Source organism: Ciconia boyciana, chromosome 1, assembly GCF_034638445.1.
Source record: "Ciconia boyciana chromosome 1, ASM3463844v1, whole genome shotgun sequence".
Lineage (NCBI taxonomy): Eukaryota > Metazoa > Chordata > Aves > Ciconiiformes > Ciconiidae > Ciconia > Ciconia boyciana.
In genome coordinates this window covers 66,681,941-66,754,029 of record NC_132934.1, presented here as the reverse complement: position 1 = coordinate 66,754,029, position 72,089 = coordinate 66,681,941, and the positions used below count along the sequence as shown (strand labels likewise).

The window sequence follows — 72,089 nt, the reverse complement described above, 5'->3', positions numbered from 1 at the left end:
TCAATCACATCATCCCCCAGCCTGTATTGATACCGGGGGTTGCCCCGACCCAGATGCAGGACCCTGTACTTGGCATTGTTGAACCTCATTAGGTTCACACAGGCCCACTTCTCCAGCTTGTCCAGGTCCCTCTGGATGGCATCGTGTCCCTCAAGCATGTCAACTGCACCACTCAGCTTGGTGTCATCTGCAAACTTGCTGAGGATGCACTCAATCCCACTGTCTATGTCATTGATGAAAATATTGAACAGCACTGGTCCCGGTACGGACCCCTGAGGGACACCACTTGTCACTGATCTCCATCTGGACATTGAGCCATTCACTGCTACCCTCTGGATGTGACCATCCAACCAATTCCTTATCCACGGAACAGTCCACCCATCAAATCCATATCTCTCCAATTTAGAGAGAAGGATGTTGTGGGGGACTGTGTCAAAGGCTTTAGAGAAATCCAGATACATGATATCCATTGCTTTTCCCTTGTCCACTGATGTGGTAACTCCATCATAGAAAGCCACTAGGTTGATCAGGCAGGACTTGCCCTTCGTGAAGCCATGCTGGCTGTCTGGAATCACCTCCCTGTCCTCCATGTGCCTTAGATCCTTCTAGGAGGATCTGTTCCATGATCTTCCTAGGCACAGAGGTGAGGCTGACAGGTCAGGAGTTCCCAGGGTCCTCCTTTCTACCCTTTTTAAAAATGGGCACAATGTTTCCCTTCTTCCAGTCACCAGGGACTTCACCTAACTGCCATGACTTTTCAAATATCATGGAGAGTGGCTTGGCAATTACATCAGCCAATTCCCTCAGGACTCTGGGATGCATCTCATCAGGTCCCATAGACTTATGTATGTTCAGGTTCCTCAGGTGGTCACAAAGCTGATCTTCCCTTACAGTGGGAGGGGCTTTACCCCCCTGGTCCCAAACATGTTGTGCATTGACTCGGGAGGGGTGAGGAGAGCGGTTGCCAGAGAAGACTGAAGCAAAAAAGTTGTTAAGTACCTCAGCCTTCTCCTTGCTGTTGATACTAGGTCAGCATTCTTGTTCATCAGTGGAGGTACGCTTTCTTTAACTTTCCTTTTCTGGTTGATATACCTGTAGTAGCCCTTCTTGTTATTCTTTGCATCCCTTGCCAAGTTCAGCTCCAGCTGCGCCTTGGCCTTCCTGACCCCATCCCTACACAACTGGGCAGCGTCCCTATACTCTTCCCAGGTTACCTGTCCCTGCTTCCACTGCCTGTGCAGTTCCCTCTTGCTCTTTAGTTTGACCAGCATGTCTCGACTCAGCCATGCTGGTCTCTTGCCTTCCTTTCCTGATTTCCTGCACCTGGGGACTGAGAGCTCTTGCGCTTTATGGAAAGCATCTTTAAAGATCTGCCAGCTCTGTTCTGCTCCCCTGTCCCTGAGGACCGTTCCCAGGGGGTCCTACTGACTAACTCCTTGAAGAGCTGGAAGTTTGCTTTCCTAAAATTTAGGGTCCTGACTATACTCCTCGCCTGTCCCATATCCCTCAGGGCTGTGAACTCCACCAGTGCATGATCACTGCAGCCCAGGCTGCCTCCAATCTTGACGTCACTGATGAGCTCAAGGTAAATGTGAGCACAATTGTCTCAGAAGAGCAGGTAGGGTTATCAGATGGGACCAGGCAGGTGGGAGAAAAATGCTTATGTCAGAGCTCTGATCTGCTACTAATTAGCTTTCTTACAATCATCAAGAGACTCTTGGCATGATAAATCAATAACCATCAGAAAATGCTCTACCTTTTCAGCTGCACATACATATATGTGTATATACAAATACATATGTATTTGCATATATACAGATCTATACTTATTGGTATGTATAATCCATGTAGCTGTTGAGAGGTTTCATCCATCATATGCAGGGCCCAGCTTAAGAAAGCACAAAATGCAATGTCAGAGATGTGCAGCTTGCACTGTTCCCACCAAGTAGGTTATCATATAAATGCAAATATATTTTCCTCCAGTGCCAAGGCATCAGATACTCCTGCGTGGGGCTCTCACATGCTGTTTCTCATTAACTGCATCTTACAGACCACCCTTATAGACTTGAGGCATCTCTTACCTGGCTTACTGAAGTGAAGAATCAATCCTTATCAACAGTTTTTTTTCAGGGCACATGAATATAAAATGTCCGGCTGAGAGGTGGAAAGTTATATTTCAAAGTCTGTTCTTTAAAAACTGATGATTAGTGCTAAAGAAATCAATTTAACACAAGAAAACTTCATAAAAGTATATTCAGTCTGCAGAAAATAAATCTGTAATTCCATGAGGAAGTAAAAGAGAAAGAAGAAAGTATCCATCCAGTCAGCTTCTACAAGATTTTTCTTCCCTGAAGGGTCCTTATGTGTGTAATTAAACCACTGTACTTGAAAGTGGTTCACTTGAGGAGAGAGTTCTTTGTTTTGAAAGCTGACTTGCTATTATGCTTATACCTCTGGGTCTTGAGTTTTAAAGGTTTATTTTATTTTATATAAGTTTTATATAATATTTATTTAATTTATTATACAAATAGCCAAGGAACCTGCTGTAATATTGCTGTCTGTCTTTAAAAAAAAAAAATAAAAAGGATCTCTTGGGGAAAGCCTGCACCTTTAAATGGAAAACAAGAGAAAACAGTACTGACAAGTCTTGAAGGAACACCAAAACCCCATATATAATACATAACAAACAAACAAATGTATAAAAATTTTATCTATATATATATTTATATATATTATTTTTAAAGAAATACTTTGTAAACCTCTAAACACCTGCACACATAGATTTTTTATTTTTAATTTTGTTTGCTTGTGTGATTTCATTTTCATATTTCATGATTTTTTGCTTCTGTCTTCAAAAAGCTGCTGCTTTGTCCAAGGGTGAATATAGATGCCTCGTGAAATCAGATATCCACTTTCCCTTGATTTTCAGTTCTTTGGAAAACATAAGCAATCAAGAACAACTTCACTGTTGCTGGCAACTTTTACTTGGTGTCACCCCGCATAGTATCACTGACTTCAGCTAGGTTCACCTATTTGTTCTGCCAAGGAATCTGGTCAAACAGTTCCCAAATGTTGGGCCAAGAAAGTAACATTAGAATCCAGAATTACATTAGAGCTAAAACAACAATCCAGATCTAAAATCACTGTATAATGAAATTTAGACTTTGGTGTTAAGGCCACTGTTTTTCAAATTTCTATCTCTAATGCTAGGAAAGTGCAAGAGCAACTCAGGACATGTTTGTTATAAACTATATACAACATTTTAATAAAACTGCTATTTTCCATGAAATTTCTGCCACATTGAAATCAGAATTTGAAAAGAAAGTAGAACTGAAATCAAAGTAGTGGAAGAAAGTTCATATTTAGCAATTTAAGTTTCAACATCCATGTCTCCATGTTTTGAAAGCTGCAACTTTGGGTTGTCTTGGGGTAAACTCCAGTGTATGTCACTATGTTTTTCAGTGTCTAGTCTTTAGGCAAGCCTTTTGGTTTAGTGATTGACATCCTAGTAAAATACTGTAAAACCTCATGGAACTGATTTTTACATATATTCCTTTAAGGTTCTGATTCTCCTCAGGCTTTTCAGGGAAAGCAGCAGGCATTCTGGGATGAAGCTGGGCTTTCATTTGTCTTCACACAAAGACTGGATAAATTTTTATTTTCTACCCTTAAGTGAGTCCAGAAATTGACTTTAAAGACAGAAATAAGGGAGTAAAGTGCCCAGGAGGGAAAGACTGGGTGATACCTTAGCTCTGCCCCATCTCCCTTCCCCTTGCCCCAGCTACTGAGAGAGCTGAAGACATCTAGCGCAGACTTGGTGAAATCATGCTTTGAGCAAGAGTTGGTCTATGTCACATCCAGAAGTCTCTTCCAATCCTTTTTATTTCCTGTAATTATAATGGCTATAACTTCTTTGAATTTGCAAGCTGCATGGGAAGTTGCACACTTGAGATGGAGTATTCTGTTTTATGTGTTTCTGCTGGACCTGACTTGCTACAGCAATGTAAAACAGTGTTTCTGATGGTCTGCAGAAGAAAGGCTGTGACTTAGCCTTGAGCAGCCACTTTCTTAATCTGACCTGACCTTAAATCTCATCCTTACCTCCTTAAGTCAACAGGGAGAAGGATCTCCAGCTGGATATGACCCTGAGCACCAGGATCTAACTTGAAAGTTGGATTTGACTTCAGTTGTCCCTCCTGTGTGAGGGGTTTTGGACCAGAAGACCTCCAGGATTTCCTTCTTGACTAATTATTCTAGAATTCCCCAATATGGTTAGAGCTGTGGTTTTAGGTTGCTAAGGAAGGTGATTATCAAGTTCACCTGGAGTGTAAAAAGGAGGTAAGAAAGGCAAGCCTGCTGGCTTAAATGTACCGTGCAGGGACTTGCACCTCCAGTGGAAGCCTTTTAGAGTCTGCATCCTGGAACTAGTAACTGAGAGGACATTTAGTTAGAGGTTACTAATGGTAAAAAGGAAAAAAGTTAGTGAAGTCCTTGTCTGGTAGTTCCCAGACTGGCAAGGCAAAGGTTTGTGTGATGGAGGCTCAGGGGAGACCTTACTGCTCTCTACAACTACCAGAAAGGAGGTTGTAGCAAGGTGGGTGTTGGTCTCTTCTTCCACGTAACAAGCAGTAGGCCAAGAGGAAATGGCCTCAAGTTGCACCAGGGGAGGTTTAGATTGGATATTAGGAAAAATTTCTTCACCGAAAGAGTTGTCAAGCACTGGAACAGGCTGCCCAGGGAAGTGGTTGAGTCACCATCCCTGGAGGTATTTAAAAGACATTTAGTTGTGGTGCTTAAGGACATGGTTTAGTGGTGGACTTGGCAGTGTTAGGTTAACAGTTGGACTCGATGATCTTAAAGGTCCTTTCCAACCTAAATGATTCTATGGTTCTATGATTCTGTTGTAATGATTAGCACTCCCAAGCTGCTGACGGGTAAGTTCCTTTTCCTTAGACTTTTCTGCCTGTCCTTCTCAGTCACTTGTCAGTTTCCAGTCCTGTCAGTTCTGTATTTTCTTACAGATGATTATGGAAATTCATGTCAATTAAAGCTATTTTTGTTGGAAACTAACCATTATTTATAATGCACTCAAACTGCTAATCATGCAGTTAATTTTCAGATCAGTTGTTTACTAACTGTATTGTTTGACCTCTAGCAAAGAAAGTTTCTGAAGGAGCTGTCAAATAAAAACATTTTAGCTAAGATACATAGTATGTGGTCTTCATCTTTGTGGATTAAATTCTACCATGACTTGTGGCCTATTGTTCACTGTAGTCAGTGGATTTGAGTGGGCTATGGAAGAGAGCTTGGTTTCATGATACTATTTAAAAAAGAAAATTAAAATTAAAAGCCCAACCCAAAATCCCAGGATTCTTTTTAGGCTCACAACAATCAAACAGTACAACTGACAGCACAGAAACCAGTAGAAAATGACATCATAAAACTGATGCTGAGTTTTTATTTTTGCATTACCATTCCCACTTGATTTTAATGCAAAATGGTAATAAACACCACAAAAGAAATCTACAGCAAACCAGCAGGGAAGGATGTTAAAATGTTCCTCATCAAGCTGCCAGAGGGGCAAGACTGGACTGGAACTGTTAAAATTCAAAATTTTACTGAAGACTTTATTGCTGGAATTTTTCTCTAGAGAAAAGGAGAAATAGAAGTAACTGAGACATGCTACATGTAGAACAACACTGACATCAAATCACAATTTTAGGCAGGGTCTTGAAGGTGATCCACTGTCAATGATAAGCCTGTGTTGCTCATGAACCCTCTCCTCATTGCTGTTGACAATTTGTTTTGGAAAGTTATCCGTTTTCTTTGTTAAACTGCTCAGATTACTGGTGAACTTTGGCCTGTGTTGTAGAGTCCTATGAGTGGAGAGGACTCTCCTGTGTCACGGCTCCCTGTGGTCCTGCAGGGAGACATCTATGGAGGAGAGGTACAAAGGACCTCTTCCAATGATAGAATTAGGTTAATCGGATTCAAGCACTTCTTTCACATGATGAAAGCCTTCCTGTACAATGTAGTTGCATTTTGCCTATCCATTCTTCTAGACTCTTTATTTTCCACCTATTCCCAGTGTTGATTTATATCATTTTTTCCTTGCTGTTTTCTTGATCTCTTCATTCCTCATTTATTGTCATCATTGTTACTCTTAGTCAAGTCTATACCATGTTTTCATGATACACAAGAGATGCAGGTATAGGTAGACCTTTTATTTATAAGGACAGAAACAAACCTGGGCAAAAATCAAACACCTCTTCCACTTGGAGAAGGGTCAGGCAAAATCTAGCACAGTTTCTGCATGCTAAGATAAGTGTTTCCAGTGGAGATGGGGAAGATAGACAGGATCTCATTACTAACACATGCCCTTTGTACCATTCAGATATAGCAAAATGCCCATCTTTGTTTAGCAGAGAACTGCCTCAATAAGAGAGGAGCTTGTCAGAGATACGACATTTTAACTGCTTGCCAGTCACTCTCCATCTTCCACACAGAATACTTTTCAGGGAGGAAGGTGCTCAAGAAGTGGCCAAAGGTTGTGAGAAAAACATGCCTTATCTGTTCCAATGCTTCTGGCTGCTTTAACATCACTGTGGAGCAAATAAAGATGAAGACAATTGACTCCCAGAATTTTACACTTGAGCAGCACTTGGATGCAATGAAGGATTTTCTTTGACACATCTGGCAATGCAGTGCTCCAAACCCCACAGTGTTGGCTTAGCTGACCACTGACTCACTGATGCAGTGCCTGGCTTTTCCTGAGACATGGGCCTTCATGTAAACAGAAAACTTCAATTCTACATAGATCAGCCTTCTGCAGAACCTTAAAAGAAATTATATTAATGCAAGCTCATTTCTTCTCACCTCTTCCCTTGGATTGTAGTCAAGCCTATCATTTGGCTGCGTGAACAGTCATTAGCTGAAGCTTATTCTTTGTTCTTCATCTGACAATCATCTTTTTGAAAGTACACAATGGGAAACTTCCCAGGATGACACTGTAACAAACAAAAGTGCCAAATGTGAAGTTCCTCTAATGAGTCACACCTCCAACGTTAAACGCATGGGGCTCAGGCTTTGCATTTTCTTAGCACAATTTAACAATGGCAGAAGCAGAAATAACAATATTATCTTATTCTGATTGACACGTGTTAATTTAACACATGTTAAAAATGCATCAGGGCAACCATACTACGATACCTTTTCTCTCTTTATTCCTCGATTTTAGCCTTTTGCATTTTTTTGGTCTCTATTAACCCAGCATTTTATCTCTGGAATTTAGGAGCACCAGAGAGACTCAGCAGAAATCTAAAGTCTAACTGATTACAAGTGAATAAGAAACATATGCTTTTAAAAATTTTTAGATCTTTTGCCATTTTACATTAAAAGAAAGGTTCTGTGTGAAACTGGAAGTGTTCAAAATGTGAGGCTTCTGGGCTGGGTGCAGGCTTCATCTATCCAGCTTTGCTGTGCAGCTGTATGGTCATAGCTGTTTTGAATGACATGAGTGTGCCAGCCTCACTGGCCACAGCTCATGTGGCTTGCAGATGATGGCTACTGAAAGGGAAAGCGGTGGCAAGAGCTATTTCCCACCCTGCTTCCCTCCACCCCCCTGCTACATAGCATTATATAGTTCCTTTGCTTTTGTGGATTTTGTCAGGCTGTCAGTTGAGAGAACTGCTAGCGTACTGTTAAACCGTTGGCTAGCTCAAGGCAACGCAAGAAGTGCCTGAGGCAAGATGTGTGCTGTCAATCTATCAGCATGCAGCGTATGAGAAAGACACACAGGCTTCAAAGAAACACACACTTCAGAAGTTATCTACGAGCCCCTCAGTAAAAGTATAGATGGAATTTGCAATGATCCAGAGTACAGGGGCTGTCAGCCTGGTGATGACCTTGTGCGTGTGTGTGTGGCGGGGGCGGCACATGAGCTGGGGAAGGGTAGGCTTTTGTACAGCAAAGCTGCAGTCACTTTGTCCTTTCCATACAGATAAATGAAGGACATAGAGATCCTTGGACTGGCAAGGTAGACCTCAGATGAAAAATTTTGGATTGAAAACCACTGCTTTCGTATTTCAGTGTAATGAATGTTAGAGACCATACATAAAAAGGTGCACTGAAAAGTAATCCTTGAACTGTAGAATACCATTGGAATTACATAAAAACCCAGAAACTTTCAGATTGTAGTATTTTATTTCAGATTCCTGTCAAAAATCTGTCTAGGTCCTTGCACATTGCACACCAGTTTACAGGTACAGATGTATTTTTAATAGGAAATACTGGGGTTTCTATTTTGTATGTGCTTTCAGCCATGCTAATTGTCTTCCTATTTTATCTTTCAGTGAACTATACGAATTATAGTGTTATTCTAATTTTCTGTGAAATACATAAGAAAAATAAGTAAGAATCTCTGTTTCATTAAAAAAACCCAAACATACCTGAATGCAGAAAAAATATAGAGTATAAGCCTTGAAAGCTCAAAATCATAGACAAATATAAAAGTCACAAAACCAGATGACAACAACCTCAACTACCAGGTGTTGGCCTAATAAAATATATTATCTCTTCTAGCAATCCCTCCATATCTTTTAAAGACAACAAGATATTTAAGGTGCTGTCATGACTTTTAAATAGATTTTTGGTTATGCTAGGTCTGGCTGAAGGGAAAGGATTGTTTCTCAGAGGTTATTGCAAAAAAATTACTGTTGCCCATCTCCTGTAGTCAGCTGGGATACAACTCCATGCACTCCTTATGGTTATGTCTGCCAACTGATGGGTTTACAGGCTCAGTGGCAAGTCATAGTCTTTCCTCCTCTCCATTTCTTGTTGCTTTTTATACATTACTGTTATTCCAAGATGCTTTTGCAGGCATGAAGGGGCTGTGTCTATAATGATATATGATTTTTATAATCCTTTCCCAAGACCTTTTATTTAGTTACGATTAAGACCTAACTTCAAGTCTGTGTTTTTCCATGTTAAATATCCAAGGCTGAGGTCTCTGTTTCAGTATTATGAGCAGACTTGAATTTTATCATTATAGCAACATGACTAAATAAAAGCTACAGAATGATCTTGACCTGTTTTGAGAAGAAAGTTTAAGAAATTGCAGGTATCAGTTGTACCAAGGGATGAAGCATTTCAGCAACACAATGTTTTTTAAGTTTTCCATGCACACAAAGCAGTAACACTCATTACTATACACAGTTTTAAGGTTTGAGTGATTTTTGTCTTGCTATTGAGTTATAATAAACTATTTTGTAATCTTTCTTAAATTTTATATGGATGCTCAGGAAATCTTTGGTGAGATTGAAAGGCTGATACTTTTTCAAATGTCATAAAGATATGGTACATATAACAAATTCTCAAAAAGAACAGTGTTAATAATAACTAAACACCAAACACAGTATTCCAATACTTAAAGGGTGGCTACAACGAGGATGGAGGCTCTCTCTTTACAAGGAGCCACATGGAGAAGACAAGGGGCAATGGGTACAAGTTGCACTGTGAGAGGTTTCATCTCAACATAAGAAAGAAATGCTTTTACAGTAAGAACGATCATTTACTGGAACAACGTCCTCAGAGATGTGGTAGAGTCCCCATTGCTGGAGGTTTTCAAGATGCAATTGGATAGGGTGCTAGATAATCTCATTGAGGCTTCCTTTCCCATGGAAGGGTGGACCAGATGATCTTTTGAGGTCTCTTCGAACTGGGGCTATCCTATGATTCTATGATTCAATCAAAGCCTACTTTGAGTTTTCCATTGAATATTTAATTTCCACACAAGGCCACATTGTACCTTACAGAGGATATAAGCAACAACTGAGAGGATTCAGTCTGGCTGCAGAGATGCTAATACTCTTAAGAAACAAGATCCAAAGATCCTTTCTATCTTAACATAGAAGCAGAGTGAAATGAAGAAACTTATGTAATTTAAAATAATACTTTTCTTATGGATAAATATTAAGAGCTTTCTTGGCCTCTGTATGCATAAACAAGAGAGAGAAGGTGTCAAGTCTGTGTTCACATTACATCTGAGATAGCTGGTCTCCAAAGCAATTTGAACACCTAGCATACTCTGGATAGCCGGCATCTCATATCCATGTTGACCTTATTGGCAACTGATGCTCGGTTTGAATTTCGGAAGATTACAGATCCCATCTATCTTTTCAGCCCTCACCACCGGTCTTTTCTAGCAGGAAGGCATGCCAGACTGTCTTGTCCACCTGGAGCTGGTCACAGGGCAGCAGCACACAGACAGAGAGTTTAGATGGAGGCTGTTGGGCCAGTCAAAGAGTAAAAAACAATCTGGGTATTTTGCACATGGAGAGTGTTTTAATGTGGACCAAGGGTGCTCCTAGAGGTAGATAAGTGGATTAAGAACTTGGCCTTGATCTTGGTAGTTTTCTAACATAGAGATGTAGAAGTAAGCAATGACTCTTACCTTAAGCTGAGGTTGAACTCGGAGGACTTCCTATTTTTATCTGGAGGAGTAAGGGAGGTAGGAAAGAGAGGAAAGGCTGTTTTTCAAAAGTAAAGTAGGATTTCTCTTAAAACAAAACTCATTTTAAAATAGCAGAAGTGCATTGTTTGGAGTTAAAACTATTATCCTGAGCTTCTAAAATCACAAAAGCTAGGTATTTCAAACTAGTGAGTCTATATTTTAAAATATTTATAAAAAATAGGAACTTTTTGGATAACTCCACCCTGCCACTATTTGACATTTGCCATTGTCCTTCCACAATCCATCCTCCTGGTCTAACCTCCGCGATGTTTCTTGATGACACTTGAACAGCCAGCCATTCAGGTGACCTCCATCCCTACCCACTTACAAAGTAGTTCTTAAATGCTGTCGGAGGCCTTCACACAGGTGGATGCAACGTATCTCATCTTTATGTAGGCAGATCAAACACCACCACTGTCAGTGTAAATATTCCCTTTTATGTCAATGGCCTTTGTAAAACTCCATAGGCTGGACATATCAACAATGCTCATGGAAGTTGGGCTTATTTTCAATGGCTTCTCATTTCTTTCCTTTTCCTGAAGACTACTTTACTCACGTGTATTTAGAAGACCACATATGTAGCTTTTTAAACCATAAATGTTCTTTCTTTTCTTCTTTTATTTTTCCCTACTTAGCAATTGCAAGCACACTGCAAGAAGACAGACTAGGGCATGAAAGATGAGGAAGGAAAAAATGTTTGCTGTGATCCAGCTGACAGTCGTGCAATTAAACTGCCAGGGAAAAAAATACATGCTTTACTTGTCTAAAGAATGGTTTCAAGCCAAGCACATTTTGTACCGCACATTCAAGGAAGTAATTAGCATATCTGGCATTGTAATAGCTTAGGTGATGGGCAACAAGATATTAGTCATTGCAAATAGCTGCAGTATGGGACTGAAGTACATTACAGGGATGGTTGTTTGACACCATTTATCTGAGGAGAAAGAACATACAATGCATCTAAATAAATTAGAATGCAAAATTACGTTTCTCCCTTCCTTTTGAAAACAGGACTAAATTTATTGAAATAATTTTTACATGCTTTCCTCACATTGTCTTGTGGTTTTTTTTAGAATAAAAGGGCCAAGGACAGTGGGTAATCACAGATCTCCTAGCCTGTGCATTAGCCCATCCTCCCCAGGAGCAGCAGAGATGGAGATTACTGTATCTGAGTCCATGCTTTGCAGTGATGATATAGACAAATCCAGTAATATCTAACACCATTTTGTTTGTGTAGCACCCCATGTTCCTCAGATGAGTTAAGAAACAATTCATTTGAATCAGTTAATCATGAAAATACATGTGTAATACAATACCCAGTGTGGAGTAATGGCAAGGTAAGGAAATTGTTGCAATGAACTACATCTAAATTCCAAATCTCAGTGGCAGCCAGGAGGCAAGTCAGCCTCTGTACTCACACTGGCCAGCCTGAGATCAAGGACAATCACATTATTTTTGTCTGATAGAAACAAAACAGACCAAAACACAACAGAAGTCAAACTGTTAAAAGGAAATTCTTGCCTGAGGTCCCATCTTCTTTCCAAGTGTTGGAAAGAAGATGGGACCTTCCATAAAATTTCCACTGAGGGTAATTATTTGAGTTTTCAAAAAGACTATGTGTCGCTGTGTACTCAAGGATAGCACATGCTCAGCTAACACAATATGAATGGCAGATCTGATACAGAGCACTAATTGGTGTCAGCTCAGATGTGACAGCAAGTTCAGAATTAAATTATGTATGAACACTCACTAGAGTGTTCACTAGATGAGTCTCTGTAAAAGTAAGGTCACAACTAGATAGCAGACCCTCGTGCATTGGGGATACTAACAAAAGCTCATTGCTAAAAGAGCACTATTGATATAGAGGCCTTGACATTTGTTCATAGCTGTAAAACATGCATGTCATCTTTCACAAGATGCTAATCTTAGATAAAACTCACCATCGACTAAGTGATAGAAAAGACCTACCAAACACTTCTACATCCAGGAATGCAGAGATTATTTTTTTCAGCTACAAAAACCAGCCCATCTGATTTTAGGCACACAGTGAAATGTCAACTGTGATTATCAAGATTACTACTGTAGGCAGGTATCCAAAGGCTAATTGTAGAGAATGGCTAAAGCAGCATATTACCTGCATCTGTTATTGATTACATAGAGAAACTCTGGGTATAGATTGCAGTCTGAAAAAGGCATCCAAGGGGGATATGTTTAGTTTTCCTGAGTCTCTCAAAAGGCATCAAATTAATTTAGCTATTTGTCAGAGGTCTCATTTTCATATTATTCACCAAATCAGACTAGATCAAATTGAACTTCAGTAGTCTTAGATATAGTGTTCTTGGACTAGTCATCTATTGGGAATCTCTCTGTATTACTTGTGTGCTTGCTGACACAAATGGTAGTATCTTTTGTGGAGAAACACAGACATAGAACTGAACACTTGCAAGTGGAATTACAGCTTATCTGTAAGTAGGAACCACAGGGGAAATTTAATCCTCTTCAGGGGAAAAATTCTCTTCAGAAAAGGATTGCATACTTTTTCATTTCTCAAGAACTTCTCTCCTCCTGCTGTTTTCATTTTGATACTTTTTTGGCTTTCTGCTACAGTCTCTGCCTTATAAATTGGCAGTAGGAGTAGTGCACGTTTCAAAAAATCTCACTATTGCAAATGTTCTCATTGTTCATTCAAGAATTAATCCCGCATCTGGAATACAGTTATACTCCTATTCCTAGCCCAGGTAGCCACTGTGAACTGAACTACTGAGCTTTTCACACTTGACATGTACAAAAGTAACATTTTGCTCTGCATATTAGGACGTGTTCACCTGTACATAGTCCTTGTGTCCAGGGTGTCTCCTGGAAGAGCATGACATGACTGAAAGATGAGGGGTGCTCTCCTGAAGTAGTTTATTTGGGTGCTGTCACTGGGGTCTGTTCATATTCAAGATGATTGCCCCACTGCTGTGTCCCAGGCCCTCTCTGGGACATCCTCTCTGGGATGACACAAAATCGTCTCTACTATAGGCAGAGATGGGTGAGCATTTTGTACATATATAAATTTCTGTACAAACTGCAATACAAGAGAGAAGCAGGCCGAAGGAGTTTTTTGCTTTCTGTACTTTTTTGAGCTTATGGAATTACTTTCAAACTTTTTCAAGTAATACATGGGCAAATCTCAAATAATTATTTGTTGCTATGATGCCACATTACCAAATTACATGTTACCCATGGCTAGTATTAAATTGTGCTGGTTTAAGGTTTTTGGGTTTGTTGTGGAGGTTTTGTTTTTTTCGGTTGTTGTTTTTTTTCCTGGTTGAGCTGCCTAAAATGATCATTTTATAATTTGTAATCTACATTACTTCCACATATAATTGTTTTGGTGCAACTTAGCAGGTGAAATTGGTCACTGCTGTTTGTGTTGGTGGAGGCATCTCCAGGTATACTAGATGTCATCTAGTGTTGACATACTATGTGTTGTCCATAGGAGCTTATTTTCAAGCTAAACTTGAATTCAACTTTTTTGCAGGATACTTTTACAGTGAAAAATTTAGTGAAAAGTAAAAAAGTGTAAGAGGAAAAGCAATAAGAAAAAGTATTCAAAATGTGCTGAATGACTGAAGTATGCACATGGGTATAGGAGTTAGCATAAGTTAAGCCTAGCTGACAACAGTGTCAGCATAAGTAGATGAGGTTTAGTTAGCCCCTTAGAATCAGGGAGTAGCTTAGTGATAAGAATAGAGGAGTAACTTAAGTGTAAACAATCTGTTATTCACTGTGATGCTGCAAAGGTGTTGAGACCCTTTGAGACAAGCAGACCATGAGCATCATTGTTGGTGGCAGCCAGTTGTGGAGTGCCAAGTGTAAGAATGAGTCAATTAAGAATGAGGTATTCCACATCCAGTCCTGTAACACTTGGTGCTTGGAGTCACTGGGGAAGAGGCTGGTAGAAAGGTAGAAGAAAGGCCATGTCTGTAATAGTCAGGTCTACAATTTTCATGTCCAGTCTTCTGAGATTTACTGTATAGGAACCTTCAGAATAATTTTAATGGAAACAAACAGATTATTCTAAGCATGTATGTGTGAAATGAAGAAAAAATTGTTATTTATTAGTAATAGGCAGTTTGTCATTATGTTAAATGAGACAGAAGAAAGGAGTTTGAAAGAGTTTGTTTAGCTGTGGCATTTGTTCAGATTTGACAAAGTAAACAATCTTTTAAACAGCAAGAGGTCACAAAGGATATGGGATATAAGTATTGCACATTTATAAATCAGCATGTATTGCTCAACGTTATCAGAGTGTGCAGACAAATAGAGGAAAACCCAGTCAGTAGTTATGGTGATGGTTTGATTTGCACAAATATTCTCAGAAAATGAAGCAACAATTTCTTCATCCTAATTACAGCATGACACGAGTTACCTTCATCTACACGTGCCTGTTCAGGTGACTGTAGTGCATGAGGAAATGTACAGGACAGCCAGCCTTGGCCTTGTAGTGTTCTGAGGTTTGGATACAAGGGAAGATGGAGCAAAGGAAAAGGGAAATTTTCCCTTTTCTATGACAGAAGGGGAAGATGCTACTTTTATATTCGTGAGGTGAGTGCTCAGCAGGTTGAGAAATATGAAATTGGTGTAGCTGAGGGAGGCAAAGGGGGACTGAGGAGCTTCGGAGGCTACCACTAGGAGAAATAGTTTCAGACTCTCAAGGGTGAGCAGAACAGGAACTATTTGTCCATGCAGATGGGTAGGACAGGGAATGAATAAGATAACCTTGGCTCTGTTCACATCTCTGCTGCTCAGGAAGCTTAATTCTGCCTTTCATAATGAAGGAGCTATCCTGCAAACTCTTGCACATTATCTCATTAGTAACCCACCCAACAAATCCTTGGCTTTATTTGCCGTATTACTCCAAAAGTAAAAGAAACTAGAGACTTCTCAGGAGTGCAAATGCAATACTCCCAATCCAAAGAGTCACACATTCACAGGACTATTTCAAAAGGTATGTGGTATGTACTTGTGTGTGGTGAATGTCAACATTTACACGTATCTGAATTTGTAGTCTTCCAGGTGCACTTCAGTTGCACTTTCAAATTTACGGCACAGTAATAATGATAACATTTGCTTTAATAAAAGTTTAAAACCTAGCACCTTCTTGTGGGGCCAAAGGCTGGGGTTTTGGGAAACAAAACCAAAAATACCTCAGAACAAATACTGTAGGATTCCTAAGAAACCTAAGATACCTGGCAACTGCCAGTTCAAAAGGATCAGGTCTGTGTTTTCATTTGTACCTTGTACAGACAAAACCCCTATACCATGGCTAAAACAAAGGCTGTAGTAATCTTGATAGACAATAATTAATAGACAACTACATTTGTATGTAAAGGGATGTTATATATTTTTGTATATCTCATTTGTTTCTCTGGAAAGCATAGTTATATTTGAATCAAAATGCTTGCAATTTGAATGTGTGTTCCAACATAAGAAGGGGAAACAGGTTCATTGGTTTATTAAATCTAAATAATACAAAGTGACACTAAACACTCAAAGTAATTTGTCTGACTGCTGTCACCAAGCATTGCTACTGAAGATGGATGATAAAACTCATTGAGTTTTTCTGTTTCCTAGGTAAACAGCCGAAAGAAATGTGTCTGTGTTCCTCTATTCTTGCCCTAGGGCATTTTGATTAATATTGACATCATCAAGCCCTGTGCCCGTGGACCAAAAGAAGAATAACATATTATGGTGACTAATCCAATACTGACAGCAGCAGGCAGCCTGAATTCAACATAGAAAAATATTTTTAGTGGATTTCTCCTGAGCCTAGGACTGAAGCCAGCACTTGGCAAGAGTCATCACTCACCAGACAATCAGCTGTAACGCTGAAAGCTTTTGAAGATATGAAACAATATATTCTTACCCTTTAGCATGCTACCTTGCACAATTGGTTTTAAAGATAGCTCAATTTTTTAATTCAACTTCTTTGGACAAACCAATTCTTTAGAAATATCTGCCAGTCTGTGGTGTTGAATACACAAAGTTGTATGAATACAACCAAGCAACACCAGCTGTGGTACATTTACAGGATCAAAACTGCATGACTTTCACTAGAATTGAGCATGTTCCATTTTATTCCATTTCCCTTCCCCTTGTTTGCCAACTCCTCATCATTCTAGTTAGGTTGGAAGTGTTTAACAGGAGCAGAGATATTGATAGGCAAGGCAGATAGTCACCCTTGCAGCTGAAAATTATGTTGGTGAGAAACAACATGTTTTCGGGCTGTGCTGGTGGGACTCCACTTTTGTGTGGAATACAGGAGTTGGGTGTAGCCAGTTGCTTTGAGGACAGTACATGGTCTTGCTTACACAGTGGTGGAAGATAGACCAGCATCTCACACTATCTTCTACAACTTCTGCACATCAGGACTGCGGTCATTCGAAGGAAAGTGGAGGTTTCATGTCATGTTCTTCATCTTCATGCGGGTAGGGAGGTAGAGAAGACAGGAAAAGGGCTAAGCTTTGGCTTTTTTCAAAGTATCATTTCAAATGGAAAGGACCTGGATTGAGGAGAGAATAACTTGCTATGGGGAGAGCCGTCACACGTGCTTTCTTCCTGAAGCAAAAAGAGAAGCCATGAAGACAGTGAAATGTCACAGATTACACTTACTTCCCCAGGCTGATCCTGGATTTTATAAATTCTGGCCCTGAGGAGAGAAGTAAGGCTCAGAATATCAACCGTGAAGGGTGAAGGAAAAGATTGAATGGTGCAGAAGGCTTTTGGGTGGATAAGTGACATGCCTGAAAGGGAACAATATATAGTTCCTTTTGGTACAATCCCACAGCTTGCTGTGGTAGGGTCTCTAGCTGAAACAAAATAGAAGTTTATGTTCATTGGTAAACAGGAAAGAATCTAGATGTGAGCTTCCTAGCCACATGTACTATTCCTGAGTTAGGAGAAAAAAATAAACACTTTAAAAGAATTTAATTTCATAATATGCTTACACAGTCACTTATGCAGCATGCACTTTTAAAACATTACTTACAGGTTTTCAATTAGATTTGTGAAAGCTATGTTTGATATCATTTTACTTGAGCATGCAGCCTGTATTTGTCTGCATAATATAACTTAAATATCCAAATTCAATTAGAACTCAATGTAAATATTTAAATCCAATTATTACTAGCAGGCAAGCACACAGATAAATATTACCAGACAACAATGTCAGTCAAAATTACACATAATTCACTGCTCTTGGAAGACAATCAGAGTTTATGTGAGCTTGTGAGTTCTTTATGGAATAAAATGGATACCAAAATTAGCTTGTATTTCCACACTGTAGGCAGGTTATCACAATCAGCTAGCTAAGACCCCATGTGGCACCATGGATGGGTACTGTCAGACAGCTTTCATTCTGTCATTTGAAAGAATTAGAAACCAGGCTCTACTGCTATTCAGATAATCGGTTTTATCTGCCTGACTGACATTTGTTTTTCTGCTAGAGATATTTATGTAAAGTCACTTTAAAATCAGGCCAAGAGAACTAATGAGAGTCAGCTGAGAGCAACCAAACATTGTGTAGTTTGACAACACATTTTGTTTTCTTTTTCTTATCTACCCTGGATTTCTTCCTTCTGCCTCACCCCAAAGGCTGCTTCTCTGAAACATCCTGAATCGTGGTTGAATTTATGGTTATGCTGATCTCATTAAAGAGCATTTGTGCCACAGTTAGAGCATTTGAACCAGTTTCTGCTGCCAACAAAAATGTTTGTGAGACAATGAGAACAATCTCCTGTGTTATTGCAGTGGATGGTCAGTTTGAATACATAAGTAATTTCATGGAGCTTGGGAAGAAGAGGAGGGAATATTTTTTCTGATGCTTGCCACCGTTGTATGCTTATGTGATGCGTTCAATTCCCAACCTTTAACCTTAGTGGATTTATTTTATCAGGTTTTAGGAATAAAGAACAGATCAACAGTTTAGGAATAAAGTTTTAGGACTAAAGAACAGACAAATATTTCCTGGAATATCCACATCCACTTTTTAGCCAGCAGCCACAACTCCAAACCAAAGTTTTGCTACAGCTTCCTCCTGTGAAACTCCTCTCCTAATTGTACACACAGCTGCCAATTCCCTGCTGCTAGTGAGCTGCGTGGAGGTGATGCTCTCCAGCCAGGTGTTTCCCATGCCCACCTCAGCAGTTAGAAGACCTGACATTATTTACATAAATCCCAGTACATTTAAGTCAGAAGCATGATCCACAAAGGAAAATCAGCGAGGAATTGTTTGATGCTGTCTCTCTGGATACCTTCCAGGTTTGGGAGGTTGGCTGCTGTGCTGGTCAGGGCTCTTGCCTTAAGGACGTGATCATGGGTACTTTTCAGTTTGGCTGTAATTTGTTAATGATATAGAAGGTGGCAGATGACTATCTAAGATAGCTTGCTTGTTTCAGACTGACTTGGTATAAGAGGGATTTTAGCAGGATGTTTCCTTAACAAAAACTATTTCAAGATTTTTAATTCAGGGATGTCCAAAACTGATAGTTATGACTTGGTTTTAACAAGGTGGCTTTAACAAACATATCCTAAAGAACAAGGCTAAAGGTCAGAGAAGCTTATTAGGCAGGTTTCTTTGTGGACTTAATGGACACAGAGCTCAGAAATTAAGAGCTCAAATGTCAAGAATTCCCAAATGTAAATTCTAAGTTAAATAAAATCTGAGTATAAGTGAGCCGTACTTCTGGTTTGCTATTTTCATCTATATTTAAGTACAAAAGCATTATCATATTCCAATATTTTTAGGATTGTTTCGTGCTATTGACAAAATTAATAGTCAATGAGTAAAACACAGTCAGCTTTGCATAAAACATGTCTACCCAATCCAACTATTGCAAAGACTTTACAAATAATTTGTTTTTATATAACATCACATATGGTATTTAATATGTAAAGCCTCAGATCTTGACCTGATTCTTGAATCTCAGTGAGCGCTTCATAACAGCCAACCTTACAGAAAGTCTTCTTCAGTCACTCCAAAGAAAATTTTGACCCTCAAAGGCTCTATGTTTGCAATTCTGTTAGAGTTGGGACAGGCAACAAACTCTTGTCAATCATCTCACTCACTCTTTGGAGCAAAGCAATTTTCTTCACCATTTTCCTTGAGAAGCAGCATTAGAGCAAAGAGAATTTATTTTGAAAAGCTATGAATGAATTTAAAATGAGAACCTGTGACTGGTCATCTTAACTGGAAATGGACTATTCCATGGGATGTATGACACAGACACAAAAAGAACTGCTGTTTTTTGAAGAGGTGTAGTGTGAAGCCTGAGGACATAAAAGGTATATGTTGGAGAAGGCAAAAAAGCACCTGAGTGGGAGTAAGTATGCTCACCACTACAGCAGAAGAGCTAAGGCTGTGATTGCTGCATTTTAAAATTCCAAAGGGGAGAGTAATTGAGCAATTTAAGCATGGTGGGCATGTTAAGCAAAATCAGTGCACGTGCAAATCAGAGCACTTGCAATGCTCCCAAAATACCACCTTCAGAATGTGGCAAGTGATAAAGATTTCTGTCTTTATACTGTCATAGACATAAAGCTTTTAAAATAATCTGTTTTGTATGACTATAACCAGCATTGTGATCAACTGAGCTGCATACAAGCAGCACAGAGAATGGAGTTCACGCAGGACCTTTTGTTCTAAAAATACGTGCATCTGTCATTTCAGTTAAACAACAGACTCTGTTATCTACAACAGTAGCAGCAGGAGGGCTTTTATTCAACTTTCAGAATGACATAGTAGGCAATGTTGTGAGAAAATAATATTTCTGTTTCCTTATCTGAACCAATGTGTTATAGCAGGAGAAGAAGGCACTATTTATATATATATATATATATGTATATTTATATGTATATTTTATATATAGATATATACCTATCTATATATTCATTTCTGCCTCCATATGCATAACAACTTTTCCTTTGGGAGATTCTCATATATTTCATGCAAAGTACAAATCCATCTAAAGGAATGGTAGTTTTGTGGCCTAGAAGACAGGAGATCTGGATTCAGTTCTGATCCCAAATTTTCTCTGCATCACTTTTAATGTTGTGGTAATAGTGTGCATTGGTTGAGACAGAGTGCTCTTCTCTGCATGTAAGAATATTTAATAATTTGTGAAATTATATCATGTTTATTTTTCACTGGGCTAAAGGGCTAGAACAGCGTGGCTTTTTAAAAGAGCCATTCTCATCTCCTGAAGTCAATAGGATATAACTGTTTTAGTTTATTTCTGAGGCAAGCTGGAAAGCGAGGCAACAACCACCAAAAGTTTCCCCAAACCATAAGGTTGTCTGAAAACACGTGTAAGTCTGGAAACAACATATCGTGGTGCATCATGAGCCCTTTCACTTGCAGGAGCAGGTGCAGGAGAGGAGGAGAGGCAAAGCCTCCCACCGTGCAGCATGACCTGAGCCCTGCGCTGGGCCAGGCTGGGGACGTGGCACTGCAGAGCAGTGGAGACACCTGTACCTCCACCCTGACACCCCTCCCCGTGCAGCCTGTGTTGGGAGCTGAGGAGAAGCCACCACACTGCCCTGCAGAACACCCATTTTTGCTTCGTGATTGGAGCACAACTAATAGAAAGGCTAAATCTCCCAGAGCTTGCTTTGCCCTTCTTTCTTCTCCTCTTTTCCTGACAAATCTGCTCCCAGTTTCCCTTCTGGTTCTTGCACCATTTTAAGCTGCACACTCTCCAGCTCCTCTGTGGGCTAGTAAATTTGATTATTGTAAGGAAAGCAGAAACATTCAGGAATGACTTAATTAGAAGAATTAGGACTTTAAGAGGAAATTATATTGCACAGACTGCAGTGAGATCTTAGAGAAGGTGGTATTGCATCTATGTGAATTACAGCTAATTTTCCAAAATAAACTACACTACTCATAGCCATCAGAACCCATTCCTCTAACAAAAATGAGTATTTTATATATTAAAGAGGAAATGCTAAGATTAAAGGCAATGGCAAATGGGAATGACATTACCCTTGCTAGATAAAGACAAGCAGTTTTTCAAAGAAAACTGCATCTTTCAATCACAGATGTAAACCAAGTCCCTGAATTGAAGTGGAGAACAGAATTGCATTTAATATCTTAGCAGAAATTTGACTTAGGATAGATTAATGTTCAGCCAACAGAGATCAGAAACAGGATTGGAACCTCAATACTAGATATCTAATTTCACTTCAGGAGAATTACAAAAGCCTGCCAAGGGGCAATTGTGTTTATGTTGAACTTGGATACTATTTTTCCCCAGACAATATTCTCCAGTGCTGCAGATATAGTACAGTGGTGTTTGTTCCCAGTTTTTATCAGATGGAAATAAGCAGCTGGTAGAATGGAAAAAGATCACATCCAACTGAAACTGAACACTTGCAGCTTAGGTTTCCTCTTTAAACAGTACAGTCCTGCTAAGTGCCAACAAAGTGTCTGACATGCTTGAGCCTGTCTACCCTGGATCATCATTGCTTCATAACATGTTGTCATTAGCATCAATCCAACTTAAACATAAATTAAGCTCTGTCCAAATCTGGCTTTTTTTCCTTTGCATGGTGGTAAAGTTCTGGTCTGTTTGATCTAAATGATTAGGCACAAGGAAGTTGGAAATTAGGCTTATGTCTCGTAAGTGAAATACTTCAATAATCTTAAATTCTTTAATAATCTTAAATTGAATAATTAATCCATTATTTAAAATATGGTCTAATGACTTGGAAGATTACAGTATCATAGCAGGAAATGGAAGATAATGTGAAAAGCATTACACAAAGTACTAGTTAATAATGGAGGTCCTCGATTTAACTGTTTTCATTCAAAGGTATTCTGTCTTCAACCCTGCAAAGCTGGTGGCAAAAATGTCTTACACCTCTTCATGGTGTAGAATTTTAAAGTAACAGATTCATGAGAAGAAAACATTTTGTAATGATACTTGGATATATGCAGGGGTGCTCCAGCTGGGGCCAAAAGGTTAAGAGGCTGCTCTTCCCACCCATGGAAATGAAAGTGAACTGACTTTTCCATTTTAGAGTTGATCTCAAGGCATCAAGTCAATGGGAATATGCTGTAGGTACACAAGGAAATCTGGCATGGAAAAGAGAGAGAATAAATGGGAAAAGATGATCTCCACATCTACTTAGTTATAGCTCTGAATGTGGAGCTGATCAATAGCAATTTTTCCTGGTATTGTTTTCTGGTAAAACTGAATGCAAAAAGCAATTACAACCCACTGACCTCTATTTACTTTTGAACAGTTTGCGTTTGTACAAAGACAAAAAAATGAATAATTTTAATCACTTTTTATTTCTTGATCAAAATACATATGAAACAATTAGAATAAAATTATTTCAAATGTGTTCTTTTCTTTTTCTTGTCTTTTTTAATATAAAATTATCACAAACTGTACACTTCATAACATCTTTTGAGGTTTCATTGTTACATATTGTTTTCAGAACTGACAAATAGATTCACACTTTCTAGAGAATACATTGTAAAAATACTGAAATGTGTTACAGCTCTCAAAGGCTAGTGCAAAAAAACCCATTTACTATCAGTAGTACAATTTTATGCTGTCAAGTTTCACAAATGGCCATTTAGCGCATACAAAAAGCCCGTAACACAAGTTCAAAAAGTTTTGTTTTCTTGTCTCTATAACGCAGAAGCCAAGGATATTGACTTGAACAATGGCTAGGTATCAAATCACAGACTTCTTTTAAAAAGTCACATCATGAACACTGAATAAAGGGTACTAAAACAGTCAGGTATTTAATATTAGATCTTGGTCAGCCAACACCACATAGCAAGAAGAGACAAAATCTTAGAAGAACTCTGCAGTTCTTTGTAAGCTACACAGACTTGGCAACATTTCTGATCTAATCATAGAGATTATTTTAAAGGTAGGGAGTTCTGTTAGAGTTTGGGCCAGTTAGGGCCTAATCCAGAACCCCACATTGTCACAGCAAAGAAGCTTATTCTGGCAGGCATTGTATTGGGTGCTTCCTTTCAATATTTCAAAATACTAAGTGTTTAAATATCGAGTGAGGTTTTTTTAGCTGTCAATGTTTCCTATGGCCAGGAACTCCAATTTAACTTCCTACCTTTTGAAGCATACACTCTGGAGAATGCCTTCCCCACAAACAAGCATATACTAGAAAAACGTAATGTTCTGTGCTGAAGAAAAGATGTGGCTAATTTCTGTATTCTACTCCCCTTGCTCCAGTTCTCGTGAGGAGCGCACTGAAGCCAGTTGGCTTGAACGCAGTGCGGACTACAAGCTCATGAGAAGAAAGGAGAAGCTTTTTGGGACTCCCCTTGCAGCAGCTAGAGGAGCATCTGGCTGGCATGCAGAGGAGCCAGTGCTGCAGTCCTGCTGCCTAAGGTGGTGAGGACTGGGTAGAGCAGGACAATGAAGAAACGCAATTTGGCTTCACCCACTCTCATCCCAGCTAGTACGGCTACGCTGGCATGGAGGGTGCTGAGATGTGCTTTTAGCATAGACTAGGCGTGAGACTCCCCACATCACTGCATTCCTAGCCAGCAAAGCACCTGAGCGGCTGCTCTGCTTAGGGTGTGTGCCCAAGCCGTCATGACTTCATGGGGACTCAATCAGCAGGTCATATTTAAAAAATATTTCACATGGTTTGCTGAACAAAGGCCCTCGTGATCTCCACCAGAAAGGGGAGAACGCACAAGTCAGAAGCGCGTCTCCAAATCAGGACACCAACAGTGCATACTTGTACAGTAGAGAACTAGCCATATTCCGTCCTTAGACATGTGCATTTAAGTCCAGCATATCCTACTGAGACTACTCAGGTAAATAGAGAAGAATAGAAAGAATTTAGACTCACATTTGGAAGAAAAAGAAACAAGAAACAATATGAAATATATATCTATACTTTTTCCTTTTCTTGAGAAATATTTTTCTATTTATTTAACAAAAGTAAATTTTGTTCAATATTTTTCCATAGAAATATAGAGTGAAAAGAAGTGCTTTATATCTGATGTGCAACACGACTAGCTAAATGTTACATATCAAAGGTTTAGTCTGTACAGATACCCTCGGAGCTTTAATAGCAAGATGGCATCTTGTGGAAAACTGTAGGCCACTATTAAAAAGCAAAAATCCAGTAAAAATACGTCTGACCTCCATGCCTGACTACAGAGACCAGACAGTTTTATTTACCAAATCAGGCAGCTGAGGGTCATATTTCTTACTGGAATTAGTAAAATCAGCACTTGCAATAATAATTCATACCCTAGAGATGCACTGAAGACTTTTAATATAGTCAGAATTGTCAGCAAGCCACAAATATCCATGATGGATATAAGAGAATTAATTCTGCTTGCCTTGAGACTCCTTACTGGATTCATTTCATAAGATGCTACAATACATCATCACATGCAACCTGTTGCAAAGCCAATGGAAATCAAGAGCAGTGCTTCTGCTCAGTTTTAGTGATGGGCTGGTCAAGTACATAATGCTGTGCTTTGAAATGAAATTATATATTAAAAAGACTTACAGAGTAATTTTGCTGGATATATTTAATGGTCTATTGCCATGATATTAAAAAAATATTTTCATTTTAATTAACACAAGAACAATTGCCATATAAAGTAGCAAGTGATAGACCTAAAGGAAAGCATGTTATAATACTTGATATTGGAAATAAGGTAATGAATTTCAGTAAGCTTTTGCAGTAATGCAAAATATATAAATGTGTGTTGTTAAAACTACGCCTTAAAAGGCTGAATTGAATCACTTTTTTTGTGCTATATTATTTCAATAAATATTAAAGCTACAGTAGATACATTTACCATTTTGTGTTTTTCTTGAGATAGCCCAAAAAAAGGGAGGTGAAGTATTCTAATTCTAGTTTTAAAAAAAGGGAAAAAAATCACAGAAAAAGCAAAATGTCTTTTCATCAGCATCTTTATATTTTGCTGCCACAGGTATTTTTGCTAAAAGGCTTTTAATTTTTTTTTTGCGTCAATATTATTTTCAGTGCATGAGTAGACTGGTACTTTAGTACCGCTTTTTGCCCTGCTAGAGATTAAATCATAAAGTTTTGTCTTAAGAAAAGGTTCATTTTTAACAACAGTACAGAAGACAAGGCAAAAAATTGTAAAAGATGCCTTGGAATAATTTGAATGAAGTCTCTTTTCTCAGCATGGATTGCTCATTATCAAGCCCTCTTTAGGTGGGACTGCACTTTGACTTCATAGGCTACCCTGTTTCTGGAGGGCATGCATAATTAGACCCAAGATTTTAGAGGTTAATCCTCAGAGCTTCTCTGAAACCTGGCTATGACCTACAATTGTTTGTCTGCTACTGGCAAGTAGCTAAAGTGCAATAGTGCCAGGCTCCCTTTCAGAATAATACAGATAAGGTCTAGCTGTGCAGATTCAGTTGCTGGCTAAGATAAAGCTATACTTTTTCATAAGTGATTTTGATTCTCTGGCCCAAAGTTACCTTGGTAGACTAAGAACTGGAAAGGTTGTAGGTTTAAATAAATGAATCAAGTTCTTGTGCTATAAGGATAATTAAGATCATTAAACACTTATACTACATAAAGCTTGAAAGGAATAAATGTAAGAGTCTAAAGTGCTCTTTGGAGAGTCTACCAAAATCTCCTTTTTAATTTTCTGTGGTAGTCAAATCTCCATTTACATAAAGACACACCCATCCACACATACCCATTTGGCAAACATAATTACAACTGGCAATTCTATGTCTTGTTCAGCTATGCAGTCATTTCCCTCATAACTATTATTATGCAATTAAGCCTCAGAAAACTGTGGTGAGGGAAGTAATGGTCCTCTATTGATCACACTGATTTTCAGTAAGAGGCAGCCACTCCCAGGGTGAAACAATCACAGTACACCCAGTACTATGTGACAATTTAGGACAAAGGAATAAGAATTCATTATTCAGCTGAACCTGCATGAATAGGAAGAACAGGAGGAGATGGGATTTGCCTGGAACATCAGTTCCAGGACTCTATTCATACACAAAGACCTGTGGGATATTAAGTGAGAAATACACCATAATTATGACTTCAGTTTTGTGAGTCATCGGAGAATTAGCACCTGCAACAGCCCAATGACTTTTCCACCACTGTATGACATTAGTTTAGGCTTGACTTGAAAACAAAACCAGTACCTTGTGTATCACAGCAGCATTTTCAGAGGCGTTTCCTATTGGTAATTCAAGTACTGATTGTCAGAAGCTTTGAAAATGTGAAGAGGTGACATTATAAAAAATGATTTTTCACCTATTGAGACTTTCCAATCTATGCCAGGTGCAAATAAATAGGAGGCCATTAGAGCATCTAGAGAGGAATGCATGTGAGCATATGTCAGCAATGTGCCTTTTTTTGCCTCAGCTGTGCTGCAAGAGAAAGACCGGAGGGGGAGGACATGCCATGAGCAACTACCAGTGCTCTTTGCACTGTGAATCCTCTGGAGTCAGGATTTGTGAGGTGGAGGACCGGTTTTATTTTAAGAACAGACTCAAGTTCTGCAACATGGCTCCCACTACCCTTGCAAGCTTGCAAATGGCTGTACAAGATATGAGGTAGGGGAATTACATCAAAAATCTTTATTTTGGAAGTGGTCACTACACGTACATTTTTGACTATTGAAAGCACTCTCAATTCACCCCCGTTTTATATTTTCCACTTTTCTTTTTAACAGTTTTTTCTAGAGAGCTCTTTACATGCTCAATAGGCTTTCTCCCTCCTCTCTCATGTCCATAACTCAGATGTCACAAAAGATTTAAAATATCTCATTGTTCAGTCCAATTCTGATGCAATTATCAGCTTCAACTCATAGTATATTGAAAAAAACATCTCCACACTTTATCTCTCTCTTCTTGCGGACTGTATTTATAGAAATATATCTGCTTCACAAAACCAGCTAACAGCCCACAACCTCTCCTCCCCTGAAATTAACCTACAAACTGTCCCAAAAAAGAGGTTGCTTTCTGGTGATGTTAATCTTAAGTGCCTAAAATGCCTGTCTGTTATGTTGACAAGCATTTGTTAGAACATCTCTGATATCAGGAATCACAGGGACTAGGCAAGTAGGAATTCTGTACCTGCAGAAAAAAATTGTTTTATAATAGGAGACGCAGCCTTTTCTTTTAACTGTAAGAAGTCTCAAGATATTAGGTCTTAAATCTATACCATTGTTCTACACAGGAAAGCAACTTTAGGCATGTTTTAGAGCTTTATTGATTTTTACTGAAGGTTTTGATCCCCCCCCCCTTTTTTTTTTTCTCATGGGTAGATGCATGGGTAGATTTGCTTTACTTCAGGGGTTTCAATTTCTAAGGTATGAAAGGATTCCAAACTATTTAAAAAAGCAATCTCTCCAAAACATTTCTATGCTTGTATTTTGAGGGAGAGTAAAACTGTGTATACAGGGTAGGTTGCTGTCATGAAAACATGTTGCTGGCACTCTTTTGCTATGCCCTGTGTAATAAATGAGTGGCAAAGCTCTTGTGAGCTCTGAAGTTGTCATGAAATAGCTGTACACCCATCCTTTCCTTGGTCTGTCTTCAGCTCTCCCTCCAAGTCAAACCTCCTGACTTCACCTCTCCAGGGGAGAGGCAGAATTTCACAGTTCTCCTGTAATTATGCTGGGCTCTGGGACACTGTCTGTGGCTGTAGCGACTGTGCTAACTCAGAGAGTCTGAATGGATTTGCAACTTTTCTTTCAGGGAGTCTGTGAATACTCCACTTCATTAAAAACAGAATGCTATTTAAATATTTAAGCTTAAATATGTAAGCTTAAATATTTCAAATAAATGGATTTGAAAATAACAGTCTATATGCATATCTGCCCTGCCTCAAGCTTTCTCATGCATTAATGGAACATTAATCCAACCTAATTTCTCTGTAAACTATAGCAACAGCTTGCATCCCAGCCTGCTCAGACGTAAATCTTGTCTGTCCTGAAACAGACCTCTTGATCTTTCCTATGCTTTTTTTTCCTATGCTTGCTTGAGTTTTCACCATTTTAGATGAGATGCATTTTTCAGACTGCTTGTAGCATTGGTAGAATCTCCCAGGCCACCAGTATGGCCATTAACATTTTGTAAATCTCACTTTCTTCTAAGAGGCACTCCCTTGTCAAACATTTTCTGCCTGTTATTCTTTTTTTCCCTAAAGCCTACTTATTGAACTCACCTAATTTGAGACCAATAGCCAAGTCAACATATTGTATTCATAAATTATTACAGAGAAGCTCCACTTTCATCACAGCAGCTATGTGACTTCCTGCAGATCCAACTTTCAGACCACACTGTCTTGAATTATGTATCAGGGAGTCGTTACGTCTTTCCCACCAGAGAGAGCTTTGGTACTCTGATAATCTGTATAACCTGTATTTATATTTATTAGTTATATTTTGACAATATTGATATTGAGAGTCTCCAGTAGTGCTAATGGTTCATCAACACAGAGTACTGTATGAAATGCCCTCCCTTCACTCAGTAAGGCACCAACACTTGTCCTTAGTATCAACAAAGTGAATAGTTCTCATGATGGTACAGTGCAAAGCTTTAATTGATTTTTCCTGTTCTGCAAATTTAACATGCTTTGTGCCCTTCCAGAGGACTGAGTCCCATGTAAGGTAAGAGTCACAGTCTATACTTAGGTAGAAAAATTTTACACAGCAATACCAGAGGCACTCTCCTCTCTGAGCCAGTAAAGAAGAGGTTTCCCAGCAACAGCAACATTGTAGAGGTACTATCAGATAAAACATAAAATCACAGCCCTAAGCACTTGCTATCATCAAGCGTCCCCTAGCACTCAGCACAAGACTGAAGGTGTTAGTTCCATTTTCCTGGACAAATTCCCCTGTGATATTTAAATCCCACCTGCAGCTTCACTTTCTCTTAGAGTTCCAGCTCTTGGTTTCCTCCATGCTGTTAAAAAACTGCCAGTTTCTAGCTGGGGCTAAGGAAAAGGGGAATTGTGTAGGAGATATTTATTCATTTGGACAAGTAAACAAAAGACACTTTTTGAAGTTAAGGTATTATTTGCCTTGGAAATGGCAAATGGCTGTGATCAGCACCTCAATTAACTCCTATGCCTAATGCTGACTCTTCTTCAGGAACGCCCCTCTTTCTTCCTGCTTTACAGTACAGAAAGAAAGGACAAGTGATATGAATATTGTAATGATTATCAGTTTTGAAAGGAGGCTTTTTATTTCAGAGTGTTTGCAGTTGCATTGAATAGCTGTGTGTCTACTGCCACATTTTCCTTTTTCTTAGCTCTGCAGTCTGCTCTGTGCCATGATTTAGCTATTTTCTGACACCAAAAAGCTCAGTTTAGACTGGCAAGCCTCAGAAGCTAAGTGAAAGTGAATCTTGAGCAAAGGGTTAAACTGAGTCTCAGCTGTGGTGTGAATGAGAGAGAAAATTTTCCATCAAAACATGCATTAATATTCCTGTCATATATACTATATTCTATCCATATTTTGGATGGTCTAACAGATATTATATGAGCTTTGTCCAAAAGTCACCTCACTGTCTAATTAACATATAAGTCATATTTTAACACCTACAGAATTTTCAAGCATACTCATTTGTAGAAATAAAGTATATGAACTTTGCAGGTCAAGGAACTGTCACTCAGTACAGATTTGTCCAGTATTTACCACCAAGTGAAACATATTTCCAATTAGGCGTGGGTGTTCTGTTGTAATAAAAGTGCTAAATAATAATGGTTATACATTTTGCAAGTGCAAATACTTGTATGTGCAAATCTAGGTTTTTGCATGCTCTAATAAGATGGTTTTCAGATTTTGCAGGCACATTTATGGATCTCTGAAAAATCTGACATTTTCAGCAGGAGACAAACTCTACTTCTGAGTTCTAAAATAGTTACTCACCCTTCTTTTAAATGTTTACACACTTTCAAAATATAGCCAAATGATTTCAGGTGTATAAAGCTTGTCAAATTAATGGAGTGTAATAAAAAGTTAGTACATACAAAAGTTTACAAGATACAAGCCGTTAATTGATTAAAAAGATATAGCAAAATAATCTTGGAACTAGACTATCATGTATTTGTTGTGCATCATCATGTTAAAACTTTCAAAAGGATTATGCTGAAGCCAGTTAAAAAAAATGAGAAATAGGAGAAATGGATGGATCAAATAAGTCTTTTCTGGAAACTTAAAGTTTTCTTAATATTACTCCAAAAATACATACATAGAAAGAAATTAGGAAGTAATTGCTTTTTTCCCTTGAAAAAAATCAACCCAATGAAAACATTTCATGTTTGCTCAAAATTTCTTTCAAAAATATTGAATGTGGTTGTGATTCTTTAAGAAAAATGTATAGTTTTGTTAGTTAAACACAAGAAGTCAAAATAATTTCATATATTGAAGAAGAAATTTTGCAGGAAAACTTTTGTCCTGATAGACTAAGTTTTGTTTTATCTTATTGGTTCTGGCCACTTTCTCTGTCCGTGACCAATATACATATCCATGACATATGTATATTGCTCTTTTAGTGCTTGCTAGAAGCAAAAAACTAGACACTATTACTGATTTCTGAATGTCTGGTGATCATAAGGGACTGCAGAGAAGGGAAGTTACTTCCTTGACAGCTCTTCATAGAATGAAAATGAGACATGTAGCTATCCTACATCTTTTAGGCAAGACTCCACAGGTTTCATATTACTACTTTTTAAGGCCAGGAGTCATCTTTCAGCAATGCAGACAAAAGTAAGGGTCAGGTCTCTACTGCTTGAACAGAAGCCCAGTATAGACAAAAAATGGTGGAGAAAGAGGTGGTCACTTGCTGGGAGAGTGAGGGGAAGGGCCATATCGGCAGAAGTATACAATACAGCAATCTAAAGTTGAGATCATGGAGTGCAATATGTGACTTACATCTTATTGAGCATCGGCTCACCTATGCTACTGTCTGCAGTGCCACTAGAATTCTAAATCTACCTGTGGTTTAGGGTCCTACTTAACATTTTGCATAGACCTAATAAGTATTTTATGGTTGCTTAGAGCAAATCTAATGGTCCCTGAAAACTTATTTAATGTGGGGAAGGGAAACAATTGCTTGAAAACAATATTTACCCAAAAGACTAGAATGGCTCATTAGATACATTTGTATGTGGGCTTTTTTACTTTACAGTGCATTATTGAAAATAAATATAAAAATGTAACAGCTCCCCTGGAACCACTTGATCCATCATGTACTTTCTCTGTACAGTTCTGTGGTTTACTGTTGTGAAAGTATAAAAAAGCTCTGCAGTGCAAAACACAATTCTTATTAAGTACTGTTACTGTTTCCAGTAAATCATTTCAATAAAAATAACTCAGGCTTTTAGGAATGTGAGTTTTTCAAACTGTTGTAAAATTACTACAATATATTTTACACCAAACATTTGCCAGGTTTGATTTTGCTCAAATTAGGCTAATGTTTGTGACATGGCAGAAATGTGGATAAACAACAAAAAAACTTTCAGGATGGGAGCAGGGAGTTTACAACTTTTCCAAATTAAAATATTTTAAATTTCTTAATAAAGAGATACATAAAGCAACATATTCATTGACTAAAACCATGCTAAGTTTTTACTCGGGGCTTCTGTGAGTACACTCAGAGTAACTTGTGAACCAGGCTCTAAAGGCAATGGGTTGGTTATACTAAATATATCCCCTGTTTTGTGAGATAGCTAAGAAAGCAGTGGGGGAAAAAAAATAATCTTTTGCATTAATTCTATTAATCACTGATAAGGGACTAAAATTAATTAATTAGGGGATCATTTTTGAACTTAGATGTCCTGATAATTTTGCAGCCTGATTTTCCCTAGATGCAGAGCACCCATAAATCAAGTTCAGACACAGAAGTCATTCACTATTGTTATTAACAATATCAAAAATAACATAACAAGAGGGCACAAACTGAGCTATTATTCCTTTGGTGTTTGACAACAATTTAAATTTAAGAAAATTAATATTGAAATACCTTACTACTTATGATGAACATACAGGATACTCATAGAGGACAATGACATAGTTAAAAAGATGTTGCTCATTGCTGAACACTTATGCTACATTTGATTGTGAAATTGTTAGCTTTTTGGATATTAGGTGCAAAAAAGTGCAAAGAATATTTAGTTAACTGTTACAGTACCACATTACAAAAAGTATTTTCTAGGCCACAAAGGCCACTGCTGATATAATTTATATTAAGATAAATGTATACACAAAATAGTTTTTCAATCTCCACATATATATATATATATATATATCTGTTTCTATATCAACCTTGCAAAATCATGATGAAAATTATCTAGGCCACAAAACCTCATGATGATAACAATGATGGGAGGAGAAAAAACCCACAGAGGAGAGCTTGTTCTCCTATTTAAAAAATTACTCAGCCAGAGCAAACAGAGGAATGAAATTCTGCAAGGCTGCTCTGTATTTATGGTGATGAAAATACAATCTTGAGCAGGGAGGATCAGTGTTCAGCATTACCAACCCTCTCTGGGAAAAACTATTTCTGTCTAGAGGCCATGAATAGCAACCTGGAACAGACATTCAAAAACTTGGGTTGGAGCCTTTTTTTTCCCTTTTCTTTCTAAAGAATGTCTGAAAACTTTATTTATTTGTTTGTTTGTTTGCTTGCTGTGTTTGTAGGCACAGAAAGCAAGCTATAAAACCTGCCTCCTTTTTTGCCTTAGAAACACCTGTAACGTTAAGACCAGCCTTCCTAACTTTCCTGGAGCGGTTAAGACACTTCAAGGCATATTTGACTGTCTTAGAGATTAGTTAGCAGAATGGAGGGACTGGATCTTCATAAATGTATTCCGTGTCAACCAGGCCAAACTAACCAAGCCAAAACAGTTCTTCAGAAGTCTGTCTAAACTGCCTTGTCCCTTCATAACTAGATTAATTCTCACAAATTCTTCCATTATCATAAAATAATCTTCCATTGGCATTTTTCTCATGTATGACACTTTTCTTCTGTAAAAACACTGTTTTGGAAAATACTATCTTCTCATTTTTTTTATACATTACAAAGATACAAAAAGAGCCACCACCCCAACTTTTTTCTAGTTGTAGTTCAGCTCTCAAAATATCAGGCCCAATCATGCAGTCTTTGCCACGCTCTTCTCAGAAAGAAAAAAAAACAAAACAACAAACCAACAGAAAAAAGAAAAAAATAAAATAACTGTCTGATTGAGGTAAACTGCAGTGCTAAAAAGAGCTAAATCCACAAAATAATATGTAGTTCTCTTCCAGTTTTTAAAACAGCTCACTTCAGCCAATACTTTTTTTGCATTTGCTGTCACTGTGTATTCTAATAAATTAATTTACTAGTTTATAAAATTGTAACACTTCAATTTCTCTCTCCATATATTGACACAGAACATATCTCAAATTCATATTTGGCATATAATTCTAGAGGCATCCAGCCAGGGTCCAGAAACTACTCCACGTGAGCTATTCACTCAGTCAAAATAACTTCAAAGAAATCTAATACTGTCACACTAAATCAAGAATCAGAAAAATGTTCTGTGTAACTGCAGTTTTTTGTCAATTTTTTGAACAGCTAAAATACACTAAATAAATTCCTTTACTTGAGAGTATTCTCTCGCCTATGGTTTGACCTGCATAAAGACCGAATAAGGACTGCATGATGCCAGCAGCAAATGGGCTATTTTGAAGGGCTATTTACGCACCTCATCAGGAGACACCTACATCTCTGTGGCGCTATGTCAATTTCCACACAACTCATTGCAGACATATTTGCTTTCCACAACAATACCCGTACGTGTGCTGTTCAGTGCCACGCAGAGACATCCAAGCTAGCTCTTCATCAGCTGGTGGGTAGCTGAAGCAAAACAGCCGCTGAGTATAGCTACCTGCCTGGGCCACGTGCCTGGTTGTTTTGCTGGACAGGCTAATGAGTTCCTGTAGGTGCAGTGGGCGTCTTGATTGCTGGAAGATTATAACTGCATAGATCCAGTTGTGAATCCTGTTCCATAGAGGCTGAACTAAAACCCAGTGAAGCCAGTTAGGGTCCTTCTCATGGGCTTCAGTGGGCTTTTGATCAACCCTTCCTCCCTGCCCAAGGAATGAACTGACTTTCCAAACACTCAAAACATGACAACAGTTGTTTTTTCATGCAACATTCAGTTTGAAGTGTTATCTTGAGAAGTCATCCAGGATTTAGTGCAATTTATAAGAAATTTACTACAAGAGCTATATATGACTATTTGCTCTTCCACAAAAGAATTAGGCATTACAAGCTGCAGTGGTTTTGAATTGCTTAAGGGATTTTTTTTTTTTTCTGATTTCTTTGTCTATGCAAAGATATAGGCCATATCAAAACACTGCTTGGATATGACACTGGCTATATGCCAGCGAGAAAACAGGTGAATGAATTTGTATGAGGAAGAATTATATTTGGCTCAAGTCAACTTCATTCATACATTAAGAAATTATTATAAACTGTAATATAAGACTTAGAATAGGAAAAATGTATTTTAATAAAAAAATATGGATACAGTTCATCTGCGGAAGCCAAACCTTCTATTTATGTAGATGTGAGCTACAAGGGAGCTTTGGACACTGAAGACGATGAATCCACTCTTGTCTCTAGGGCGTAAGCGGTGGTTTTGGTGATGAACAAGATCCCTGGCTATCAAAACTGGTTGCTCGGCCAGGTAGCTGCAAGAAAAGTGTTAGTTTTACAAATGTCATTATATCTGGCCATGCATCACAGTCATTTCAGAGGATGAGAGACTCCCTCAAAGAAGAACCTGAATCACATCTAGACCCTTTCTGGATCAAGGTCTCCAGCAAAACTAATAATGGAAAGAAAATTCCTGAAGTGAGCTCCTAAAAATGCCTCTCACTCATTCCACAGGAGTGGGTTTATTTCACCAGTCAGGGGTGGTACATAGCCCAGAGAAAGCCATGAACCTCTGAAAAGAGGCTTCTCTGCTGCACTGACTCAGTTTCCCTCTCCTCACACTTTAGGTGTTTTACTGAAGCCTTGCTGTTGGGCTTTTCTTACCTGTCACTGGAGATGCTGTGCAGCCATGTGCTACACTGTGGGGAAAAAAAATGGCCTGTGAGCCTCAGACAGCAACTCATTTTTCTACAGAGATTGGGTTTGGGGAGGGCTAAACAGTGTGTCCTCTGTGTCCCAAAGCAAGGCCTGCTGCTTCTTGAGGGTTCAATATGAATCTTTCTGAACCCAAAGCTGTGAGCATTTTGCATACAGAAAACCAGTAGAATGTGGCCACAGCAGGTTGAAGACGGAATCCAAGCCCAGGGACTTGTAGATATAATCACCCGTGCATTTGAATAAACTTCCAGTAAGTGTCTGAGTAACTTTGGAGGTAGCTGCTGGTATGTTGCCTCAACTTAGCCTAATTGGCAGGCCAGTTACAGATTAATGTTTTAGCAACATAACTGTTCATGCTAAAGATTTTTGAATAGGAAATGATTTATTTTGAAATACTTGCAAATGATCTTTTGTAAGTGGATGTAAGCTCCTTACCATAATCTCTGGAAATTTCAAATGTCTTAATTGTTTAATGTTACAATGCTGTCAGCGCATCATGGAAACTTTTGAAGTGGTGCATTTAAGTAACCAATAAACCCATGCAACTAGATTTAGGTTGTGCTAAGGATCTTACAGCTGCTCCATAGATGCTGCACTGATTTTCATGATTCTCAGAAGCACATAAGTGTGAGAGAGACAAAAACATCCAATATACTGAGAAGGAGAGAATTTTGCTACTTCTTACCTCTACTAGTGGATGCCAGTGAGTTATTGGTTTACGTGGGTAAGCCAACATTTCATTCCAATGATCTCTTCCAAGCCCTTCAGCATCAATTCCTGTCCGACATACCCCAATGACCTCATTGTGTCCTACTCTGAGAATTGCAGAGGCAGAATTTTTTTAATAAAAATAGTTTCAATAACATCTGCTATATAATTCAGTTTACTGATTTAGTGCAGCACAGAATACATGCCTAAAGTTTTCACATTATTTATTACAGATATAAGTTTTAGTGGTAGCATAGTAATATTAAGTTCTCTAATGGTAGCATCAAAAACCTCCAGCCACTACCAGAGTGCTTCTAGCAGCTATAAAAATAGCAATGAAGACATAACCTTTGCCATTAAAAGGTTACAACCCAAATGGCACAAGGACAGAAAAGGACCATAATACATTAAATGATCTAGAAGGAAAACATGCTTAAATTTTGTGGGAGAGGAAGATGAAGGAAGATGGTGGGGGTTACATTTCCTGCTGCAAATGCTTCAGATGTCATTACACACTATATCTCCCGCCTCTAATTCTTGTGGTCATTGGAACTTCAGCCAAAAATGTGAAAGAGAGGGGTACAGCTGTAATAGGCTATACCTTAATACTTCATACTCCTGGCAGCGCCATAGAGTTGTTGAGGGACTCCAGACAGTAGTTTTCTGTACCTTGCCTATAGGTACCTTAGAATAATGCTTCCTAACTTCCTGTTAGCAAATGCTTTGAAAGGAGCAGCTGAAGAGGACTGAAAGTGTGCAAGTTGCTGTGCTCTTCTCCCCCTAAAAGCACCGCAGTGCCACTTTCACCTATGACTGAGAAGGTCTTCCTGACAGAAGTTGGAGGATGATCAGAAATCTGATGGTGAGGAAAAATAATCTGAAGGTTCGTGTTACTACACTGGACTTTCACTGTTTATCTGCCCTGCAGTCTCAAGAGCTCATTACTAATAGCATTTGAACGAAGCGGACTTGGCTCAGGCATGATTCTGTCAGTCACTGTCTAGTTTAACCTGCAGTCCTTGAGCTACTCTAAGCAGGAATATCTTCCTGTCAGTTCTCAGTGAGGACATTGATAATTGAGGCTCAGATGTGTTATCAGTGAGCACTGAACCCAAAGCTTACAAAGCTTCTTTATTGAGTCAAATTAAGGATTAATTATGAATTAATTCAATTAGGTAATAAGCATATAATTCTTTTTTAGTAATCCAAATTTTCTTTGATTTCAAATATCTGGCATTTAAATAGAAATTAGAGGTGTGAGAGTCTTTTTTAAACTGAGACATACCTAATTTATAAAGCTTTTACATAGTCCAGCCACTAGATGGGGACAGAAATGTATGCCAATGCTAGTGGCCCATAAGAAGATTGAGCCATGTTTCTTCCTCATCACAGTTATTTATGATGCACATAAAATGGCCTGAGCTCTAAAAGGCATGGAAGCTTTAAACCTCTTCAGGAAAAGACCCGAAGGCTTTATCTTTTGTGACACTGAACCGACTTGAAAGTTCAGGGAGGCAGAAAGCAGTCGCTTGCAATGATCAGGTAACCTCTCACTGAAGATTAATGTTCAGAAAGCAAACTGTGCTTACCGATCGTAATCCATCACTGCAATGGAGAGGCTGACCTGGTCCACATTCTCTGGAGGGATGTCAAAGATGATGGCCTCGTTATAAACGGGATTGAGCGTGTTCTTCTTCGTGGTCGTTTTCCGCTTTTTCAGTCTTCGACCTTCACACATTAGCGACACTTTGACATATGGATCTGTGTAACAGATAATCATTTGTGGGCATTTGGACTCAATGGCATTCAAATGTGTAGCATAAGAGCAATATTTTTTTGTAGGAATGTCATATTGATAAGCCAAAAAATTACAAATATTTTAATGACCCTCGCAAACACTGCTTTCAATATGCTGTCAATGCAAAGGAAAGGTATAGGCATTCTGAACAGACATACCAACTGACAGACCAAGGATAGTCAGTAGATCTGAACAGGGCCTATACCCATCCTCCTGCTACTTCCATTTCACAACCATGCTAAACACAAAAAAACCCCAAGGAGTTCCTATTTGTCCCCTTCCTGAACAGACTCTGCCTTGTTATTTAAAAAAAGAAGTAGATTCACCTGATGCGCCAGTTATATCCATTGCTTTGAGATTCCTACATTTGATGACTGTAAATGTCATTCTCCCAGCAGTAGGCAAATAACAGAGGGAAAACATGATCTCACCCAAATCTATGCTTTCCTGAAAAAGAAAAGCAATTATTAGAAATCTGACCATATTGCCAAAAATTCAGTTCAGATCATGCAAAAATTTAATTTTTTTTTAAACATGGAGACTTCTTTTGCAGCCTCAGATGCTTTTGAAGAGGTCACAAACAATTTTCAGAAATTATTTCTATAAAATACGGAAAGAGTACCAACAGGATAATATTTTAGTGGCAGGATCTAGAATTACTAAACTGAGAAATTAAAACACAAGCAGAGCCAAAACTTTACAGATTCCTGATACGTTTGTGTTGAATTCACACAAATGAAAAGGTGCTGAATGTAGAATGTCAAGTTCTGATGTTGACAAGACTCAGACTCCATCCTCCCCAATGGAAAGAAATATGGTGGAATATTTAGATTACACACATTTACCTGCCTTTTAGCCACTGGAATTTATGTAGGAGATTTATTTCTGCACACATGTATGCATATGAAAAGTTTATACTGTCTAAGTCTTTGAAAAGATTAATGAGCCTGTAAAAGTTGCTGGCTTTATTGCTCTTACTGTTCTTTGAGGGGTTGTTCTGTTTTAGAGAAAAGCAAAGCAAAGGAGTAGCACCTACAACTTTCCTGGCTCAAGGGCAATTTTTTTGGGGATAATATATTTGTAAAGATGGATAAGGTCCATCTTAATAATCCTCACAAAGAGAGTGTTTCTACATTGAGACAATGTGCTGTGAATTCATGCAATATGATGTTGCTATACAGTTCAGGCGCTACAACAGTTGAGAAATGTAATCTAAGGAAGAAATGTTCTATCAATTCTTATTTTTTCTTTTCTCACAGTTATATAATTATCCTAATACCACAAAAGTTTAGTTGTTGAGATGTTAGTAATGTTGTAAATTCCTAATTCCTGTTCTTCTAGTATTTTAAAAACACCCCCAAAAAAGCTCAAAGAAAATTGCATATTAAGAACAACTGAGGATTTTTAACTACGAGCCTGTAAGGAGCAGGTAAGGAAGTCACTTCTGTAAGGCAGCCATTCTCAAGCACGGTCACGTGACCTCAAATAGTAATTTCTTTGACTATTACTAAAAAGCTTATTTTTAATATCCCAGCTTCAATATTTTATCTGTCAAACATCCAGCTACCCCAAGAGTACAAATTTGTTTGACAACTACTGGATTTATGGTACAGCTGTTCTAGCATCAGAATGCAAGCATGATATATTTTTAAATGATACATACTAAAATAATGATTGCTGTGTAGATGACAAATACATTTCTTATAGTTATGAGAGAGACTGGGGCTTCTTGTTCACATTTTTCAGCTGCTTATATGAACAGTTTTATTGACTTCCTTTGGGTTAATGCTCTGTCCAAATTTAAATAGGTACTTTAGATCTTTCTTGAGTAAAGATGGACTTAATCACATGCTTCAGATTATTTTTTTTTCCCTGCATTGCAGACTCTAGATGGAAGAATGCAGTTTTAGAATAGCTTTACATTCTCTGTTGCACTGTTGATAAAATATTGACTTTTGTGTAGGTTGGTCAATTCACACATTCAGTCATTTTGCTGGTATTCTGTTCTGAGAATTAACAGATTGATAAGCATGTGAACATGCACTGTGGGCAAATTTCATGCTTGTCAGGATTTCAGGATTTCAGATTTCTCAGGATTTCAAAACGATTTAGCTCATTCAGTCCACATTGGATAAATACAGCTATTTGACATCTCCTTAGCCCAACCCTTTACCTTGCCACACAGAGCGCAGAATTTTGTGCCACAGAGTACATTAACAAAATCACTTTTCTATTTCAGAAAACTTAAATAAAACTTGAACAAATTAAGTGTAATTCCTTTCACTCATTTGTTGAAGTGGCAAGTGCTCTCTGTTATATTTTACAGTTTTTGCCATATCTGAAAACTGTTTTAAGCACAGCTTCTGTTGCTAGCATTACTTTCTGAATTCAGTTTGATCGTTTTTTCTCATATCCATATGTGAAAGAGATCTCACTCTTTTGTTTGAAAAGGAAATATAGTTCCCCCACATCCAGTGCTTCAAAGTTTAAGGTCTATGTTGAGGGAGGTGATGAAGATGAGGTGGACCAAAAAACACAGTGGACAGCTCATAAAAGGGACTAATTCTTCCTTCTTCAGAGAGATGACTTGTGTAGGTGAATAGAGAAAAAATAATTTTTGCAAGATGGGAGTATGAACTTGAGTATTCTATTATTTCTTTTTCAAGAGCAATTGGATAGACACTCAAAGGTTTGGGTGAGCTCAAATGATAAACAAGAATACAGACAGACAGGACTATTTACCATGACTTAAATACTTTACAAGAAACATTGCTCAAAATACTTGCAAAACTCCATATGGTGGTTACTCTACCCTACTTTTCTGAAGAGCAGAGAAAAGCATCAGTGCTTAACAAAATGGCAATGGTTTGAGGCTTATGCTCAGTCCTTTTCCTTTCCTTTCTGAACACCATGTACTGAAGTTATATTGAAAAAGAGCTTGGAAAATCCCCTGCAATCAAACCTAGTGATTTGACCATGCAATGAATAAGCAAGATGCCTTAATGCAAAAAGAAATGCTTGGACAGCAAATGAGGGGTATCTTTTCGCTCCACACAGCAGACTGTCCAAACGGCAGATGTACTGAAGTTACCGGAGCTCTGTAACCTGTGTACTGACTACTCAGTTTGAAGTGGTAAGGGATGGTTTTAGGATTGGGAAAAGGCTCTCTACCACTCCACTGTTTATGCAGGCATTTTCTGACACCTATGACCTATAACTGGAAAAAATGTGGCTTGTGCTGCCCTGAAATGTCCGATTTTCATTTTGTGGAACAACACTCATGATGCTCTATGCTCTATTTCAGTAGATAAATTCTGCAGTAGACTAGAATAGATATTATTTCAAATAAACACTCTTGTCTATATAAAAGATATTTATAAGTCATGCATTGTAAGATCAAAGGGCTAGAAATAAAATCAGTAGTTACCCTGCACTAGTCCGTAGACACCATTTAACTCTTCTGGTGGAGAGAACTGGCTGTCCTAGATTGCCACCACGGACTAGGAGTTCCCATGGTCCTCAGATCAAGTTCAAATACAAGTCCTTTCAGAATCCTTTGAAACAACTCCGATGATTTTATCTTTTTAATTTAATTTGGTACTAGTTGTGGCATCTGATGTTTGGTAGACAGTGCCTTTTTGGTTAGTAAGGAATAGAAAGTCCTAATACTTTTACTCAGTTTCTACTCTGAATATCTGTCAAGATTGGTGGTCTTTCTTCACACTCGGGTGAAGTGAGTACATTTTGCTAGGAGCTCCAGAAGTCATAGGGCAACTGGGGATTAAGATATTAAAATGCATCATTAAAATAAATATTCTTTGGAACTCAATCACACAGGGTGAAGCCCAAGATTTATGAACTTTTAAATGTTCTTTTGAAGGTTTAAGATTAAAATTATGCATATATATATGACAGCATCAGAGACTGGGTATTGGGTAAAATGTCTGGAATATCACCATTCCCCCCCTCCCTTTTTTTTTTGTTAACTTGAGCACTACAGGTTCATGAATTTGGAGCTGAAAACACAGGTTCAGACCGACATAATGAACAAAGTAAGGCTCAGTGTTTAAACTTCTCATGGCAGTCTTTGTCTACCACATCGATTATCATGAGTAATATTTTTAAATGCCCTGGATCCTTAAGCATTACTGATTTTAATTGAGATTTAAAAATAGGATTTAAATTACTTCAGAATCCCAGTGCTCTAGAAAATTTGTATTTCTCTCACTTTATAATACACTAGATAATTAAGTTCACATAACTTATCTGACGGGAACCCTTCAGTACAAGCAAATCTGAGGAAGCCAAGGCACAGACTATCCTCAACAATCGCATCTGCATTACAGTCCACTTCAAGCAAAACACGACTCAGAAGACACAAGCCTGGACCCAGTGGTTGCCATTCATGCAAATGCAAAAAAATTTTAACTATGCTTCAGATTGTCTCACATGTATCATATAGTCAACTGGAATTGCACATTACTTAGGTAACTCCCATGAAATTTTCTCTCTTTCCTAGGCCTATTTTGAGTTTTTCTTTTTCTTTCTAAATTAAACTTAGATTTCAATTAACAGCTAGCTTTACAGATGCTTATAATGATTCCCCCCCACTGACTTCCAATAACGGGTACAGAAAAACCAGCATTGAGCACAGCTGCACTAATGCAAAAGGAAGCATTTGTTGGTACTGCATATCTCTTCTTCATTTATTTCCCTTTTGTGTACACAAGCCATCATACAGAACTAAGGAACTGGAACAGTGGTAAGCACTATACCAGCTTCAATTATTTTTATGGCTCCCAGTTTACCTCACTATCCAATCCATTTGCTGGTACAGCAATGGTAGAACAAAATAAAACAAAGAAAGCACTGACCTCAAATGCATATGTCAGCTATTCAGATGAACTTGGGTTTTTTAGCTACACTACAGAATACAGGTTCTTCAAATAGCATAATTCTCATCCCACATAAGCAACCACACTTGAATGGATGTGCTAATAACTTTTTCCATTAGGTTACCAAGGATCTGTCCACATCCCCTGCTTTATAGGCTCTTGGGAAATCAGTCCAGGGGCTGGCAAAGTCAGATGAAAATTGGTCCTTATTTTATTATTTTTGTTATCTGATCCACTGGACACCAGTGCTCTCATTTTCACACTTACGCCTGTAGAAGAAGTAGCAGCATTTCTACAGAGGCTGGGCTCCCTACTCATAATACGGATAAACAGTGGAGGCACGTGAGGAGAAGTTTTAAGCCCTTGTAGGGGAGCATTGGTTAGTCTGATCAAGTATTTAGAACCACTCCTGCTGGAGAAAGCATTTCTGTTTCTTACTCCTTTTAATTTTCCCAGTTGTTTCCACTAAATTCAACTGAAGAGGCATCTTTTAGCCAGGAACCTCCGCAAATTCAGTGAGGAAGTTAGGCAGAGATCTTTCCATGCTCAGGGTAGTTTCTTCTCACATATCACCACTCATAATCCTAAACTGAATGGGAGAAATTATTTACTGACAGTGTAAGAACTTGCATAATCTCCCTCCTATATTCCAAGATCTTCACTGGTTTCATATGCCAGCAGGAGTGAAAATCTTATAGGGAGTTGATACATGAAATAAGGTGTCATTTTTGCACCATTTTTTAAATCACAAATGAACTCTAGGCCATTTTTTTACTGATGGTTGTTTCTTCTTCTTTTCTCTTGGTTTTTGAAGCTTTGCAATTCAAACAAAGTCTTAAAAGAGCAACTCAGTATGGATTCTTACAATAAGCTATGTAAATGTTACTGGAACTAAAAAAAGTATACACTTGTATTGTTACTGGAGTGTCATTAATTTCCATGGTTAAAATAGCAAGTATTTGCACAATTAATACTGCATTAGAAATGGAATTCCCTAAAAAACATCTTCATTGGCACTTTTGTTATCATTCAGATTATCATAATCTACAGCAATTAATAATTTTAACTCTTAATTGAGTTTTAATATCCAGAACTACTTTCCTATTAATTGCAATTTAAATGATGTTTTGAAGATTGCATTTGGGAATAGCATAGTGAAAATACAAAGGGCGGCATGAAGTTATTTTGTACTTGATTCCTAAACAAGTGATTTGCAAATTTTTTTCTCTTCATTTTCCTGCTGTATTTTGGGTAAGCGTCTGTACTAAGTAATAATACTTTTATAGATATCAAAGAAGCTATTCAGGCATTTACATTCCTAGACTTTTAGCTTCTTCTTTTAGTCACACTGAAAATTCCTTTTCTGTATAGCATACAAATTAAAAAAAAACATTGTCAGAATTAGACCTTTGGATTACTTGAATACACAGGAAGACAATTCCTCCAAAGGACAGATTTATCTATTTTTTTCTTGTTCTGTTTAGAAACATATTACATATATATAAATTCCTGCTTTCCAATAAAAACTATTAAACTCAAGTTTCAAGAATCAGGGATAAAATAAAACATAATGATAAATGTTGGGGGTTGGATGGAAAGAAAAGAGAGAAACCTGTTCCGTCAGACAGTTAGTCAAGAATGTATGAAGACATTTATGGTTTTGAGGTATAGATTAAGAGTAAAAAGAATGATAGGATTGAGCAGTACAGAAATCTACCAGTCTGTCTTTTTTCTCATTGTTGCATTTAGAATTTGATGGCATTTGTGCTATCACAGAAATTGTCAAAAGTTACATGAAGCTTGAACTGCAGAGCTAATTCTGCCACCTCTCAAGGGGATTTTACTTTGGAAACCTTGTCCCCACAGCTAATATTTATTTTCCTCTCCTGTTATTCTTTGCATATCAAATCCAGCTCTTTTTCTTCCTCCGAGCACCACTTATTGATCGAGCTGTTGTCCTGGGAAATGAATCAATGAGGTTTGTCTTTGTTCTTGACTCTGTGGAAGACAGTATGGAAGCAGTGGGGCCTGTTGCTCTATAATGACTGTGTCTTCTGCTTGTGGAGGCGTAATGCTTGTTTTAGCCTGACATCCTGATTGTTCTGGGTAAGCGCAGCTCCTGATTGCAGTCCTGATTGCAAAGAGAGAACTCCCTGAGATAGCACGCTGGGTCCACCAGGCTGAATGCTCTCAGTAGCACCCCAGGAAGCCTCCTGGGTGCTTCTTTTGTCACTCGCTCTGTATGTAACCATCTGTCTTGTGCACCAGGGGGGTAGTTTCATCTTGCCAGGCAGCAAGGAAGCCCATTCCTGCTTCAGAACAGCTGAGAACAGACGTATTTCTGTGAACTAACCATGGCATCTACTGGCACGTGAATGAAACAAAATGTATGCAGCTTCCAACACAAAGATGCTCTTCTGAAGCAGCAATGCATTGACTGCAAAGAGATTATTTGCAGTGAGAAACGCAGAGAGCACTTAGGGCACAGCAGATCAGTCAAGCCGTGCACCTTAGCATAGCTACCATGGTACCACCTGGTACCACCATGGACACAGAGATATTAACTTCCCTTGAGGAAACCATATTCTTAATTCTTCTAACATTTCTTACTTTTAAGGTAGACTGAAAGTAGCAGTTTGCCTCTAGAAAAGCAGAATATTCAAATAATTTATTATTTCAAATGAAAAGAAACATTCAATAATAATAGAAACCTTCCGTGCTTTCAGTAACTGGACAGAAACCCACCCTTTCTCCATCATCTTTTCTAGTTATCGCCCAGAACTAAAGCAATCCCAAACCTAAATGAAAAACCTCAACATGTTTTCTGTAAAGACTGACCCAGGGTATTTGCTCATGTACTCAGGAGCAGGTGATCACATGAATCCTTTATGTCACCAGCCCTGATGAGAAATGACAAGAGCCAGCTATTCTCGGCTTTAAAGGGGCTGTTCCCATTATAGAGATGATAAATGTTTCTATATTGACAAGCTTTTACTCTTTCACACATTTAACATTGTCTTAAAGCTTTTATGTACATTTCCAGAAACAGGAATAGTCTAAGTCCATTCTGATGAGGATGGCTAATTGTAGAGCATAGTCCCCTACATTGCTGGTGATAAAACATTTCCTGACAGTGCTGCTCTTTGAACACTAAGGACTTTCTTATAGGACAAAACTTATAATGTGGCCTCAAAGTTTGACCACCATAAGACAAACCTTTGTCAGCTCTATACCACTATTGTCCTACTCCAAGTAAGGTCTAATGTGCCAATTTTTGTCCACTTACGAATAGAGAACTATGGAGAAAACTAAGCAAAGACAATGCCTGCAAGTACTCTGGATGAACTGCAGAGGTGGGCTTCATTCTTGCTTGATCAGGAAGTCAGAAGAATCTCTTTCCATAACAGAGGCCAACAGCTAGCAGGATTACTTGGGTGACATCCTACTCTGGCAAGTGTTTGAGCTAGATCTATTGAGACAAATGTTACTGTCCCGTTTATTAAAAGAAGGTATCTAAGCACTTCTGTCTTTTCCAGCAATGCTTTTCCAGAAATGCTATTCCAAATGCTTTAGAAACAGCAATCACACATCATGTACATCACATGAAGGCTGTGTCCTTACAAAACCTTCTTTTATATCCCACTTCACAAATGAGAAAACTGTAGCACTGAAATGCCTGGTGTTGGGAAACTAAATAATAATCAAGTTCCATCGTCTACATGAGATAATTCAAGAGGCTACAAACATATGACAGCTGCATGACTAACATCCCCGAGAGACTACCACTGTGCTGGAAATGGCTTTCATCTAAATTCTGAGCCCTATTTTTTTTTTTTTCCAATTGCATAGTTTCCTATAATTGGTTACACTAACAGAGTTCACAGAATACCTTTGGAACGAAAATATTTCTGACAGTCACTTGCCAATTATTTTACGCAATGACGTTAGAGCTTTCCAAAGCAATCAATCATTTTAAAAAGTATAAGGGGAAGTTAATAAACTTTTACATCCAGAAAGTGTTAGATCACAAGTGGTGGTCTTTTTGCCTAAACAATTTTACAACACTGAATATTTGCACTTAAGTGCTTGCTAGCAATTCCAATAAATGAGTTTTCTTTTTTTAAAGTATGCGGTGTATTTTGATAGTAACAAAACCTCAGAAATACATGCAAAACTCACAAGCACTTTGCAGAAACAGAAGCTAGATATGTTGACTAAACAATCCACTTGGTATCATTTGCTTGCCTCTGACGTTATGAATTAATGTCCTAAAGTGTATTAAGAATTATGGTATTCCAATATACTGAACAACCTTTATAGGTGGTCCAAAGCTGCCTCTTGAGGTTTTTTGAATTAATCAAACAAACAGAAGTAAATGATGGATTATTTATTGAAAATTAAATCACCCATATATAAGCAAAATTTGGGGATATTAATATAATCAGATATCTAGGATAATTCTTTTCCACAACTGATTTTACACCAAATTCACCTTGATAATTTAACATTAAGAAATGAAAATGCTTTAGCACTTACAACAGGTACATGCTACATGTTATACAATAGCTGCAGGTTTTCAACATAACATATAATAGAGAAACAATGATAAGAATGAAAAATTAAAGGAACAAAATACAAACTATAAAAGATGAATAAATATCAACAGTTGAAAATCATAAGAATAAAAATGAGCAAGTGGGGAGGCCAATCCTGCACTTGTATAAAATAATTTCAAATTACTATTATGAGCAAAAAAAAAAGTATTAAAACTGTGGATTCCCACAGAGTCATTGGTTTTACGGCCAAAAGGACTGAGTGCAACCATCCAGTCTGATTTTCTCCAGACTGTATTTCCTGTACCAAATAAAAACTCTTTATGGATGTGCAAGCAAATATTTTAAAAATTATGTTAACTACTGACAGAAAGTCTTTGCATAGCAGAGAATCTCTCGATCTCCTGTGGTAACTTCCTTCACTGATAAAATGTTGCAGTTCATTTCCTTGGTAAATCTGTCTAGTAGGTGTTCAACTCCGAGACTGTGGAGCCTCATGTCATAAAAATAGGTTATTTCCAAGCAGGTTATAGGAATGATTTTTACCCTCACCCTATCTTCTGAATAGAAAATTCTTGACTATGGAAGAGATGTAAAAGACTCAAAGCTGAGGAGAGGCTACTTCTGCTCTGTTTTTTAAGTTTTGGACCAATCCTTTGATCTATCACTTCTACCATTTTCTACGATCTATCATTTAGCAACAGCATGAGCAAACCACTGGGTGTAGGAAGCATGTCTGAACAAAAGGCTGAAAAACTTCACAGAACATACAACAAAACAGAGCAGAGGTGAAGAAGGAAAAAGCATGAGAGAAATATATTTGCAGAATGGCATCTTGGTTCCTATGCTCTACTGCGTAAGTAAGGACCTTCCCACTGAGACAGCCAGTTTGTTTTTTAAAGATTCTTTATGAACACCAAAGCATGCTTGCCTGGAGTACAGTTATTCTTCACTAATTGTAGAACCAGATAGATCTTTTTTTTCAAGGCTTAATCCAAGTCCATTTGACTCTGGCAAGCATTAGCTAGTTATTTAATTGCTAGTTAGTGACTCTGGTAAACTTTAGATCGGGTGCTTAAGACCATAATTCCCCACTGATTAACATCTTATGCACTGTTTATTCCCGTGCAGGATTGGCTCCCTCATCTTATGGTTTCTGAAATGGCAGAACTAGAAACCTTTATTACTAACCAATTTTAATCTACATGAAACAGCTGAAGTAAAACACAAGGCAGCACACATTGCACATATAGTAACAGGACATCTCATAGGAGGGTTTCATTTTGCCAGGAAAAATCAATTCAGTCAGTTTCTTACATAATTTTCTGAGAATAGTGTAAGGCTTGTGAAAGCTGATGCGGTCACCCAATACTAGAAGATATCTCAATTTTATGTGTTTATTGGTAACGGTTTAAGTGGAGACAACTTATTCATACACACGGAATACTGTAAACTATACTGGCTGAAAGGCTGAAATCCAAAAACTTCATGCTTTCTCTTAAACTTCATACATAGTAAAACACCAGCAGAGTGAATTAAGCACTATAACTGCATGTACTAACCCTCAGTGAGGAAGAAACTTGAATTAGAATTCAGTGCCAAGATTAGCAACCATTTTCATCCAGATGTATATTAGTATCTCTCCCAAATGCATAATTTGGTATGGCATTTCAATCTGCTCAAAACCAGTGATGAACAGTCCAGGGATTCTAATTTGCTGAAACCATTCTAGTTATCAGCTAAAGATCTCACACACATGCCTGTTGCAAAGGACCAGTGAGCATTTAAATCATTATTAAAGTATTAAAGATAATATCAAAGCTAGAAGAAATTTAAAAAATTGTTACTGCACTATTATTCCAAGACCTTAAACACAGATTCAATTTTAAGCTTGAGAACACAGTTCTTAAATTTACCTGAAATCTAAGCTTGATCAAAGTAAGCATACACAGATGCGGTTTTCTGGAGGTGTGCCAGAGGCTCTTCAGACCAGTTTGGTAGACCCAGCAGTTAAAATAAATAGCTGTTTTTGTGAATTCACATTCAAAAACTGTCTCCACTATGCTCTGCTCCCTAATATTTCTCCTGTTTTAGGAAGCACAGTGCTTATGCTCAAGCTGGTGAGAAAATACCAGTCCTCTTTGTCCTTCTAGTCATGCTGATCTAGACTTCCCTGTCTAGCAGGTATGAACAGCATGAAAACATTTGGGAAAAGAGGCATGGGAAGTCTCTGGCTCTACTGAAGGGATGGTATGAAGCTTCTGTCACTGAAGCAGTGTCTAGTACTGCTCTGGCCTCTGTTCATCCCCGCTGTAGAAGTCCAGCCCATGCTCAAACCCAGGGATGACTCAGACTGTTTTGGATATCTCCACAGAACAAGAGATGGGAAAACTTCTATATAAATAGCATAGTAGTTAAACAAAAACAAAAACAAAAACAAAAAAGCCCCACACCCCACCATTTCCGTCCCCCCGCCCAAATTCCAGCCAGGGAAGATAAGTTTGGATTTCAAAGTTAATAAAGACAATTTGTCAATTTTTGGAGACTGGTGGGTTTCCTGCTGGTAGCCTGTCATCCACCCTGTCATCCATGCACGGGCCTCCTTTTCTTGCTTGGAACAATAAACAAGTAATTTCTATTTCCTAACTCTAATTGCTTGTGCCTCAAGTTTTGCTAGTAACCACCAGCAACACAGATACATCCACTGGGGACCCTAAGCACAGGGCAGCCACCAAAGAACATTTTAGACTTCAAGCATTTTTAGCCTCTTTCTCTTCCTTCACAAGATTCCCAAGCTATGAAAATCTGCTAACAAGAGCAGGACGAGCCCTGTTCCTTAATAGATGGTCATTTTGAAGGACAGGGTATTTTGCTAACAGGAAAATGTTAATTGTTCTTGTTAAGCAGTGACTTTCATGAGGTACTATTTAATTAATAAACCTAATTTAAATTTGCACAGTGAGCCATAAGGGTGACGGTATGTTCCCAGAAGATTTTTTAGTAATTAAATTTTATAGCTTCCTAAGAATCTTATTCTCTATGCTCAAAGGAGAATACTGATAACTTTTTTTTTTTTCTTCCAGACTCTGCTGATAAACAGGACATTCTGCCACAAACTACAAAAGAGAAATGAAAATATTACATTAATGCTTTTGGAACACATTACTTACTGTGGTGGCACAGTGGATGTCTTTCCATACATTGGCTTCCCTGGAGAGATCTGAGACTTCAAAAAGGTTATCAAGAATAACTTCCCCAATCATGTCATGTCTAGAAAATCTGTCAAAATCATAAACACTGAAATGCAATTTCCTGTTGCTGAGTTGATCATAGGCTACAGGAAACTGAAAGGTTTCATCAAAGACAGGATTTAATGTCTTTCTGTGAACTCGTGTCTGAAACTTCTTTTTCCTATCTGGAAGCAGATAAATCTTAACGTAGGGGTCGGATGTTCCTGTGAAGTCTTTAGCAGGCAGATCTAAGGCTTTGACAATTGTGACAGCCAGAAGTTCATTCTCATAATCATACCGGAGAGTGAAGTTAAGTTTTCCACATGTTTTCACATCTTCTTGTTGCCCATCAGAATCCACAGACTTCTGTTTGTAGAGTTCCGGTTTTATTCTCCCGATGCTGGTTGTCGTCTCTCCCCTTTGCAAAATTGGATCTGTCCCCATGTTAAAATCAACACTGGACACTTGCATCTGCCTTGGCAAGTGCCTCCTGAAAGAATTGTGCCTGCACACATACACACACACACACACAAAATGAGCCATGGTTATCTCTGGGAAAAGACCTGGCTATTACTAAGTAGAAAATACAAGAAGACCAAATTAGTAAGGATTCCTCTCTTTAAAATAATTTTAAAATAATCCCCCTCCCAAATGTTTTGCAAGTGTTAAAACATCCTTGAGAGGAAATGATCATTTAGAATGAACTTCTTGGCCTGAGAGACACCCAGTGTCCTGGCAATACATATATTTATAACCTTGTTTTCAGACTATGCAGCTGAAACTGAATTCAGGTTCTTTCACAGAACAAGTTGACAGTTCCAACATTGCTTGATGCCACTGTGCTAGGGCCTGAGTATAGTCAGGCAGAAAAAAAATCACTTGCAGAATTGTCATCAGTACTTCCTGGTTTTTGGAGGCATTCCGTGGTGCTTTTCCAATTAAATATTTACCAAGCTTCACACTGATCACTGTGAAAGGCGCCTGAAAAGGCCATGCAGAGCTATGTCTGGTGGTTTTCAGCATAGTGCTTTGCCATCCTACAACATTTTATATACACCTGCTTGGTATTTGCTACACTGAGGTACAAGCTGCCTTCTCCAATCATACTGGGAACATTTTGTTCTGGCTGCAATACATTTCAAAGTTTTGGTCAACATTTTTCTGTGATAGGTTTTTTTTCCTTCTGTTCTCACACTCTGCTGTGTAGTGTATTAGAAAGCTGATTCCTGTACTCCTAGCAAGAAACAATATGTTTAAATCCTTGTAATTCTGAATACAGTGTTGCATAAGCGTATGTATTTATGGGCTTATGTTGACTCATGAACATCAATGGAAATTTGTGCCTTTCCTACTAAGACTGAAATCAAACCCCTGGTATGCCATACAGCCTTACAGTAGTATAAAAACACTGGTCAAAAAGCTTCACAGAATTAATCATCAGCAGATGCCATTATGACCACACTGTCCAGTTTATTTTTTGGACATTTTCACGTTTCCTTGGTGCTTCACTGCCCCAACAATCTGTACTGGAAAAGCTCACTACCTCCTCCTGTGAGCATACTTACTTGCCATTAAAAAACAATTTAATTGTCAGAATTTCCTCTGCTTTTTGCAATCAATTGCTTATTAATGCCAAATGCAGCCTTGCCTTATTGCTTGGTTTCCCTGTGGTGTTGTGTTCTGAAAACAAGAGGTGTCACAGCTGTGTGTTTCTTTCCTTAAATCAGAAATGCAAATTGTCCATTTGAAAGCAACCAGGACTCATTTCATAGATATTATTTGTATTTTTGCTGTAAGTGAAGTGGTTGCAGAAGGCATGAAGCACAAAACTACAGCAGTTCAGCTGAGCAGAGATACAAGAGGGTAATCTGCAGCCATTAAATAATAGACAAGAATGTTTCCCCTTTTGGCTGTTTCAGTACTGGTAGGTGCAGGGAGCAGTCCTATTGTAACACAGGAATAGGAGAGGGAGAACTTCATAGTCGAGATTGAAGTAGCTCCAAAAAATCCAGGTGTTTTGATCTCAAATTTAGATGAACAATACACTCCTCCCCTAACACATTCTACCTTTCTTTTTTTACAGACAGACAAGTTGAAAGATTTTCTTTCCTCTTAAAGTTAAGTTAAACTCGCCAAATTTCTTTCCTCTTGAAGTTAAGTTAAACTCGCCAGATTTCTTTCCTCTTGAAGTTAAGTTAAAACTCGCCAAATTCATAGTATACGATGTCTACACTGGAATGGAGCGAGGAGTCAAAAAGCCCTAACTAGTCAGAAAAGTACAACATTGTCCTCAGTAAGTTTCAGGGCTGTCCTTGTGTCTTTGTCGTCCGAGAAGTCCAGACTTGTAGGTGTCCTAAACACAGGGAAGGAACTGAACTCCACCCAAAATGCAGTGGCAATAAATGTTTGTGCAAAAATGTTTGGGCATGCAGCAATTTAGGCACCAGCTCTCTAGTATCTTTGACTCACAATGAAGTCCAGGAAGACCTGTGTTACTGCTACTTCTGTCTGTGCTAATGAAACCTGTGCAGGTAGGCCTTCCTGAGTGCTCCTCACACCTGCAGCTGTAGTACTGAGATGCCCAGATAATCATGTTCAAACCCTGCCATAGACAAGCAGTAGAGAAAACTGCCTATACAGGGGAAACAGTGAAGCTGACTGTATGGCATTTCCAGTTTGAATGAAAACGGATACACGACAAATTCTCTTTTCCTCGACTTCTCTTGCTTTTATGAAGATCTGACTTAATACTTGTAAAAGTAACATATAAAACCCCAAATCTATGATTTCTAAGGTACCAACCTTCTTTCAAATTTTCAAACTTTATGCACGTAAGATCCCCTAGTGAACATAGTCATTGTTGCGAGATGTCACTAAGTAAAACAGTGCAGCTGTATAGCTGTTCCCTGTGGGAACCAGCAGCGTTTTTGCTCTAGTAAGCCAAAGTCCTAATTACATGGCGCCTAGTATCTGTTCTGAGTCACAGCATTTCACCAAGATAGCTAATTGGTCTGTTAATTATTAAGATGCTTCATTGTTGTCATAGCAACATATTTATCTTCCTTTGTTCTGCAATAACAAAGGAATTAATGACTGTGATAATCAAGTACAAGGATGTCAGGCAACCACGTTGTGAAAATGCTACAAAGCTACTAACGTGTGCAAATCCAGGTACTTCAACCCCTACTGGCTTGTACAAGTAGCACTCCTATAATAGACCTGCCTTCCATAACTTAGAACAAATACATTTTGAGTGACAGTAAATCTGTATGTAAATCTCTAATATAAAATTGGGCTTGCATAGGAATAATGATAGTATAAAGCTGATTTCTAACTCAGTAAGACTGCCATATGTAAGACAAAAGAGAAGGATAGGATGCTGATTTATGATATGGCTTGAGATTTATGAGGGGTGCCTCTGGTCTAGTTTTCTTAGATGACACTAGACCAACCTTTTGGACCAAATCCAGGAATGGACACCAGCACTCATGGTACTTAGACAAAACAGAGGCTGCTGTCTCCTCCTTGCAGTCACTGAAGTCAACAGATCTGCTTGTCTTTCTTTAACCTTAACATTCCCAAGCATCTCACTTTTGCCTTTGTGCCTCTTGGGAACCAACTTACTCTGCAGAGCTGAATGACAAGCTCCTCTCCCACTTAATGCTAAAGAGCAAAAAGCATGCCCTTTGAAAATACAGGTGAACATCTGAAGGAAGGAATATCATAGAAGGAATAAACTATATTACAGAATACTTTCACAAAGTATTGCGAAGAGTGGTTCTCAATAACACAGAGCAAAAATGTTTGTAAATGAACACCACTGATGCAGGACTCCTTCTGTGGTAGTTTACTGGTTAACTGGGATCAAGGATTAAAGAGCTTTTTTTTTCTTTTTTTTTAACGAGCAGGTCTTTTCATATTATCGGGAACTATGAAAATGATATAGTTCTAATTAAGCAGAAATTAATAATTCCCCTACACTAACATGTCTCCATGTTAAATATACAGTCTATAAAAAGTGATCAGGCACATTTTGTTATTGCTCTGAATGGCTTCTTAAAATCCTTATTCTTCAATTACAATGACTTAATATGATTCTATTTCTTTTATTAAGAGCTGATGGCCACAAGAACCTATCACAGAACTGGTTACAACCCTTTTCTTTGCCCCAGCTCAGGTGAGAACAGTGTAGAGGAGACAATCCAGACAGCAAACATTTCTCTTAGATCCTTTGTCAACTGAATACAGTTAGGAGGTGGTACATTTGGGTCACTCAGGACTCCTGCGTACAACAAAGTAGTGCTGCGTCGAAGATGGTGCAAGAGAAAGCTATGCTACCTCTGTGTCTGCTAATGGCTCCCCTTTATTTAGAGGTCCCCAATGAAGGACACCAGAGCAGTTTTTAGTCATGTTGTGATCCAATATTCTGTGACACAAAGGAGAAGGAGTAATCCAGAAAGCTGGTCTAAATGTCCAGCCTTCATCTCATATATGATATTCTTGGTAGTAATAATTAATATGGGCTGCAGGAAGGTTAAGACTCACTTAAGGCAGGCAGGGGTATAGAAAAAAATGTATCTACAAACACAGAAAGGACCATTTCTGGGTAATTTTTAAGACACATCTCAATCTAAACATGTTTTGTAGCACAGCTGCAGAGTTTTTCAGCAAACTGTAAAGGAAGGTGATGTCTCCAAACACCCTGCTATGAATTGGCTAAGGTGGGACAGCCAGGGTTACTCAAAGCAAAGGAACCGTCCCTCTCCGGAGAGATTTAACGATGAGACGGTAAAAAGAAAAAGCTCCCTTACAAGGTTACCAACACATGCAGAAAGAGTAGGATTGATGGCAGGTTTTAATGTTGTAAAACTGTCCTTGGCTTCACGGATATTTTAGCTGCATTTAGATCCCAGTCCAAATCACTCTAGAGGTCCATGGGAATACTTTCGCAGCCTGAAGTAGCTCTGGATCATGTCCCTGGAACTTCTTTCTTCCCCTATAGTACCACAGGGACTATTCAAGTCCATTTGCCAGCCAGCCCTTTCTTCTGTCTGTTCAGGAAGTCAGACAGTCTGACTACCTAAACATTTACCTGTTGGTACATGATGGATAAAACTCTGCCAATTAATATCCTATTAGGTAATAGTGAGTTGTGTAATATTCTTGTCATGCTAAGCTGTATCAATTTTGGTCCCTCCGCATTTAGTGTAGCAGTTACAATTCCAAAGTTGTCTTCCCAGTATTTTGGAAATGTTCCTCAGAGTGGCTTGGATACTGTGCTCCCTCTCTTAGCAGATGGATACAGTAGCTGGAGCCAGGCATAGGCAAGGCAATGTGGCTTAAAGCCAGCTGTACAGTCTCATAATTCAGTAGATGGCTCTCATTTTTGGAGCCTCCTGCGGTTGCCTGTTGTCTGTTCCACGCTGTTGGAATAGCTGGGAGAAAGCACTTCAGCACTTGCTACCACAGTGAGCGCACTGAACTGGCAAAACGCTGTCTTTGGGACTCAGAAGGCCAGCAAAGTATGTGCCCGCTAACTGTAAAGCACATGTCTTCTCCAATCTCGTGCCTCCAATGATTATTGTGAATGTGAGCTTTTTTGGTTTTTTTTTGCTTTGGTAGCATGTGTTCATTTAGCAAATGTTTCATTGAGGAAAAACTACTTCCTATACAGTATTCGTATCCTTACTTATGGCATTACGCAACACTTCAGGTGCCTCCTTTAGCCTTCATTTTCCTATTCTTTGTTTATAAAACATTCCCCTCTTTTTTCTGATGTAGAAAGTGATCTTTGCAGTTCACTTTGTTTTCCATGCGTTAAATTAGCTGACAGTATTTGAAGAAAAACTCGTTTGAAACTATAGGTCACTGCACACGTCTTCACTACTTTTTGATATAAAGTAGTACCTGAGACAAAATAAAAGTTTGTGTCCTCTACTTTAATACATAAGAAATCACTTCAGCAATACTACATGCTTGTCATTTATTTAAGGGTCTATATAAAATCTGTACTGCTTTAAGATTACTCCATAAGGTTCTACATTCTTAGACTGGGATTTTAACTCCTTTATAAATGGCAAACCATGTCTTAAAGAAATGTGCCATCAACAACAAATCTGTCATTTATTTAGTGGAGAGGGAAACTTTCATCTGCAAAAGCAACGGCTATATCTATAAACATATCTGTGAAAAGACAGACTTGCAGTACTTTAAAAAATAACACTGAAATAGATTTTCCTATACACAAAACCTAAAATGGAAATGCTTAAAGTAGTAACATATGTATTTACAAAGTAGTAGAAGACATAGATTTGATCTTCATATGTTAAAATAATGATGTAACTCAAGGTACACCTTATGTTTCAGAATATTCTGTTCAAAGGACACTGAGGCTTCGCCTTCACGTGACTGCTATTTCACCCATAACTGCTAAGAAGTCAGTGAATAATCCAGGATCCTGGAAATTTTCAGCCAAGTGTTCTGGCTCTACCTGTTCCCAGGAAACGTGCCACAGACGCGAGTGCCCCTGACTTACCTTGATGACGATGTGGGTTCAGTGATCTGCCTCTGCATGCGTGCATGTCTGATCAGATGCTCTTTCAGTGCGTTCTGGACCTCTGCTGGTATATCAGGTGAAGTGTGGCTAATTTTCAATGCAGCTTCAAGTACCTTTGTTGTAGGTTTCCCATTTTCTTTAACTTCCTTTTTCTCACTGGTCTCAAAAACCTCCGTAGGAGCACTGGAGTTGCTCTGAGGGACATTACTGGCATTGGAAGTGAGAGGTTTGCTTCTCCAGCAGGGCCAACACAACTTCCAAAAGACAAAAAGCGAGACTACCAGCAAGGCAAGCCCGCAGAAGCTGACGACTACTGCTAACAGACTGACTGAGATGTCTGCAAGGAATTAGAAACAAAGATCATCATGACAGACAAACATGGAGAGAAAAAAAAATTAAAAATTACACAGGTAAGGAGATAGAAGCATTTTGATCATTATCTTGCATAGAGCTTTAAAGTCCTATTTAATGTTTTTTTCCTTTTTGATATCTAAGCCTGTGCCTTTAAAATGTTATCATTCTCTAATATCTATTTCACAAATACTCCATTAATTCTTGTTCAGGCCAGTGGCCAGTATCTGTACCACTAGCCACACATTCAGTCAGACTTCTCAGGAAGTAAGGGACTACCCAAATGGTCCCAAATACTCCCAGCCATTGTTGTCAAAGGGCTTCTGCTCAGGAACACATCTTGCTGAAAAAGTTAAACCACAGTCAACATTTTCTATCAGTGCACATGAAGATAGACCAATTCTAAACCACCAGGCTGATACACAAATTTCTTCAGGACTTGCCAAACTTTTGACTGTGCGTTTGTTTTGTCATAAATAAGAAATTTCTAGAGTTAAATCTTAAGCTCTGGACCAAGACTGTGTTAGACCAAGACAGCACATATACATCAGTATCTAAAATTCTGCTCTGAAAATGCAGATGGCTTCAGAGTGCACTATACAATGCCCTGAGTTGTACAGAGACCATACTGTACACTTAGCTACCCCTGCTGCCCTGTATTTGACTTTTTCTGCCACAATTAGTTAGCATATCCAGTAGCATGGTCAAAGATAGGAGCACAGACTTCATACCAAAGAAATTCTGTGAACAGACTTGTATTTTAGGAGATGGTGGATCACCAGAAATGCCAGTTGAGCCCTAATTAGGAGTTTTATCCTATGTGACATGTTTCGGTTTGATTTTTCCAGTATCATGTAATATTATAAAATATAACTAAAAAAATCCCTTTCCTTTTGAAAAGAGCCTTTTGTATGCTTTAAAAGTATCCAATAAACCCTGCTTAAATGTCCCTCAAGTAATGGCTGCTGCTGCTTGTTACAACAAGTTTTGACAGTTTAACAGCTAATATTTTGTATCCATAGCTCCAGGCTACAGGATACTAAACTGAACGAGTGGAAAAGTGCAACGAGAGTTTGAGCATATTTTTCTAGAAGATCACAGGAAGAAAAATAGTCCTCTAGGTATGTATTGGCTCTATGGAACAGTACGTACCTCACAGGTCCCTTTGAGAGATGAAGATTCCAGTAGAAAATGTGGGAATGTTTTCTTTATTAATACATAATATCTAGATACATCTCTCAGTAGCAAACACTGAACTTAAGGCTCATTCAACATGGAAATGTGTGAGAATAGTAAAAGCAAATAGAAAATGTTTGTAGTGTGGAGATTTGAAAGGTACGGTTCAACCTTACTTCATATACGTCCTGGTCAGTGTCATGGGGGAATCGGCAGAGGATGTGCTTCTTTAAAGAGTCTGGCACAAGCTGCTGCCCTGCCTTGAACAGAAGTATGCCTCTTTGACCAGTTCCTGCCAGTCCTGAGAAAGGTGTCCTCCTTTTCTGCCTGTAGCTAAATGTCAAAATGTAGCCCCTGGAATATGCATGTCAAGCTTAATGAGAAATTCATATAGCAATTTCTGATTTAAGATGCTTCCATAAAATGAATGGATGCATAATTATATCTACTAATAACGTAACACAAGAAACAACTGATACTTTTGCATATGTTTTTTCTAGGTAATTTATCCCCAGTAGGGATTATTAGGCTATTTGGTTTAATCTACTGTTTACCCTGATATCCTTCCTGAGCCCAGTAATTTTTACTTGGCTTGTGCATGTTCTGCAGCAGACTGTCCTATCTTGACAAGAGAATTAAGACATTATGACATTAAGAGATGCTGAGTTTACAGCTTGTTTCAATGGTTAATCACTTTGTTGCAAGTTTGTATTTCTGTAGTTCTAATTTACAGTCATTACTTCTTTCATGTCTTTGTATGAGAGATTAAAATATATGATATGCTTCATAAGACATGCCTATACAAAATACAAATAAAATAAACTGTGCCAGGAAACAAACCCAGGACTTGAAACTCAATTGCCTATACCAGTCCCTGGAACGGTTTTAAACTGGGCCAGTTCACACCCTCCCAGCCAATTCCTGGGCATGGATCAGGAATTAGAGTAGGCCAACGATCATTCTTAATAGGTGGTTTGGATGTGGCCCTTCTGTTTCAGCAGATGACAGGCTTTAATAGCACAGAGAGAGGCTCTTACATACAAGTTGGCCTCAGTGCCAGAGAATGGTCATAAGTGAATTTAACACATTAATACAGAGGTATGCCCCACTGAAGGAACTTTTTTGATAAATTGAAACAGCTGAATTTTCAATCAAGCTGGACAAAATATTTTTCCATTCTCAAAGCCTGACAAAAAGTAGAACTCTTGAAAATGTTGATGATCTATCAGAAATAAAAAAAAAAAGAAAACAAAAAGCAATTCAATTTTGGGTCATTTGCAATATTTCCAGCTCAGTTTAGAGATGGTTGGCATAATTAGGTTACATTTTGAGAGGAAGGCTTTTAGAACTGAAAATTGATTTTTTTTTCATTTAGAAAATGTTGAAACAGGATGTTTTAACAACTTTGAAACTGCTGGAAACATTTCAAAACCAGAAATATGAAAATTGATCCCTTCCAGCAGAGTTTCAATTTGATGAATAGATACTATCAGCTGAAAAACATTCCATCAAAGCATTTCTAGCCAATTCTATTTTAAGTTTTTCACTGCAAGACATTTTTCAAGCCTTCAAATAACTTGGTGTCTCCTTTCAACACCTACTCCCGTGCTTCAACTTTCTCTAAGCTTCTTTTCTGTATTTCAATTAAACTATTTCAAATTCTAAGTCACTCCCAAAATCCTTACAGAAAATGTATGTTTTATAGCCCTAAAATAATCACATGAAACATCTGAAGTCTCAAGAGCAGAGATAAGGAGCTAATTCTACAAACAGTTGTACAAACTATAGTCTCAATTTTTGCTATTTTACTAGTAAATTAAACAACCACACATACTGTGCTTCATAATACAACAAATACTTAAACAGAAACATGAAATATTTTAATTGCCAGGAATTTGACCAAAAAAACCCTCATTACCAAAAAAAGTATTTAATTACATTTACTGCCATAATTGCTAAAAAGCAATCAGTATGCCATATAAATTGACATAAAAAGCATATTGCTTCATTTCCTCACTTCTGATAGTCACTCTGTTGAGCAATTATGAGAGATTTGCTGTTACATGAAGATTGAAATCATCTGTAGAAGAGCAGTTAAATGGAGCTTCCCAGACCCTTTGCATGTTAGACTGGATATGTCTCCTATACTACCTTTTTATAGGAAGTTTGGTTTAAGAATACAAAACATTAAGAAACAGTTCTGCAGACTAGGAGTTTCTTCATACCCCTGCTCAGGAAACCTGGTTGGGAAGGAAAATGGGTACTGAAGGATGGATGTGTCATCAGACCAGGGTTGCACTTCACATATGTAAGTATTATTTAAAAATGTAGAACTGTGACAAATTCAAAGACTGCCTAAATTTTTAGAGGCAGAAGGAGATATACTCACTCTGCTGGGACAACGTTAATTGCCAACGTTGTAAACAATGTTCTCACTGGTCTCTGGTACAAAGAGAAAAATCATCTCGAACTACAAGCAGTTGTTTGTCAACTCTTTTTCTGAACTGGTAATTGCAGCTTGTCTTCAATGCTACACATTTGCCCAGAACAGGACATCTTTCTGAATATTCATCTGGACATGCAGCATTATGCTTTTGCGATTCCTGTTCTCATGCTGGGTAAACTCAGGAATGTGAAGAAAATCCTCCTCTTTCTCACACACCCCCTTCTGATCAGAGGGAAATCTTCCAGCGACTTCAGTGGAGTTACCATGTCACTCCTGGTGATGTTCCTTTACTGACGTCTGTCCTTAATGTCATCTTCATAGTCTTGATAAAATTTCATAACTGAAAGAAAGTATCCTGTTTCCTCATGGTTTTCTATTTAAAACTACTCTTTCAAGATACGGAATTTTGGACGATTTTATATTTCTCATTTGAGAACAGCATGTCTATTTGGGAAGTGTCTGAATTCTGTTTACCTCAAAATCTCTCTTCATTTTTTATAAATATTCTCAGAAACATTTCCACCATAAGAGGCTCCTTGATAGCCAGTCTTTCATATTAGGCAAGTACTTCAGAATCATCCTCATCTTTTTGTAGATGCCAGGGAATGTTTTGATTTCTGTTTTGAACGGTTTCTGTATTATGGCTTCCAACAGTTTGTTGTTTGAAACTTGCCTCAGAAAAGTTCTGCCCATGAATCCATTCACAAACATGCACATTGGCAGACATCCATTTCCAAACCAAATTAAGTTAATTTCCATTTTAGTCAGTGCCCTGACAGCATATGCCCCTTGATGCTTAACTTCGGAAAAACATACTCCACAAACCCATGATCTTGAACGAAGAGAGAGACCAGATAGTGCTGTCACATAGCTGCCCACGTGCATAAGGGCAGGCACGTGTCTGATGTGGACCACGCTAAAGAGAATGTACTCTTGCCAGCAAAGAGACAGGGGGAAAGGAACACCTGGGAAAAAAGGGGATTATAGTCTCTTTTGACCCACCTCTTGGTCTGTATCTGATCTTGGTTCTCTTAATACTTAAAGTACAATGTCTCTGTAACTTTTTTCATATATATTCTTCTTTAACTTTTAATTTGTTCTCTTGTTCATCAGCCATAAGGAATTTCACTCTTTCCATAGCGCCCACTCTAAAGGGAAGTCTGGTGTCTGGAATATCAGACACAAGTCAGCTCAATCAGATAAATTAGTATGTCTCTGATTTTCTAGGATTTAGAGGGAAGCAGGAGCTTTATCAACTATAAAAGGTCTGGGTCCAATAATTCTCCCTTATTCTCATGTATATGAACTAGTTCGTCCAACCCATCATTTCTGCTGTTCAGTTTTCCTTGGGGGAATTTGAAGAACATAAAAAGTTGCTGGTGTTCATTTTTACTTGGCATTAGCAGATCTTCCACAATAACCTCTGTTTCACCCAAATCCCTGCAGATGGGGATATAATGCTTTAGCACGCCTCAGAAAGTGGCAGGGGCAGAGTCTTGTATTTTGTCTTATAACCTGAACCTGTCAAAACACCCAACTTAAATTTAAAATGGCAAAAATAGCCTTTCATTTAAAAGTCTACATGTGACCTCCTCTCCTGTTCTCATGGAGAAACATACTTTGAAGATCTTTCTCAAATCTTTTCACTCTAGGCCGATTGTGAATGTGTTACCTCCTAGGCTGTTAATTCAGTCTGATGTCTGAATTTGTTCAAAACAGCCATCACCATCTACTGGCTGGTATATCACTTCTTAATGCTAACAGAGCTCTATGGTAGCATGTTTCTTGACAGTAAGGGAATCAAATGAAGTCAGGTATCACTGTGATTTACTACATGATTACAGCACATAAAATTATTAATCTCGTCAAAATCATTTTATCTAAGTTATATTATTTATTAATGTATCTGATAATCTATATCTGTCCAACCACAAATGGAAAGCCCTCTTTTGCCATTTCAAACGCCATGTACAGGACTTTAGATTACGTAACGTACAGCAGATACAGGCTATTTCCCAAAAGCATATTAGCCTTCTCCTAGCCCACATTACCTTCTGTTTTCCCAAAGTCAGAAGGATTACAGAAGGTTCCAGAAATACAACACCTGTGTATTCATGAGCCTCAGTACACGATTTGTGTGCTGTATGTAACTAGAGAAGATGGCTCTCACTTTTGCCTGACTGGGTCATCGTGTTTTGTCTGCAGTGTAGGAAGCAAAAGATGTTGCACTGAACATTGTCCTCTTCTCTCTAAGACACCAGATGTAAATTATTTGTCTCCACTTCCAAGGCTTTTTCTGGCCTACCTACTTTCCTACTTGGTAACTCTCACTTAATCTCAATAGCAGGTAACTCCCATCTCTGCTCAACCCACATCTGCCCCATCACCTTCCATAAAACAAAAACCCAGCTTTGGGCTTGGTGCCATGCTGCTCTCACACTTGCAAGGATGTCCCTGTAAGCATCTGCAAGAAAACCTCATTATCCCCTTTCAGACAAGAAAACGAAATGAAAACAAATCATAAGCCCACTGGACTGCCATTAATCATAAGGATGCCATAGCTGTAACAAAGTTCACACAGCTCAGGTGTCATTTTTGAATTGTCATGGTTATGTTTATCCTTACCCAGCATTATATAATGAACATTTCACACATATGATGAGACCCAGCAAAACACTGTGTCACGTTATCTTCATCATTACAGATTTGCCCTCCAGCTGTTATAACCTTTTCTGTATTTTTCATCTGTATTTCTTCGCAAAACGTGTATGGAGGAAGATTGTTTCGTAAAACTCTTGCTTTTACTGTGTATCACTGCTGTCTGCATGTTGAGCACTTCTGCATTGTTGTGACTGCCTTCACATTTACTGTAAATAAATCTGGTCTCTGTGGTATGTTTACCCCTCTGTTCTACCTTCACGCTGCTGAGTTAGACGCATTTCTGGTTTTCACAGCTTGTTAACACTGATTTTGTAAAGCATATTTTTCAGTAACCCAGTACTTTTTTCCCCCCAAAACCATATTTCTCTCTTGTAATAACTTTGTTCTGACCAGGTGATGAGCTGTATCGTAAAGAATTCGATCGGTCTGTTAAATGTTCAGATGTTTATTATTTAATTTTATCACATTTCTCTGTAACAGAATGCTCAACTGTTTCACACAACAGCTCTTCCTCATGAAGAAAAATGTTCCTTTCTTGTATGACAGTCCTACACTGATGACCATAGTCTTCACATTCATTCAAGCCATTTCTGGTCCCCTTCATGCTTGCTTTGGCACAGTTGAGAAGAACTTGCAAGCACACTACTGGGTAAATCTGTTCTTTCTCCCCCTAAATGTATCCAGGCAGTGTAAGTACACCTACAGCTTATATTCTGTGTGTGTTTGTGTATACAAATGCATGCATGCACACATGCATGTTTAAAGGAACCAAGAGTAAATGTACACCATCAGCTGCCATCAGTACGTTGAGAGCTGTCAGGGAAGCAGCTGACGGCCAATGGGAGACTCATGCCAACTACAGCAGGAGGACCCATGACATTGTTCTTCAGGAAAGAGTGAGACTATATTACAGAATGGCCATGCACAGGATACTCCAGTGTTTTCTTACTTCCTCTATACTTCTATAGTAAACTGTTGATCGGGGTAGGGTTAGAAACTTGGGAGGTTAAACTTTTATGGTAATAAAATAATTGAGAGGAGAATATTTAGGTGAATAACAAACGATCCTGTAGAAACTGACACACTTTGCATGCTCAACTTAAAAAAATTCATTGTCTGACAAGCAAAAGGGCAAGAGTGAACATCACTCTCTAGAACCCTCTAGCCACTCTACACGGCTAAAATATGCCCTCCTGGCAGGGAAGCAATGGGGTTCCCAGCTCTGTTATAAACATCGGTTCACCATGAGAACTGATAATGAGATAGTGAAGTTCTGCAGGACCAGCAGGCCTAAAAATAGGCAAAGACAGCAGAAGTGCCCACTGTTTGCAGAGGACATGCAATGAATTTTAAACCTGTGTCCCTAGAGCAGGATGCCAAAGCTCCTCTTATTACACTCTATGCAATTGGCTTAACCTTCAGAAATGCTCCCAACTGGGACTTTGATGTGCTTGGTTCCTTTGAAAATGAGGAGGGATGCTTAACTGTCAAAAATGAATTAGAGTCCTTTATTAATCAGATAACCTGAGTCAAAATACAGGGATAACTAAGCTGCATATATGAATTTTGGACATTTCTATAAAATAATTTACTTGGATTAGAGATAAATTTTGTTAGGTGTGATCCTGCACATCCAGTTCCCATTTATTTTCCACCTGAACTCTTCCTATTATTTGACAAACATCCTAATCATTTTGTCCAAATCTACTGGAAATAAAGGAGGTGTAAAAAAAACCCCAACAAAACAGTTGCACATCTAATTCAGCATTTTGTCAAAAATGTTATACCCTTCAGAAGAAAGCTCACATAGTCATCTAACTATATAAAGGTACCATAAATGTAAACAGCTTCCTAAACTTTTCTGTTGAGCATTCCCCTGAGATGAGAGAATTAATAGTCCTTGTAATTACCAGGGCAGAAAATATAACAGCAGATGTCGTGTCTTCACTAATTGTCTAAAGCTCTCAGAAATCTACAAAATTATTTATCTCACTAAGATTCTTCGCTGTGCATTCCATAGACTAATTATCCATTACACTAAATATGATTACACCTTCTTGACCCAAGCAGTGAGCAGTAACTGAGGGTCCTAAGGTGGTGGTGCTGTCACTGAGAGGAAAAAACTATTGAAGAATCAGCCATTTCTTTGATGTAATCCTGTTTGTCCACAAAGAATGTCCAAACTCTTATTTCTCTGAGAATAAGAGGAATCAAACACATGAAGGTTACTTTTTTGGTTAGCAGCAAACCTTAATAGCTCTCCTTTTTTGCTTTGTTGTTTCATTTTCTTGTACTCTGCCTTCCCAAAGCCATACTCTCCATTTTTTGTTCTGACTGTGTCTCCAGCTCCCTCTTCTTTGTGTTTCATTCTGTTATCCTTGTTATGCTTCTTTCTCCTACCTAGACACCTACACTATCAAAAAAATCAGTACCCAGCCTCTCCATTTGCCAGTGAAATTTCTTGGGTCACGAGGTTAATATTGTCTCATATTTTGCTTTGAGCCTGTGATTGGGTGGTGCATCTTTTGTCTCAAGTAGCTGATTCCTCTGAGAAGCTTGGCTGCTTTTCACGGTCCAGCTGAACAGAAAGCAATCATCACACCCACTGACATAACCATATCACAGCAGTTCTAGTTGCCTTTTTTAAACGTTTTCGACTTCCAGAGCATGTTTTTATTCTTGTATTAAATAGAAATGGTCTGCTTTCCTTTTTACCAGCTACTCCTCTACTTTCTGAAATGTTTCTTGCTCTATTCTTTCCTTTCCAAATATGGGTCTCCTCATCTTTTAGACTTCTTTCCTTCAATGAAATCTGATTAGTGATTTTTACTTATGCTATCTTTGTGACACTTTTAGGTGTCTTCTTTCTGAGATTAGGAAAACTGAATGAACGCACCATTTAAAGATAGAATATGCTACCCCTATATAGCCAACTATTATTTTCTTTTCTCTCCTCTTTATACGATCTCCTGGACTATTTGCTTTTTGGATTTTCATTGAAAGTTTAGCTGTGATTCTATAATATAACAACATACAATAATAAACCATTATTCTGTAATAACACTCTTGAAGTCTTTTATCTTCTCTACATCTTCCAGAAGTCCTCCTTTACAACTCAGGTATCTTCTTACTCTTACTACAGTAGTTTCTTCTCCACACACTTCAGTGCTTGTTGCAGGAGCTAATTCCCAACACACTGCTATAGCTGGAGCCCTAGACAGCAAATAACTGAACTGGTTCCATGATGTGTATCACCCAGCGTTGGCATACACTGGGAGAGTGCTTCCTGCATCATCGTTTGGGACATACGCCAAAACTGACAGGGCTAAATTAGCCATTCTACCTCTCTACCATACAGCTACAGCTGCATGACACCAGAACGGTGCAGAATTTACTCAGCCACGGAAGGATATGGCTACATGATATGGACTCTGACATCAAATGCTACCACCCTATGTATGAGACAGATGTTTCAGGAAAACACAAACATTTATGGCTTCATTCTCAGAATGATGATGGAGAACACTTAACGTGTCTACTTTTAATGAACAGGAATTATGTAAGTTCAACACTGTGGACAACATTAACTTTATCCATAGAGATGATAAGAATCTGTGCATTTGAAGAGCAGAAGAGATGGTACGATTCACCTTTCAATGATCACATTTCTTTCAGCCTAGACACTGTGTTTACAACCTTTCAGTTCATAAAATTCATGTGAGTGATATTTATGTCTTGTCTATCCAAGTGTTTACATATTAAGATATTGTCAATTATCAACAACAACAGTGTGTCTGTTCCTCCTCTGGAGCCGGAAAGTATTACTATATGCTCACTGGCAGTGTTATTAATGTTTAATTTAATATGTGTGCCAATAAAGTTGACACCATCATCTACTGATGGTTTCCTTTTAAGGAGGAAAAAGTGAGATTTAGGAACCCAGCTGAGATGTGGGACCCAGCAGTTGAAGCCCCTGGTCTGTCAAATATCAGGTTTTTTCTAATCCAACAATATCAAGTTAGTTAGGGTTTACAAATGAAAAAACCAAGAAGGTCGTTGACTTTGAAGAAATGTCTAAAAAGAAGATCCTGTTACTGTATAGAATGCAATATCAAGGCAAGTGTTGAAGACTCAAGTTTTCTAAACAGCAAACCTTGGTTTACCTCGTGGGACATTTTTGTATCCTTCACATCCCACCTGTTTATATATCCACTTTGTTCTTATATGACACCTAATACTGACTCCCTGTGCAGTACTCTCTAAAAGTCATATACAGAAACTAAGCTTTTCAGAGCTCAATTTTCCAAGCCCCGTAGGGTAATTTTATTTTCATGCAACCTTCTACTATTCGGACCAAGCCAACTAACTCAGTGCGCGATCGGAATATACTCGGTAGTTTGTATTTACAAAGCACAACAAATCCACGATCCGTGCCGGTAGAAGCACGCTACGGCCCCCGCGCCCCCGCGTCCTGCTGCCCCGGCGGCGGGGCCGGCGGGGGAAGGGGCACCCGCGGCGGAGCAAGCCCCGCCGGGCCGGGCCGGGCCGGGCCGGGCCGGGCCGGGCAGGGTGGCCCCCCGCCATCCGCGCTGCCGCGCCGGGACGCGCCCGTCTTCACCGGCTGGAAAGTCAGCGCTCGCCTCAAGCGCAAAGCCCTGGGAGAACCGTGCAGGTACCGGAGTCTGAAAGAACAATCGCTCCTCTTTCAGACAACAGGGTTTTTTTTCTGAGCTACTACAAATACCCCGGAATTTGCAGTAAATCTGTGGGCATTAGAAGAAAAAAGAAGTTAACAGCTGCGGCGGTAGCCACAGCGCAGCTGGGGCACATGCTGAGGACCTGCTGCTTTTCATGACTTGGTGTTAATTTATTTAATTTGCACTGTACGCTTGTTATTTGTTGGCCATAATGCAAGCTGTCTATTTGCATTTATGGACAGACGGAATAGGTTACCAATCCCTTCTGGCAGAAATTAAGCACAGAACTTGGACTAATTTGCAAGCCCCGTCCTAAACATAAGTACTATGGAAAGCGAGGGGTCCAGAGTGTACTGTACAGAATAACGCAAAAGCCTAGAGCCGACCCCGAAAGATTCAGACAATCCAGAAATCTGTGACCAAAGATACCACCGTTGGGAGTCAAAATCCTGGTTTCGACCCCGACAATTTTTCTGGCTTCGGAATATTTACGTTAACCAGAATTCCCTCACCCCCCCACCCCCCCCACCTAAAATTGTCCCGGACCGGACCGGACCGGACCAGAGGACTGCCCTGACCCCACAGGTTCACACTGGCTGTCAGAAAGCTCTCCCGCCGTCCTCAGCGATTAACGGAGGGGATGTAAAATATCTCAAAGCCCGCTGAGGGGGCTCTGTCAAGTTTCATCGCACGGATACTCTGAGCCGCGGCTTGGCGAGCTGCGCCCCGAGCCCGGGCTGCGCCCCGAGCCGTGGCCGCTGCCCGCCCTCCCCTCCGCCGGCCCCGCCGCCCACCGCGGAGCCGCCCGGCCGCCTCGCCCCCCCGCCGCACCTCCGCGCAACCTGCTCCCGCGGCGCGACACGCCAAACGCAGAAGGACGGCTGAGGAGAAGAGAGAGGGCGACCGGGCGCAAACCACGCGTGGCGCGCCCGACGCACGGAAATGCTGCCCACCCGTGACAAGAGCATCAAACACAGCCCTCTCCCCCGCTCCTCGCACGCACGGCCCCACAAACACATGCAGCGGCCCGGGTCCGAGCTTTGCATAAAGAGGAACTCCCACCGCGCGGAAAACCTTGCTGAAGCGGAGCCGGGGGGGGCAAACGAGCGAGCTGCGGGGAAAGGGGCCGTCTCCGGCGGCGCGGCCCCAGCCGATGGCGGGGCTCGCACGTCGGCGGCGGTTTCTCTCCCCCTCGGCGCCTCTCCTCGCTCCCCGTCCCCACGTCGGCACCCCCGCCCGCGGCCCCACGTTTGCCCCGTCGGCCCCGGGGCGCTGGCCCCCACCCCAGGCGCGGCGGGCACCCCGCGGCGGCGGCTCGGCGGTGCGGGCGCTTCCCTCGCTGCGTCCCGGGCTGCGGGAGGGAGACGATTTTAAAGCGGGCTGTGTGACTGCCCCCCTCCGCCCCCTCCGCACGCAGGGAAGGCAAAGGAAAAAGTTGCGCTCTCCGGCCGCCCACGCCGGCGCTGCCCGCCCCGCGGCGGTGGCAGGACGGGCCCGGCGGCCGGGGCCGGGGGCGGCGGGGCCGGTATCGGTACCTGTGCCGCCGATGCCCTGGCGGGCGGTCTCCAGGGGGAAGATGCCGGCGCACTTCTCCCGCTCCACCTGCCCGCCCAGGCACAGCTCCGAGATGATCTGCAGCGCCTTGTGGCAGAGGCTGCCCACGCCGTCCTCCGCGGGGAAACTCATCTTCTGCCCCGGCCGCCGCTAAGCCATGGCCGGTGCGGGACGGCTCCGCGCCCGACCCGCGCAGCCTCCCGCGGGGAGCGGAGCGGGGCGGGGCGGAGCGGAGCGGCGGCGGCGGGAGCGGAGCGGCGGGCGCGGCGCGAGTGAACCCGCGCTCTCATCCGAAGAAGTAGTGAAGGGGGGGCAGGGAGAGACAAAAAAAGGGGGGGGAGGGGAAAAAATAAAAAGAGGGGGGAAAAATAAGCACCCACTTAGCAACGCCTTTTGTGCCTAGCGGGCTTCGGTAGGCGCCTCGGCCAATGGCAGCCCAGCGCGGGGGGGCGCGGGTGGCGGGGGGGCTCCTCGCCTTCCCCGGGGAAACTTTCCCTTCCCCCGCCCCGCGGCCGGGCGAGGGGCGGCGGCGCCCGGGACGACTCCCGGGGGGACGGCCCCGGACGGAGCGCGGCGGGCGGGCGGCCGCCTGGTCAGGGGCTGCGCCGGGACGAGCGGAGCGGAGCGGTGCGAGGTTGCGCTGCTGCCGGCCGGCGGAGCCCCGCTCCCCTCCCCACGGCAGGACCCCGAGCCCCGATGGCAGCGGAGCGCCTCGTGCCGAGCTCCTCGGTCGCTCTTCGCGCCGGCGGGACGACGCGGAGTTTGCTCCCCACCGCTCCGGTCGTTTTTCCAGGAACGCTATTCCTTAGGTGACCTGGGCAGTTAATCTTCACTACGGTCTACCGAGCAACGTCAGATAACTTCACTAACCAAACCACCATCTCCACCATACTTTTCAGCAGCAGAGTCACGGAACAGTTGACTTCGGCTATTTCTCTAACTTGTAAGGGAGTTAGAGTAACCTTAACGATTGTCCGGTCCATTTCGTCAACAAGTTCCGTAAAGTTGTTTTTTCGTAGATATAAAAGTTCCAGGTACTGCGTGTGCTTGAACATGCTTCTAAAAGTCAGTACAGCATATGCTGCTAGTGGTTGTTTCAATTACTGGCTGCACAGCCGAACAAGTCTTAAGCTGTTCATTTGTTCATCTACGTACTGAAATTCTGATAGGTTTTTCTATTTGTGAAGAAAGATGCATCTACTTCGATGGCATATGTATGTCTTTCAATACTTAATTCTAATTAGGCATAGTTGAAAGGAAGTCTGCTAGCAGTTCGCTTAACAGCACTGCCGCTAGTCTGCTGCTAGGGTGTCTTGGTTTCATAAGCATGAGAAGTTAACTTGTGTGCTGCTGTGCTTTTTTTTCTCCAGATTTCGAATTTTTTATCTGTTACCTGAAAATTAATAACTCTCTCTAACAAACTGCAAAATTTAACATTTGAAAACTTTATAACCATCAATCAATAACTGCAAATTATGAAATAATACAGAAATATTTATTCCAGTTTTAATTCTGAAATTCTGTACTTTATTTAGTATAGATACTTGTAAAAAACACAAGATGATACTTCTAAAAATCAGCTGCTTGGCTTTGTGAAGGCTCATGCATTTATGCATACGAATTCATACACATGTATTTTTCAAAATCTTAGGAAAGTAATAGACTCTGTTGTATACAAACTGTAACATCAACAGAAATTCTTTTCATAAAGCTTTTTCACAGATACAGCAGGTATTTCAGAAATACCAGATGCTACTAAAGAAACCATTCCCCGTTCAATGCATTTCCTGCGACTAGCATTGTCAAAAC

At 39.4% G+C, this 72,089-nt stretch overlaps 1 protein-coding gene across 1 annotated transcript; it reads right to left on the bottom strand.

Annotated features, from left to right (window-relative positions):
• Positions 1 to 35,180: 35,180 nt before the first annotated feature.
• Positions 35,181 to 70,412, bottom strand: SYT10 (synaptotagmin 10). The gene is made up of 7 exons (XM_072849756.1): positions 70,262 to 70,412; positions 57,375 to 57,732; positions 50,780 to 51,344; positions 38,488 to 38,608; positions 37,953 to 38,124; positions 36,341 to 36,470; positions 35,181 to 35,252 (listed from the first exon to the last, which is right to left on the bottom strand). The coding sequence occupies exons 1-7, from the start codon at positions 70,410 to 70,412 to the stop codon at positions 35,181 to 35,183; spliced, it is 1,569 nt and encodes a 522-aa protein (XP_072705857.1).
• Between the last annotated feature and the right edge of the window lie 1,677 nt (positions 70,413 to 72,089).

Excerpts from the sequence above, each read along its gene's own strand:
- SYT10 (XM_072849756.1), bottom strand. The coding sequence starts at position 70,412 with ATGAGTTTCCCCGCGGAGGACGGCGTGGGCAGCCTCTGCCACAAGGCG. Across the intron at positions 38,125-38,487 it reads GGATATAACTGGCGCATCAG|ATCCATATGTCAAAGTGTCG; the intron begins GTGAATCTACTT and ends TCTGTTACACAG. Across the intron at positions 36,471-37,952 it reads GCAGTGATGGATTACGATCG|AGTAGGACACAATGAGGTCA; the intron begins GTAAGCACAGTT and ends TGCAATTCTCAG.